The 72089-nt window shown below is 36.2% G+C and overlaps 1 long non-coding RNA gene across 1 annotated transcript; it reads right to left on the bottom strand.

Moving 5' to 3' along the window:
• Positions 1-17353: 17353 nt before the first annotated feature.
• On the bottom strand, positions 17354-42610 carry LOC115421802 (uncharacterized). Its single transcript, XR_003935748.1, has 2 exons — positions 42556-42610; positions 17354-17502 (listed from the first exon to the last, which is right to left on the bottom strand). It is a non-coding gene; the product is annotated as an uncharacterized LOC115421802 (long non-coding RNA).
• Positions 42611-72089: the final 29479 nt, after the last annotated feature.

Raw genomic sequence — 72089 nt, 5'->3', positions numbered from 1 at the left:
ATATGACATTGTTGTTGTTGTTGTTGTGTCAATACTCTGTCATTGTTGTTGTTTTTGGTTTGTTTGTTTTTGTTTGTTTGTTTGAGTTTCCCTTTGTTTATGTGTGTTGTTGTTTTTCTGTCCACATTGTCTTGTTAACTATCACTAAAAAAAAAAAAAAAACAAGATTCTGTCTGTTACTCAATGTTTTGTGTGTTGTAGATCCACTGAGATCTGTAAATTATAATGTACATGTGGAAATGATAAACTGAGACAGGATATTGTTAAACTTACGCTTATTTTTTCAGTTTATTCATTTTATTCACATCTTTTGAAAGGATAGTTTGTAGATGTAAACCTTTTCATAATGTAAATTTACTTTTTTCACTCTAAACATAGAGAAAAGTTTAGAGTTGACATTATTTATATATTATTATGTTAATATTTTACTGGTTCGGCCCACTTCAGGTCAAATTTAGCTGAATCTGGTCCCTGAACTAAAATGAGTTTGACACCCCTGCCTTAACCCATAAAGACCCAAACAGCCACCAGTGACCAAAACTATTTAGTCATGTAAACTGTTTAATACCTGTTGATCCACTAATTCTATCAATACATGTAAATAATTGGTGTAAAATACAGTTTGTCATCTTTTCACGGTCATCAGATATGACCCATTTGGATGTTCAGAGGCTCCATAGTTACCGTGGAAACACCGTCATCTTCTACAACATTGATTCACCAGTAAAACCCATGGAGTTGGATCAGTGACAGAGGATGGAGACACTAGTTTTGTTCAGTTAATGATAGATTTTACAGAAAAAGTCGCATTTTCTTCAGTTTTGTCTGGTTCCGATATTATAATTGTTTAACTGTAGCTTTGATAGTTGTCAAAGATCCTGAATAGCTCAGTTGGTAGAACATCAGGCTTATATTAGGGTTCAGGGATCAAGTCTCTGATTGTGTGTTAGATTTTTTGTTTGTTTTTTTTTTCCTTCAGAACAAAATCTTCACTATGTAAATATAAATATCTTAAAATTCTGTGCTTAAATTTTGTACTTTAAGAACATTTATTTCTACCCACCGTTCTTTGCACTGGTGTGTTGCATATGCTGCTGTAAACTGTCAAATTTCCCCATGGTGAGATTAATAAAGTCTTATCTTATCTATCTTATGTTACATGATCAGTGAATTAAATATAGGAAAAAATCTGATTTTTACATTTAAAAAAACAAACACACCTCAAAATACAGAGGATAATATTACAGTAAATGGTGATAAGTTACTTAAAGGAGTGATATTTTGCTTTTTTAAATGGAATCATGTCATACCCGCAGCCAGACGTTAGTCTGGTCTCGTCTGTCTTTTATGTTTTGTTGTCGTTTCCTGTTTTATTTTGTTAAGTTTCCCCTCATGTGTCTTGTCTGTCGTCTTTACTTCCTGTTCTGTTCTCCCTGACCTCTTACCTGATTACCTGTCTCCGCCCTGATTTGCTCCACCTGTGTCTAGTTGTCTTCCCTCCCTTTTGTGTATTAAACCCTGTCCTTTCCCCTTGTCAGTCGCCAGTTTGTAACTCTCGTAGTTCTTACCAGCGTCTTGACCTCGTTTGTTCGTTTTGTCTGCCTGTTGTGACCTTTTTTGGATTCCTCTGGTTTTTTGCCTACTGCCTGCTCCCTGTCGGTTTTTGTCTGCCTCATCTGGTTTCCTGGTTTCGATCTTCTCGCCCTGACTTTCTGGTACGTGAGTATTTGTCTAGCCCTTATGTCCTGTTGCCTGAGTGATAGGCTGCCTGTGCATGACCTGTTTCCGTCCCTGACCTCCCTTTGCTTTTCCCCAGTCGGGGAAAATACCCCAACGCCGCTCGGGGAGACGGGCTGCCGCCCTCGAACCGAGGACGAATCAGAGGAGGATATCTCCAACCATTATCCTCAAGATTCTGTCATTATTATTATTCTTTCACCTGTGTGTGAATAATAAATCTTTTGAACCTTATTTTTGTGTCCGAGTTACTGCATTTGGATTCAGTGTTTGTACTAGCCGCATTACAGTACAAACTGGCCATAAATGAATCCAGCAGAACTCACACAGGTCAAGGAGGCTATCCAGTCCCAGGGGCACAGGCTGGGTGGACATGAGCAGGTTCTCCACACCCTCCTCGATAAAATGAACCAGCACTACTCATCACCCAACTCACCAGTACCCAAGCTGCGGCTGCAGCTGCGTCAGGCGAGAATCGGGCCGCTACCCCGCCAGTTCGAGACTCGGTTGAGCCGAACATTCCGGCGCCATCCAAATATTCTGGTAATCCTGATACCTGTCGTGATTTTTTCACCCAGCTCCAGTTAATTTTTGCTTCCCAGCCCGTTCGATTTGCTAAAGACTCTGTTAAGATTGCCTATGTGGCCAGCCTGTTGGAAGGCCCTCCTTTAAGCTATTTCAAGCCCTTTTTGAGCAAAATTCCCCTGCTGTTCAGTCTTTTTCGACCCTTGTATCAGAACTTAAGAGGGTTTATGACCACCCGGTTCGGAGCCAATTTGCTGGTCATCAGCTCATGAGGCTTAGACAGGGAGATAACAATCAGGCAGTATGTGAGCGCCTTTCGTTCCCTAGCGGTTGAATCGGGGTGGAACAACCAGGCCCTGATTACCGCTTTTTGACCGGCCTAAGTCGTTCTGTTGGCCGGGAGATGGCGCTTCGCCAACAGCTGCACTCCTTAGACGACGTCATCACCGAGGCTATCCGGGTCGCAGATCAAGAGTCTGTGTGGCAGTCAGAAGAACCCGAGGTCCGCACTCCGACTAGCAAGGGACCTGGTCGTGAGGTGGTTCGTTCCCCAGTTGCTGAGTCCAGCGCAATAAAGAGCCGATGCAACTGGGCCGGGCTCACATCTCGGCTGCTGAACGCCGACGACGTTTGGTTGAAGGCCTCTGTTTATACTGCGGACAAGGAGGGCACAGAGTCAGCAGCTGTGCCTTAAGACCAGATGCTAAGACAGGTGAGGGGTCGCTACTGAGCCGAACTGTTTGTCTGTCCACTGTCACTCGTCCGTTTCCTGTGGTTCTTCTGTGCTCTGATTCTCTGTCTCTCCAGCACCCCGTCCTGATCGATTCCGGTTCCGACGCTAATCTTATGGATCAGAACTGGTACTTAAGTTGGGACTCAGCTCTACTCCTATCCAGCGTCCACTAGAAGCTCGAGCCCTGATGATCACGTGATCTGCAGGATAACCCACTGTACTGAGCCGGTCGCTGTGCAGTTTATGGACGGACACACTGAGACATCAGTTTTCATATTTACAACTCAGACACTCAGCCACTTATCCTGGGTTATCCTTGGTTGCAGAAACACGAACCTTTTATTGATTGGGGCACGGGGGAGGTTTATTCGTGGGGTAAAGAATGTGGAGCTCGTTGCAAGTTTGTTAAGTTACCTGTTTGTCCTCCCAAGATGCCTCAGATCTCCGTGGCCCCGGTTAGTGTTCCTCAGGAGGAGGATAAAGACTTTCCTGCACTAGAAAAAGTTCCTCCATGTTACCATGACCTTAAGGAGGTATTCAGTAAGTCTAAGGCTACGGCCCTACCTCCTCATCGCCCTTATGACTGTTCTATTGAATTACGACCTGGTACTTCTCCTCCTAAAGGGAGATTATATTCCCTGTCCGGCCCAGAGAACCTGGCTATGAAAAAGTATATAGACGAGTCCCTGGCAGCTGGGTTAATTCGGCCCTCGTCGTCGCCTGCAGGAGCAGGCTTCTTTTTTGTTGATAAGAAGGATAAGTCTCTAAGACCATGCATAGACTATAGGGGCTTAACGACATTACAATTCGTAACAGATATCCTTTGCCGCTGATGTCATCAGCATTCGAACTGTTACACGGGGCCAAAATTTTCTCCAAACTAGACCTTCGCAATGCTTACCATTTGGTTAGGATTAGAGAAGGAGATGAGTGGAAGACAGCCTTCAACACCCCCAGTGGCCACTACGAGTACCTGGTAATGCCTTTTGGCCTCACCAACGCCCCTGCTGTTTCCAGGCCCTTGTAACGACGTGCTCAGGGATATGCTAAATGTGTTTGTGTTTGTATATCTGGACGACATTCTGATTTTTTCCCCAGACGAGGAGACACACATTCAACATGTTCGCCAGGTGCTTCAAAGGCTACTCGCCAACCAATTATTCGTCAAGGCAGAAAAGTGCGAGTTCCACCAGCCCACGGTTTCTTTTCTGGGATTCATCATTTCTGAGGGAAGCGTCCAGATGGACCCTGAGAAGGTTAGTGCGGTGAGGGAGTGGCCTACTCCTGTTTCCCGGAAGGATGTTCAAAGGTTTCTTGGCTTCGCTAACTTTTATAGAAAGTTTATTCGGGGTTCAGCAGTGTGGCTGCCCCTCTGCATGCTCTCACCTCTTCCAATCTGTTCAGGTGGAGTCCGGAAGCTGATAAGGCGTTTAACCGCCTAAAGGGGGCGTTCTCCACCGCCCCTGTCCTGTCCGTCCCTGATCCAGCTCTGCAGTTTGTGGTGGAAGTCGATGCCTCTGATTTGGGAGTGGGGGCTGTCATATCTCAACGCTCCCCTGCTGACAATAGGCTCCACCCCTGCGCCTACCTGTCAAGAGACTGTCTCCAGCTGAGAGGAATTATGACATTGGTAATCGTGAGCTGTTGGCCATCAAGGTGGCGTTGGAGGAATGGCGGCATTGGCTGGAGGGGACGGATGTGCCGTTTCTCATTTGGACTGATCATAAGAACCTCGAATACCTCCGATCGGCTAAGCGCCTCAACTCCCGTCAGGCCAGGTGGGCTCTATTTTTCACTCGCTTCAACTTCACCCTTTCCTACCGTCCTGGCTCCAAGAATGGGAAGCCGGACGCTCTCTCCAGAGTCTTCTCTCCTGACACATCTGTTTCTGAACCTGAAACTATTCTACCCAGTTCCTGTATGGTGGGGCTTTTCAATGGGGTTGAAAATTGGTTATGGAGGCCCTGAATGACTGTGAGATCCCGGATGGCGTACCGCCAGACCGCCTGTTTGTCCCTCCTCACCTCCGCCCCCAGGTGATCCAGTGGGGCCACGCTTCCAAGATGGCGTGCCACCCCGGGGTGAAGAGGACCCTGTTTGTGCTAAAGCAACGTTTTTGGTGGACAGCCATGGAGAAGGACGTCGCAGAATACGTGGCCGCCTGTCCTGTATGTGCTGTCAATAAGACCTCCAATAAGTCTCCCATGGGGGAGCTGCGGCCGTTACCTATCCCCAAACGACCCTGGTCGGACATTGCTCTGGACTTCGTGACTGGTTTGCCCTTGTCCAATGGTAACACAGTTGTTCTTTCTGTAGTGGATAGGTTCTCTAAGATGGTGCACTTTATTCCCCTACCTAAGCTCCCTTCAGCTAAGGAAACGCAGAGGCGCTGTTGACTCATGTTTTTCGCCTCATGGTTTCCCTAGAGACGTGGTCTCCGATAGGGGGCCCAGTTCATTGCTAGTTTTTGGAAAGCCTTTTGTTCTCTCTTGTGTGCTTCTGTCAGTTTGTCTTCTGGTTTTCACCCGCAGACCAACGGCCAAACGGAAAGGCTTAATCAGGTCCTGGAGGTGGGTCTCCGTGTGTTGGCTTCTCAGAACCCCGCCTCCTGGAGTCGTCATCTGGTGTGGGTGGAGTTTGCTCACAACTCGCTTCCCAGTGCTTCTTCTGGTCTTTCACCTTTTCACGTGGTGTATGGTTATCAGCCGCCCTTGTTTCCTTCACTGGAGAAGGAAGTGGGCGTGCCTTCGGCCTTGGCTCTAATCCACAGATGCAAGAGGACCTGGACTCGAGCTAGACAAGCCCTGTTGAAGGCTTCAGGCCGTTACAAGACCTCGGCGGATTCACGTAGAAGCCCCGCTCCCGTTTTACCATCCGGACCAGCGGGTTTGGCTGTCGGCCAAACATCTTCCTCTTCGTATTGAGAGTTGCAAGTTGGCACCAGGTTTGTAGGTCCATTTCCTATCTCGAAAATAATTATTCCTGTTCTGTACGCCTTAAAACTGCCAAGGTCTATGAGGATCCATCCCACGTTTCATGTGAGCCAATCAAACCGTTAAAGACAGCCACCTGGTCCTGCCCACCAACCTCCACCTCCTCCTCGGATGATTGATGGGGATCCAGCCTACACGGTCCGACGTCTTATGGCTGCTCAGTCGGCGAGGGAGAGGGTTCCGTACCTCGTGGATTGGGAGGGTTATGGACCTGAGGAACGCTCCTGGGTGCCGGCTTCCCGGATTCTGGACCCGGACCTGATACGACAGTTCCATCGGAGTCATCCTGATGTCCCTGGTCCGTCTGGTGCCGTCCCTAGGAGGGGGGGTACTGTCATACCCGCAGCCAGACGTTAGTCTGGTCTCGTCTGTCTTTTATGTTTTGTTTGTCGTTCCTGTTTTATTTTGTTAAGTTTCCCCTCATGTGTCTTGTCTGTCGTCTTTACTTCCTGTTCTCTGTTCTCCCTGACCTCTTACCTGATTACCTGTCTCCGCCCTGATTTGCTCCACCTGTGTCTAGTGTCTTCCCTCCCTTTTTGTGTATTTAAACCCTGTCCTTTCCCCTTGTCAGTCGCCAGTTTGTAACTCTCGTAGTTCTTACCAGCGTCTTGACCTCGTTTGTTCGTTTTGTCTGCCTGTTGTGACCCTTTTTGGATTCCTCGGTTTTTGCCTACTGCCTGCTCCCTGTCGGTTTTGTCTGCCTCTCTGGTTTCCTGGTGTTCGATCTTCTCGCCCTGACTTTCTGGTACGTGAGTATTTGTCTAGCCCTTATGTCCTGTTGCCTGAGTGATAGCCTGCCTGTGCATGACCTGTTTCCGTCCCTGACCTCCCTTTGCTTTTCCCCAGTCGGGTAAATACCCCAAACGCCGCTCGGGGAGACGGGCTTGCCGCCCTCGAACCGGAAGGACGAATCAGAGGAGGATATCTCCCACCTTTATCCTCAAGATTCTGTCATTATTATTATTCTTCCACCTGTGTGTGAATAATAAATCCATTGAACCTTATTTTTGTGTCCGAGTTACTGCATTTGGATTCAGTGTTTGTACTAGCCGCATTACAAATCATGCATTTTAAAACATTTCCCTGTGTATTCCCTGTAGATCCACTGTGATCTGTACGTTGTTATCCACATGTGTAAATGATAAACTGAGGCCGAATATTGATAAAATTGCACTTATTTTTCTTTGGCTAAAATGAATATAAAGATAGCTTTGCAGCACCTGGAGGGTACAAATTCAAAATTGATGAACTGTTAGGGTCCAATACACAAATAAATAAACCAAAGACTAATAAAGTGAGTTTAGCTAAATATGAGCCCTTTAATGTTTGAGAAAACCTGTTTTTACTTGTGGTTTTATCTATTTCTTAGTTGTCCGTATGCAGTCATGGTGTGCTGCTGTGTGCACACTTGACCTTGTATTGGTGTCCTCCATTTTATCTGCAGACAGAACATCTACAGCCCAGGGTTCATCGGACTCTTTTTTGCCAAATATAATCTGTTTGTGTCTCCTTTAACAATGTGTGCACATGCGTCGGTTGCTCAGACCATGTAAACTTTCAATACCTCAAAGTGCATTCAGAACTAGATTGTTCAATCCCCTGTAAGTTCTCCGAGCTCATATGATCAATACGTAAACACTGTGTAATACATCTGGAGAGTCCACTGGAGTTTTACTCAACATCCTCAAGGCGATTCTCCTTCAGTTTGATTGAACATTCCAAATCAATTAATACTGAAGCTTTCAGAGCAAACCTGTTCATATTAAATATTGAGTTTGGGTTCATTCAGTATTTTTTTTTTTCCTGTAGCTATGACTCTTCACATCCACCAGGTCATCAATAGCCTGTTTTAGGTATAGGATTACATTTGACCTGTGTTTAAACTAATGTACTTTGGCTTGTGTTTCAGCACAAGCTAAACACAGAAACTAGAATATGTATGTTCCATCTCAAATGAAGTCGAGAGTGTGGAACAGCCTCACACCTGTTCATATAGAAGTCAAAAAAGGAGTAGACACACAGAATGTTGAAGTAGCAGTAGGGATGGGAATTGTTCAGAATTTAACGATTCCGATTCCATTGTCGATATTGCTTATCGATACGATTCCTAATCGATTCTCTTATCGATTCTCTTTGGGTGAGGGAATAAAAGAGTACAAACGGTGTGTCTGCATGAACTGTCTTTTATATTTCCATCTCTGCACAGAAAATATAACATATGTAGTATGTACAGGGTGGGGAAGCAAAATTTACAACGAACATTTAGTTGTCTTTTCCTCAGCAGGCACTACGTCAATTGTTTTGAAACCAAACATATATTGATGTCATAACCATACCTAACACTATTATCCATACCTTTTCACAAACTCTTTGCCCATATGAGTAATCAGGAAAGCAAACGTCAAAGAGTGTGTGATTTGCTGAATGCACTCGTCACACCAAAGGAGATTTCAAAAATAGTTGGAGTGTCCATAAAGACTGTTTATAATGGAAAGAAGAGAATGACTATGAGCAAAACTATTACGAGAAAGTCTGGAAGATACTATTAAAGAAGAATGGGAGAAGTTGTCACCCGAATATTTGAGGAACACTTGCGCAAGTTTCAGGAAGTGTGTGAAGGCAGTTACTGAGAAAGAAGGAGGACACATAGAATAAAAACATTTTCTATTATGTCAATTTTCTTGTGGCAAATAAATTCTCATGACTTTCAATAAACTAATTGGTCATACACTGTCTTTCAATCCCTGCCTCAAAATATTGTAAATTTTGCTTCCCCACCCTGTGCAAATGAAATGATGTTGCTGCAGTACTTTCTCACTCCACTACTTGCTTGGCCAGGTCCATTTAAGATAAGATAAAATATACTTTATTGATCCCCCAAGGGGGAAATTCAAGTGTGTGCAGCAGCACAAGATAGTATGTGTCAATACAATAGAAAAAGAGAAAAAACATAAACAATACAAACAAGTTAGTTCAAGTGACTAAAGTGTCAAAAATAGCAATAATAATGAGGATAAAGTAGTAAGCATGTAGTAGGTGACTTTTTACAGGTGTGCAGCGACACTGACAAATGCAACGACCGCTTAGAGCAGGATAGAGTTCAAGCCAAGCTGCTGTTGTACAGTCTGATGGAACGAATGGTTGGAATGAAGGAGCGTCTGAAAAGTTCATTTACTTACAGTATACAACTAAAAATTCCACAACAATGCCAACATAATTGTAAATGTCCAGTAAAGTTTCCAGAGTTTTAGCACCAAAGTTGTTGATGTATGTAGGAGATAAATGTTTTGAAAAGTGATCTTCAATGCAATTCTATGTGCTGCAGTTGTTGTAGATGTTCATTATTATGCACTGTCCCTAATAAATAAATAAATAAATAAATAAGAAATACAGTGAATCAGTAGTCACTTTTCCATTGACCCTCAAATAGCACAAATATAACTTGCACATAAAAATGTGCCTAATGGAAAAACGACAAATTCGCCAAAACTCTCATTTTTCGACTTAAATTTTTTGCACTGGCAAGAGGTGGCTTTTCAGGCGTAACACAATTGGTATATCTCTCAAAACGGCAATGGAAAGACCTTGTAGTGCAACTGGAGTCACATGAATAAAAAAACAGATGTTGACGGACGTTACAACAAGTGAAGAAGAGTTTTACAAGAACATGGCACGGTATGTGTGGACATATGAGGAAACTGAATCATTTTTTAATTTAGTACGGGATAGAGGGTAATATATAAGAATAATGAATATATCTGTAAATCAAGGTGATATTCATGTTCGTTGCCATGTTCATGGAATGACTTCTCATGTCATAAACAAATAATTGCATTCTCGATTTAATGGAAAAAACAACATTACGCACTTTTGGGTTTTTTTAGTAAATGTTGGTAAAGTTTCGCACAGATGTCCAATGGAAAAGCAACTAGTGTCTAGGTTTTGTTTTGTTTTTCACAATATTTTCATTGGTATTTAAGTTTTACATAACAAACATGAATCAAAACAACATAATCACTCATACACACACCCATTCACACCACATAGACTTGCACCAAATTATATATATATATATATATATATATATATATATATAATAGAGAGAGAGAGAGAGAGAGAGAGAGAGAGAGAGAGAGAGAGAGGAGAGAGACAAAGAGAGAGAGAGAGAGAGAGAGAGAGAGGAAAACATACATATATTCTTATGAAACTGTGTACATATATGTAGAAAATAATAATAATAATAATAATACAAATATTTAAATACAGCAGTCATGATACATTTATAATAAATAAGAGAGAGAGAGAGATAAAACATACATATATTCTTATGAAACGTGTGTACTATATGTAGAAAATAATAATAGTAATAATAATAATAATGATAAACATATTAAAATACAGCAGTCATGATAAATTTATAATACATAAAAAGAGAGAGAGAGATAAAACATACATATATTCTTATGAAACTGTGAACATATATGTAGAAAATAATGATAATAATAATAACAATAATAATAACAATAATAATAATAATAATAATAATAATAATAATAATAATAATAATAATAATAAAATACAGCAGTCATGATAAATTTATAATAAATAAATCAATTTTTAAAAAAAAATAATAATCAATGATAATTTGTATGACATGTCCCTATTTTCCAGATACCATAACGTTCATATAAGGTTCCCATAACTGTACAAATTCCTCCAGGTTTGACTAGTGTCAGAGTTAATATAGAAAACTGTATTTTTCTGAAATGCAACAAGAAGAACCCTTATTGCAGGGGCAGTGGTTTGCATCCACCTCCAGTCCTACACTGCACTGTGGTGAGGACTCCTCTGGTCAAGAACAGTCAAATACATTTCCTTTTGTTTCCACTTCATCCCAGTGTCCTGTTGAAAAGAAGCAATGGCCCCAATCTACGGTGAACCACAATGAAATCTGTTCATTCTCACAATGGCGTTTAACTATGAGGACTTTTCTGCAAAATTATTCCTGATCAGGCCGACGGTTTGTGAAACAGACAGTTTCAAGTGAGCTCCACTTCATTTCAACAGTGTTAACCACACAATTATCTGTGGAAAGAGGACAAATGTAAATTGCAATCACATCCCAGACTGACCACCACGTTTCATTGACTGTAACTGCACAGCGGAAAGATGGAAACTGGTGACCAAGTTGAACGACACCGCTGCAACTACGCTAAAGTCATTTTGAAAAGAAACGCTGGTCAATTTCTGCTGAGCAACAAAACAACATGTGTCCAACAGCTTTCCAATTGGAAACTAATGGAGCTGCTGGGCTTAGATGTTGGAGATAACTAAACCGAAATGACACCGAAACAGCTGGTGAGGTGTGATAATGATTAACTGCACCACGGGGCGTCGAAAACAAGCACAACATGACACAAACATGGAGCTGTACATTTGTACGTATGTCCAACCCTCTGACTTCTGCAGTGATTACCCTCACAACCATTTGGGAGCTTCTGATTATTCCGTGTTTGATCTTAATTTCCTTCTCTGCGTGTACATCCTCTATCCTAGGTAATACAGTGGCCAGGTGCAGCCTTTTCAGAGCGGCTAACACAACAGTCCTCCAGTCACTGTGTTCTCACCAACGCCACGTTCATATGTGACAAATTATTCTGCCTTTTCACACTGCAGGACTCCACGCATCAAATTAGCCTTCTCATTTTTCGTCTTTAGTATTTTGTCACTGTAGAGCTTTCCTGTCAGATCATGTTTACCTAAGCTTTTGAAATGCCTCCTCTGTCAGCTGAGGGAAGAGTTCAAACAAATCCAATGTACAAACCAAGGTTATTATCGTTAACGAAAACTAACGAACTGACGAAAACTAGAATTGAAAAAAGCATTTTCGTTAACTGAAATAAATTAAAACTATAATTAAAAGAAAAAAAAAACAACTGAAAGTGTGTTGTGTGCTTACAAAACTAACTAAAACGGATAAAAATTATGGCTAAAATTCCTTTAGTTTTTGTCTTTGTCAATGTCCGATTCATATGAAATTGATTTATTTCCCTCGAGCAATTTTAGCTGCACCAAATGATATTTAACGGTCCGTTACTTCTCGTCACTTGTGGTTTAGAGTCGTCTTCTCGTCCCCATTCTACCTGGAAACATGGAGACCAAAGTTGGGAGAAAGCAGCAGTCCTGTCTGGGATTTATTTTAATTCGACAGAGAATAAGGTAAAAGATATTAAAAAAAATAATAATAATAAAACTAAGCATTTAGGAAAAAAAACAAAAATTAATAAAAACTAGCAAACCTGCTCTAAAAACAAATTAAAACTAACTGAATTAGAGGAGAAAAAAAAGTCAAAACTAAATAAAAATAAACAATAATGAAAAATCCAGAACTATTATAACCTTGGTACAAACACAATGCAGTTCTGGCAGACGGGAAGTAATAGACAAAAAATATTTGGCTTATTTTTGTGTTTATCTGTAATTTGTTTGTAGCTTGTTCCATTGACTGTAGATATTGATCTTTGGGGTTGTTTTTGTTCATTGTTGGAGATAAGAGAAAATTTTACTCTCACTAACGTAACAAAAAGTGCCCGTGTGAGAACATATGTTTGTTTGTTTGTTTTTTTTTAACTTATTCTCAACTCAGTCAGTCAGTTCCACCAATCCAATAATTTGTTCATTTGTTTCTCCAGGTCCATCTGCTTCCATTTTCATGTCCAGCCACTCACTTTAAATGTTTTAGTTTGTAATATTTAGTAACATCTAGTGGTAAATTAGTAACCAATTTAAAGATCTCCTCAACCTCCTCAGTGGAGGTTTTGAAATGTAACACACCTTTTATGGAGACAGTGTTAGATTTGTGCATCCTGGTTACTGGCAAGAACTATTCTGGTCTACATTCCAGGAGGAGGAGGAGGAGGAGAAGGAGAAGAAAAGAAGAAGAAGAAGGAAGAAGAAGAAAGAGAAGAAGAGAAGAAGAAAAGAAGAAAAAGAAGAAATTTCCTAAGAAAAATAAATGTAATATTAACACATTCTGCCTCAGTTTATCATTTCCACATGTACATTATAACGTACAGATCACAGTGGATCTACAAATATACAAAACATGTTATAATCTTGAGAAATTTGAGAAACAAGCTCAAAATTAACAGGAAAAAAATGAATAAAAAACAACAAATATGAACAAAATAAAAATAACAAGCGCAAAACTCGTACAAAAATAAACATAAATTTGAGAAACATTAACCAAATGAACAGAAATGAAGAAAAAAATTTAAAAAATGAACAAAATACAAAATAAGAAGGACAAAACTTGTATAAAAATGAACACACATTTGAGAAACATTAACAAAATGAATAGAAATGAAGAAAATAAATAAATATGATCAAATTAAGCAAAAACAAATCAAAAGTTGTACAAAATTGAACACAAATTTGAGAAACATTAACAAAATGAACAGAAATGAAGAAAAAAAAATATGTTAAAATTAAACAAAAATTAAATATGTACAAATTGAACACAAATTTGAAAAAAACATTTTAAAAATGAACAGAAATGAAGAAACAAAATTAAATATGATCAAATTAAGCAAAAACAAACCAATGTGTACAAAAATGAACACAAATTTGAAAAAACATTGACAAAATGAACAGAAATTAAGAAAAGTAGAAAATATGTCAAATTAAACAAACTAAATATACAAATTGAACACAAATTTGAGAAACATTAACAAAATAACAGAAATGAAGAAAAAATATTTAAAGAAAAGGCTCAAATTAAGCAAAACAAACCAAATATGTGCAAAAATTAACACAAATTTGAAAAAACACTGACGAAATGAACAGAAATGAAGAAAAAGTAGAAAACATGTTCAAATTAAACAAGAACTAAATATGTACAAATTGAACACAAATTTGAAAAAACATTTAAAAATGAACAGAAATGAAGAAAAAAATTAAATATGATCAAATTAAGCAAAAACAAATCAAAAGTTGTACAAAAATGAACACAAATTTGAAAAAACATTGACGAACTGAACAGAAATTAAGAAAAAGTAGAAAATATGTTCAAATTAAACAAAACTAAATATGTACAAATTGAACACAAATTTGAGAACCATTAACAAATGAACAGAAATGAAGAAAAAAACATTTAAAAAATGATTAAATTAAGCAAAAACAAACCAAAACATGTGCAAAAATTAACACAAATTTGAAAAAACATTAACAAAATGAACAGAAATTAAGAAAAAGTAGAAATATATTCAAATTACACCAAAACTAAATATGTACACATTGAACACAAACTTGAGAAACATTAACAAAATGAACAGAAATGAAGAAAAAAATATTTTAAAAATGATCAAATTAAGCAAAACAAACCAAAACATGTACAAAAATGAACACAAATTTGAAAAAAACATTAACAAAATGAACAGAAATGAAGAAAAAAAAATATGATCACATTAAGCAAAAACAAAGCAAAACACGTACAAAAATGAAGAAAAACTTGAGAAATATTTACAAATTTTCACAAATTCCTCCTCAGGGCCAGATTGAACCCTTTGGTGGGCCAGTGTTGGCCCGCGGGCCGCATGTTTGACACCTGTGGTTTGGAGCAGAACATCCTGAGAGCTAATCTGAAGCTAAAACGTCTCAGTCCTCCCCTGGTGGCTGACTGTGGTATGGCTCATGAACCCCACCTCCTCCATGTTTCTTGAACTCTCAAAGCACACATCCAACTATTTTTATTTTTCTATATTTCAGAGGTGATTTCACACTCCTTCGTTGGGTTTCATCAGGTGGATTTCAGCTCAAATCATCATCCCTCTGATGGGTTTTGTTTGATAACAGGTGTTTGACAGCTGTAATACCGACCCCGGCTCTACGTTCTGGCTCCATATGGTGTCAATACGGCAGCTCCCATGACAACAGATTAAAGGCTTTGTCTTTATGGCTAACAGTACAATGTGTCCACCTTTATGTGCAATCTATGGTTTCTATAGTAGCTCTAAGGGTCTGCCTCTTCTGCTTTCATAGAGGGGAACATCAGGTGTTCAGATGCCGCAGTTAAAACCCAGACTGTATGTTTTCAGCTGGTTCCATCTGTAACTTCACTGCAGGATGTCATTAAAACCACATCTAAATATCATATATGTCTGATTACAGCTCTGTGGGGTTTTTTTTTAAATGTTTTTCTGTCCAAGGTCTTGGTTATGCACCAGATATTTATTGACAATACATGAGGCATAGGGCATATTTTTTCTCTTAGCAGAAAAATAAGAGGACATACAGCTGTGGAAAAAATGATTAGGCCACCCTGGTTTTCTTCAGTTTCTTGTTCATTTTAATGTTCAGTACAACTACACTGCAAAAATCTAAATCTAACCAAGTGTGTTTTTCTCATTTCTGATCAAAATATCTCATCACACTTAAAATAAGACATAATCACCTAAAGAGGAACTTTTCGGCGAGATATAAAGAACTGATTTTTAGACAATAGATCTGGAAAATCTGATTTCAAGAAATCCAAGATAATTTTCACTTGTTCCCATTGGCAGATTTTTTTTTGGCTTAATTCAAGATTTTTTTTTTGCTTAATTCAAGATTTTTTTCGCTTAACTCAAGATTTTTTTTGCTTAATTCAAGAATTTTTTTTTGCTTAATTCAAGATTTTTTTTTTTTTTTTTTTTTGCTTAATTCAGATTTTTTTTTTGTTTAATCTAAGATTTTTTGCTTAATTCAAGATTTTTTTTATTTTTTTTTGCTTAATTTAAGATTTTCTTTGCTTAATTCAAGATTTTTTGTGCATAATTTAAGATTTTTTTTTTTTTTTTTGCTAATTAAGATTTTTTGCTTAATTCAAGATTTGTTTTTGCTTAATTCAAGATTTTTTTGCTTAATTTAAGATTTTCTTTGCTTAATTTCAGACAGAAAATCTGTCAATTTAACAAGTGAAAATTATCTTGGCAAGATTTCTTGAAATAAGATTTTCAAGATCTAATGTTTAAAAATAAGCTCTTATATCTCACTGAAAAGTTCCTCTTTAGGTGATTATGTCTTATTTTAAGTGTGATGAGAGATTTGGACTAGAAATGAGACAAATACACTTGGTAAGATTTAGATTTTTGCAGTATAAGGTACATTTGTTTGGACAATTATGATGATAACAACAAAAATATCTCATAAGAGTTTAATTTCAGGGCTGATATCTATCCATTTCCCATAGTTTTCTTGATAATAACTAAAATTGCTTCAGTTCTTACATCTCTATCTATGGCATTGTACTGACAAAAACAGTGCTTTTAGACATTCCATGTTTTCTTTTCTGTCTGTTTTAGTCACATGATACACACAGGAGTTAGTACTTGATGGCATAACTATTGTTTTTGATGATTTTTGATGGTCTAATAATTTTTTTCTATGACTGTATGTCTGACTACAGCTCTGTATTTTGTTTCTTTTTTTTTTTTTTTTCTCCTTTTTTTTTTTGCATGTTTTTCTGTCCAAGTCTTGGTTTTGTACCAGATATTTACTCAGAAAACATGAGGCATATGGTGTATTTTTCTCTTAGCAGAAAAATAAGAGGACATATATAAGAAATGCAAATAAATGGTGCTGCATGAGGTCATCTGCTGCATGTAATAGATACCTTTTTTTATGCAGTTTAGATGCGTAACTGTTTTTTACAAAGTGTATTGTTCAGTATAGTGTTGTAAGGTCAAACCACTGATCCAACAACAATCCCTCGGGGCTGTTTCACCCCAGAGTCCGGGTTTGTTGAAAGTTGATAGGACTGAATAGGGTCAAATAGTAAGGTTAGTGGGATAAACACCAAATCAGAGCCGAGCCTCAGTCTGTTGTCTGTGTTCTGTTTGACCTGTGTCCACTCTCATACTACAGACTCTCTTAAAGCAGGACACACACATAAGGATTTTCCAAAACTGAGGACATTTTTTATCTGCTACAGACCCCACACATAAAGACAAAAAATCAGATATTGAACACTTTTGATGGTACTGTGTGTGGTGTGCTCCGATAATCTCAACACAAGCATAACACACACATAACAATTCTGTCCCACCTCCGATGTAGAATCTAGTCCTCCATTACAGAAATCTCGCATGCTCTAACAAAAACAAAGGAGAAGAAGAAACATAGCATGACTCGGGAGCAGAGTCCTGCATCGAGTCGGGTAACACTGGTCTACAATTTTTTAGAAATGATTTGCTTCAGAGATTAAATGTGCTAAATGTTATGTATTTTAACCCTTTCATGCATGAATTATGAGAACCTTAATCAATTTTTTTTTCCTGAGTGTTTTTATTCCTCTTTAGGCATGAAAAAAAAAAACAATGTGATTAAATTTTTTTTTTTAAATCAACCTGTTTTTCATGGAGTTACAAAAATGTCCACTCAGTTACACCATAAATTTTATTCTTGAAGCAAAGAAACATGTATTTAAAACCCAAATTCATAAGTGATATGAAACTGTGAAATGAAACAATGTTTAACCTTCATCCTACCAGATGGGGTCCAACTGGACCCAGGACATGATTTTTATACGTCTCTGCTGTATCATTCATTGATGATCATTTGTGCTAGGAGTTTGTCTGTCTGTATGTCCATGTTCAATTGCTTATATTAGTTCCAAAAACAATCTGACATAATGGGTAGTGTATTCAAATTGCGATCGGGTCCAAATGGACCCCAGTTGAATAGCGGTTTTTCTTAGTTCATAATTCATTCATTCATTTTTGAACCCGCTTTATCCTCACCAGGGTCACAGGGGTCACTTGGAGCTTATCCCAGCTACATAGGGGCGAAGGCGGGGTACACCCTGGACAAGTCGCCAGTTCATCGCAGGGCTGAAACATATAGAGACAAACAATCACTCTCACTTTCACACCTATGGGCAATTTAGATTAACCAGTTAACCTATCAGTGCATGGTTTGGATGGTGGGGAGGACGCCGGAGTACCCAGATAGAACCCACACAGACACGGGGAGAACATGCTAACTCCACACAGAAAAGTCCCACCCCCCATCAACTGTTTTGGAATCAAACCCAGGACCTTCTTGCTGTGAGGCATGAGTACTAACCACTGCACCACCGTGTCGCCCCTAGTCCATAATGAGCATCTAAAATATAATTTTATAATTTGTTTCAGTAAGTGATGGCAATAGAAATAGAAGAGCTAGGTACACTGCTGCACAAGCCCTTGGTGAGCTGATGGCCGGGTCGAGCCAGGGGTCGAGCAAGAGGTTATTGTAACGGTGTTTACGATACAAACTGTTTTCATACTGTTATAAAAACATTCCAAAATTAAATGATGTTTCCTATCTGTTACTAAGATGTGATATCACCAATATATCACAGTGGGGTCCACATGGACCCCGGTTGGTAGGATTAGGATACGAATATGTTGGTAAGGATGAAGGTAATGCAGCTAATCTGATGTTTCTCACATTTTAACATATTCTAATACTGGTTATTACTCACTTCATGAGATAATATGCAAAAAAATAAATATTACCAATTGATTTCCTCTCACGAAACCAATCTAGAACAGCAAGTTACATAATGGTATGAATTGCAGTTTATGAGATGATGCATAAGTGTCCACTGTGTTGGCTGATATGGAACTAAAACAACAAAACCCATGAATATACAAGAGTAAGCTGTAGAGTAACTGTCCACTGTAGTGACCCACTATGCATGAAAGGGTTAATAAGATTATTGGAAAATAAATGACAAAAGTGCCGGTTTGCTGATGTTTTCAAGGTATATGATTAAGTGTTATTACTATATATATTGGTTTATGTACATTTATATAATAGTTTTATAAATCTCCACTAAATAGAACCTGTAAAGTGAATGTATTCTAATGTGCAGACAGTGTTTTGAAGTAGATCTTGTAGCTCTGAGACAATATTCCTTTTGAGTCAAACCCATTCTCATCGTTAATTCTTGAATTTCACATTTTGACCCAAGGCTGTATCTTGGAAAGTTCAGCCAAACAGCATTTTTGACTTGATTTTTCTTTATCAGTGACTCTCATGTGGTAAATTCCATTACTTTCATTCTGGAAGCATTTCCTTGTAGACCAGTGTGACCCATAAAAACATGCGTGGACTGGTAAAAAACAAAAAGAAAAGAAGAATTTTCATGGGTATGGGCCTGGGTAAAAATTAAACAATATGGTAGCGGGTAAGGAAGTGAAAACATAAAAATTCGTGGATTGAAAATAATTTGCAGGACATTTAATGATGACGATCCTCTAATTTCACCGTGGTTGATCCACAGCTAGTTTGTTTTATTTATTCGACCATGGCATATTCAGCCTTGGTATGTTGTTGAAGATAGATTCTGTCCTTTAAATGTTGTTTTGTTTTGTCTTAATTTGCTTGTTTGTTTTATTTTGTTCTTTGCATGTTCGAAATAAATAAATAAATCAAATCAAATCGAAGTGAGCAACTCTGGAACTCCTTGCCACCAGAGCTCAGAAATACCACCTCACTCCTTCTTCCAAATCCAAACTCAAAATCCATCTGTTTAGGACCACAATTACATTGTCCAGTTTTTAACCTGCCTTTTACTCTGTTTTATTGCTTGTTTTGTACTCTCCTGTTTACTGTACGGTGTCCTTGAGTACCAAGAAGGGTGCCTATAATAAAATGCATTATCATAATCAGGGTGTGATTTTTTTTTTTTGGAGCAGTTATAATACATGGGGGTGCGTCCATAACTAACGTAACTAATGCTGGCGTGAAAGGAAAGTGCAACTTTTTTCTTTTAACAGTGTGGTGGAAAAATTTACTTTTTATATTATTATACTCTTTATATTTTATACTGTTAGTACATCTTCTTTTAATGCTGAGTCATTATTCATTATGTGTGATGTTTATCACTCTGTAACACCCCCAACCCAGGAACGGAGTTCTTGCCTTGAGTTAAAACCCAAACACCTAAATGTCTGAATGTGTAGATAGAGAATGGCGCCTGCACTCCAGATTGGATCCAAGCAAGGTTAGAGTGGAGAGGTCATCATGACCTCTTCACGGAGCAGAGAAGGAGTAGTATGGGGTGGTATGATGTACGTAAGGAATGACATCATAGTTTGAGGGGGTTGGATTTGGTTGCTATATAATCTTTAGTTTTCTCTTGTTTAATCAGACTTCACTTACAGAGTTTCTCTGTGATTGAACTTCTCAATAAATGCATTTATTTATTTTAAACTCTAACTTTCTCTCCTCCTCTTTGTGTGTGGGTTATCAGTTGAACATTTCCATAACAACAGTTTTTATTAAAGTTTTCAATGCACACATACAGTCACAAACACTGTTTCTGTAAAAATAAGATACATACATTGTTTAAGTGAGGACAACTTTAAGGACAGCATGCCCTTTTCCCACCCACCCAACCACCCCTTCTTACCCTCCCTATTATCCCTTTAGTACTACCAAGTTCGAATCTACAAGGAGGACTTAATTCTCTTAATTATGGAAAGATTACAAAAGAGGTGCCCAAAATATGACATAATAATCACAGATAAGAAAATAGAAGGGCAACCATAATAAGAAAGGATAAAAAAGAAAAAAAAGGGAAGACATAAAGGTTTCAAAAATACAAAATTAAACAAACAAAAACAAACAAACAAAAAAAAAACAAAGGGGGGGGGGGGGGGGTGTGCCTTCCCATGAAAGTGAAACTTTACATATTTTCAACATCCCTCCCGGGTTCTATTCCTCTATTATACACCGAATCTTATATAAAATTTTCACAACTGCTGTTATTTCAAGTTGGTTGGTTGCCCCCCCCCCCACCCCCGAGGATGAAATTCATTGAGCAGAAGTAGGATGTAAAAACCAATCCCCCCCATCTCCCCCAAAAAACTGCACCCTAATTATAAGTATTATTATCTCTATTTACATCGCCCACAGATATTCCTTAAGCAGCACATATTAGACCTATTAGATTTATTGGTGGTGTGCATTTTAGGCAAAAATAAGCCCTTAAAGTGAGTTACTAATGTGTTTAATCATGGGTCGGGTTGTGTATGGGTCTAATGGTATACGGGTACGGCTTTGGAAAAGTGGGACCTGTGCAGGACTCTCGGGAGTTGTCGTCTTTCCCCACACACGAAGATTTTTCGTCGTAAATATTGAACAAGTTTATATTTACAATTATCGGGTCCCGACTCGTTTCATGAAGCCAGTTATCGGACAAATTCACTCTTAACTCACCTCAGACCACAGGATAATCTATAGGATAACTTATAAAACATAAAATAATCTGGCGTTTGCTGTCCTTGGTCGAGAAGGGGAGGAAATCGGGTAAACAAAACCAGCCCAATTATCTTTAAGTGTGTACCCTGCTGTAGTTGCATCCTTCAGTTACAAATGGATATCACAAATCCACATAAGTGAAATCCAGTCGCTGTAGCTAATCAATGCGATCCCAAACATCTGCTGAATTACATACCATTAAATCATTAGCTCATGTTGAATAATGAGGTCAGTGGGGATGTTATCAACCCAGCAGGAACCTTTTCCCACTACCGTCCATGTTGGCCCGCCAGTATACCACCTATTAAATCAACCCCCCCGTCCTACCCCCGCCCCCACCACCCCCTTCTGCCACCACCATCATCTCTCTCATCCAGTCTTCTGCTCCATGGAGTCCAAGCTACTCGCACCCCTCTGTTCTCTACTCAAGCAGAATCATCAGCAGTGACAAAACATCATTATAATGTTCCACAATGAGCGCTCTACCTATAGCTGCATGGCCGTAGCCTGCGGGGGGCTTTTCTCCTGAGTGGGATCTATTTGCTGCCCCTGTATGCTGCTCACAGTTTGAATGTCCACATCCCATGAATCAGACGTCCAAGTCACTTCCTGTCCTCTCTGTTTCCAGAATGGAGGGCATTAGCTGGAAAAGAAGACTGACATCATGCTTTTCATTAGCTTGAATGCTCTGCGACATTGGCTCTAGCTTAGAAAAGGTAGCATAAAGAAACATAGGCAATAAAAAACAGAACTGACTGAAGGTTTTCTACATATACAGCTCTGGAAAATACTAAGAGACCACTGCAATTTCCTCTGAAGTCAGCATGTGCATGTAGACAGCCATTCCAATCCTGTGTCTGCTGAATTCCAACACAAGCACACCTTATTTTACTGACTAAACACCTTAGCCACGTCTTATTTAAGGAAGGGAAAAGTATAAAAAACCATTCTGTGGTCATCGCTATCTTCTTACAATGGGCAAAAAACAGTGCATATTATGCCCCGTTTCCACTACGCTCGACTCGACTCGACTCAGCGCGGCCTTTTTTTGCGTTTCCATTACGAAAAAGGACCTGGAATCTGGTACCCGGTACTTCTTTTTCGGTATCACCTCCGCCAGGTTCCAGGACTGGGGACCAGATACTAAAACGTGACGTGTACACACTGCAGACCACTGATCGTCAGACAGTTGTCTCTGTGACCTGCTGTTTACAAAAAACAGATGCAGAAGTTGACAGTAAATATAGCGGTACATTAATCTACATGATAACAGCCCCAAAACTACACCATGGTCGGTCGAGGAGATTCAGTCTTTGGTGGCCGACGTAAAATTCAGACGAGACAACACGCAACGAGCGAGTTTATCAGCAACTGTCTAAACAGGACAACACGGAAGTAACGCGCTGCACATCACTACCGACGACCAGGTACTGTAAAGTTGGTAGTATCTTGTAATGGAAACGCTCTCCAGGAATACTGAGTCGAGTCGAGCCGAGCCGAGCCGAGCCAAGTTGAGCTGGTTCCACGTAGTGGAAACGCAGCATTAGAAGCAAAAAAGTACCATATTTTCCGGACTATAGAGCACACCTGAATATAAGCCGCACCTGATTATAAGCCGCAGGTGTCCACGTTGTAACATGAGATATTTACACAGAAAGATGGTAAACAGAAAGATTATTTAAATATTTATTTACATACCTTAACCCAGTGTTTTTCAACCTTGGGTTGGGACTCATGTAGGGTCGCCTGGAATTCAAATGGGGTCACCTGAAATTTCTAGTGATTGATAAAAATAAGAATAAAAAATCTACAAATAAAATATATGTGGAATTGAGAGACAATCACAATCCATAAAGACATGACAAACTGAAGCTGAAACTGAAGCACTGTGGTTCTGTTTATCTTTCAAATGTCCATTGTGGTCAGTTTCAGATGCTGCCGCTCTTTCATAATTCATAGTTTGAGTTCTTGTTTGTTCAATATTAATTGTCAGCCTTGTAATCCAAGCTGGACTGACTGTACATATCCTGACCAAGGAAAATAAAATTCTCCCTTTGTGCAGTAATCTACACCTGACTTTTCTGCCTCCGTCCAAATAATATACATTATATAGACTAAATGTGTCTAAAATTAACATTTATTTGCAACACAGTATAGCAAACTATTACATGATCAAAACCAAATTAATTCAGAAAAAAGTCACTGTTTGAAATGTCTGGGGTCACCAGAAATGTGTGATGTTAAAATGGGGTCAGAAGCCAAGAAAGGTTGGTACCACTGCCTTAACCGCTTTTTTCCAAACAGTGCCTGTAACACAGCAGTAAAACGGCAGGAACAGGGCTGGTTAAAAACCCAGAAAAGTCATTGATCGCTTCTCTTCATCTTCCTCCTGTGCATTGAAACCACTGCAGTCGTCTTCTTCAGTGTCAGAGTTGAACAGCCTCACAAAAGCTCCGTCACACACCTTCTACATCTCTCTTTCGTTGTCACTCTCAATAGCACGTACGTGCAGCAGCTCTATTTCCTTCTTAGACAGACACATCGATTCCTTTTAACTTAAAGCTGCATCATGTGCATTTCTTTGTGTGTTTTCCATGATGAGGGTTTGTGCATGACACGCAAAATGATTGTTAAAGTTAAGCTTAAAACTTCTCCTCTTCATCACCTCTTCCACCTCTGTCTCACTTTGGCGCTTTCTTGCTAGAGCGCCCCCTGGAGGCCGTTAGCCCGTAAAAATCTATACTTGAGCCACATCGTTGTATAAGCCGCAGGGTTCAAAGCGAGAGAAAAAAGTAGCGGCTTATAGTCCAGAAAATACGGTAACTGAATCCAAAAATAACTCTTGAAAACTACTGGACTTCTGCTCTGACAACAGGCCCTTTTCCACCGCAGGAACTTTGAGCATTACCCTGAACTTTGAAAAACCCCAGTGCGTTTGCATCTAAATTACCCAGGTAAAAAAAAATTTCCCTCAGCCCCAAACTTTCCCTGAAGAAGTTCCTGGTAGGGAGGTAGTACTTTTCAGATTAGCAGGAATTCTTAGGGGTGGGGCTGTGTACTGCAGAGCGCTGATTGCTGGACTATACTCGTAGTGTTTCTGCAGTATTTCATTTATTCTTTATTTCATTTCCACAAGCTTTGTATTTGTTAATTTGGAAAATGGACCAAAAGAGATGAGACGCTTCTTGAATTTCTGTGCCAGGAGCTGCATAAAGTCATCCAACAGCAACGGAGGAGAGGCAACACGTGAAAATCCGACTTATTCTACCAAATATTTATGTCTGAACTTTTCCCAAGTTACAACACTAGTATTGTGTTGTTTAGAAATGAATATGAACTGGTTTTCTTTGCATTATTTGGGTCTGAAACCTGCATATTTTAGTTACATTTACCATTTGTCATGTTCTGCAAATACATGCTCTAAATAACAATATTTTTATTTGGAATTTGGGAGAAATGTTGTCAATTGTTTAGAGAAGAAAATAAAATTGTTCATTTTACTCAAACACATACCTATACAGGGTGGGGAAGCAAAATTTACAATGAACATTTAGTTGTTTTTTCTCAGCAGGCACTACGTCAATTGTTTTGAAACCAAACATATATTGATGTCATAATCATACCTAACACTATTATCCATACCTTTTCAGAAACTTTTGCCCATATGAGTAATCAGGAAAGCAAACGTCAAAGAGTGTGTGATTTGCTGAATGCACTCATCACACCAAAGGAGATTTCAAAAATAGTTGGAGTGTCCATAAAGACTGTTTATAATGTAAAGAAGAGAATGACTATGAGCAAAACTATTACGAGAAAGTCTGGAAGTGGAGGAAGCAACAAAAAACGTACCAAAGCTTTTATTAAAGCTCTCAAATCCAAAATCCTAAAGGATCCAACCAAATCCATGAGAAAAATGGCAATTGAACTTGAGGTAGACAACAAGACTGTTAGAAATGCAGTAAAATATGATTTGAAGTTAAAATCTTACACAAGAACACCAAAACACTTGTTGACAACAGCAACAAATCCAACTTTAGCAATTTTTGGGAATCATGTTTATGGCCGCCTTCTAGCCCAGATCTAAACCCTCTGGATTCTGCTATTTGGGGCGTTTTAGAACATGCTACCAATAGACATCACACAGCAATGTCGACTTTCTTAAAGATACTATTAAAGAAGAATGGGAGAAGTTGTCACCCGAATATTTGAGGAACACTTGCGCAAGTTTCAGGAAGCGTGTGAAGGCAGTTATTGAGAAGAAGGAGGACACATAGAATAAAAACATTTTCTATTATGTCAGTTTTCTTGTGGCAAATAAATTCTCATGACTTTCAATAAACTAATTGGTCATACACTGTCTTTCAATCCCTGCCTCAAAATATTGTAAATTTTGCTTCCCCACCCTGTAAATATAAGTGATGATTTTGCAGTGGTCTCTTATTTTTTTCCAGAGCTGTATATATTTTTAACCCAAACCACTGCAGTATCTTCACCAATTCACTCTCCTTTCAGATAAATCATCATAAGTGGAGAATCGTTTTGTCTAAATTGAAACCACTCATGCACAAATGTAGCTTGAAATAATGAGATACAGTGTTTGGTCCTATTTGGAAAAGTGACACCGAGGCCACGTCCACACTTGTGTTCTGGCAATGTTTCAGGAATATTCTCGGAACATTGACAGCGGAGACGATAACATAGCTGGACATGAGAATCATCCTCCGACAACAGCTCGCCTGCTATAAATACAGGCAGGATTGTCATGATAAAAAGCAGAGTTTAACAACACCACAGCTGCTGGAATTTAGTATTCAAGATGAATTCACAGCTGTTCGTCAAAGACAGCATGTGTTTGTGTCTGGAAAGGGTCACAAGAAAAGAACGATCTAGCAGCAAATGTGTGTCTGCATCATCATTTCTAAATGTCCCAGTTTTGTCTGCCTACATATAATATACAGGACTGCAAAAAAGTCCTGATCCAACATTAGGTTTGTTGGTTTAGTAAAGTTCTAATGACCATACATGTGCATAAACAATCTGATATATGTGAAGTATGTACAGCAAGAAAAAACAAAATTTCAGGGTAAAAACAGCTTCTACAGTTGCGGAAAAAATTACTGGACCATCAAAAGTCATCAAAAACATATACAATACATAACAAATAATTAAGATATTCATGAGATGGAAAGACTCACCACTGTTTTTGCTGTAATGCTGTGTTTAAGGACTTGATTTGACCTGGATTTGCTGAGACTCAGATACACAGATTTGGGATGATATATGGAGGAAATACGCTGACAACTGTTTGTTAATTGTAACTAATGTTATAGTTGTTAAAATATTCTTAATAATATTTACAAAAGCAAGGAAATGCAGGAAGCAAGGAAAACAATATTACAACCATCAAAAGTCATCAAAAACAATGGTTATGCAATCCAGTACTAACTCCTGTGTGTATCATGTGACTAAAACAGACAGAAAAGAAAACATGGAATGCCTAAAAGCACTGTTTTTGTCAGTACAATGCCATAGATATGGATGTAAGAACTGAAGTGATTTTGGTTATTATCAAGAAAGCATGGAAAATGGATAGATATCAGCTCTGAAATGAAACTACTATGAGCTATTTTTGTTGTTATCATTATATTTGTCCAAACAAATGTACCTTTAGTTGTACCAGGTATTAAAAGGAACAAGAAATTGAAGAAAAAAGGGTGGTTTAATAATTTTTTTCCGCCTCTGTATAAATCAGAGTGGTCATATTTAGTGTGACCTCCCTTTGCATTTAGCATGTCTTTAATCCTTTTATTCAGACAAAATTAAATTTCTGGCATTAATTTTCTGATGTTTTATATCAGGTTTCATTCAACACTTGTCAGATGTTTTTATTTGTTTGTGCTGCTTCTTGTCAAGGGGTCAGAGGTCAAACTAAATAGTGACTTTAACCTTTACAGCTCATTTAGTTCAGTGTTTTATGACTCTTTTAAAGGGCTCATATTTCGCTAAACCCACTTTTATTAGTCCTTGGTTCATTTATTTGTGTATTTGGACCCTGATAGTGCATAAAGTTTGAATTTGAACCCTCCAGGTGCTACAAAGCTATCTTTATATTCAGTCCGGCAAAAGTCGAGTGGATTTCCACAACCTGTTTTAATTCCTTCTTAACCCATAAAGACCCAAAAATCCACTGTCGACCAAAAGCATCTACTGATCTAAACTGTTCCTATCGATACATGTAAATAAATGATGTAAAATGTAGTTTGTCACCTTTTCATGATCATCAGATATGACCCATCTGGAGGTTCAGAGGCTCCGCAGTTTCCGTGGAAACACCGTCATCTTCTACAACATTGACTCGCCAGTAAAATCCATGGAGTTAGATCAATGACAGTGGATCAACACACTTGGTTTATGTTCAGTTAATGCTATATTTTGCTGAAAAAGTCACCTTTTCTTCATTTTTTTATGTTTTGATACAATAACTTTGGACTTTACTCAAAATTTAAAGAACATCTGCATAATCAGTCAATTAAATGTGGGATAACAGATGATTTTCTCTGGGAAAAAAAGGCAAATTGAGAGGATTATATTATAATAAATGGTGATAAATCACTTAGGAAAAGTTAAATAGAGAGAAAAAGTAATTTGGGAACTGACACAAAAGTCACACTGGGTCCTTATGGGTTAATTTGTTATGTTTTACAAATAGTTTTACCGACATTTGCACATTCGACATTTTTATAAGGTCAAGACTTTCGATGAACATTTCTCCAAGTACGACATAATTGTTTATCAGCAGCAGCGGTTAGAGTAAAAACTGAAAATATGTCCAAACTTCAAGCTGATTACCTAAAATGTACAGTTGTTGGTTGTATTAACAAACACAAGTGACTGAACAGGACAGAGCAGCACTACCAACAACCTGGAGTGGGTGGGGTCATGTGTATTTAAAGGGCCAGCACTCAAAATGACCTTTCTGGTGTCATTACTCAGAAATAGGGTTGAAGATGGACCTGTAGAGTTGAATTAATGAAGAATTCAGACCCAAGCAGAGCATTTACAGTTTATGTAGACCACAGGGAAATGTTTGAAAATGCATAATTCCATTTAAAAAAGCCAAATATCACTCCTTTAAGGCTGTGTACATATTTCCTGTATTTTCTTGTCATATCTAAAGTAAAGAGAATGAGAAATAAATCTGTATGTTCATTCCAACCCTGTTAAAACAACATATCTAAAAGTGGAATCAGACTTTTGTTACTGCTCTGGAACATGTATAAACCCCTTTCCAAAAGGTTCTGACTGCTCATCCTTGAAGTACAATATCTAACATTCATGTCCATGTGCTTCAGTCCAGTTGTAATCTGTTGTTTTTAGTGACAAAATATAACTTTCAACTATTTTTTATGCAAAGACAATAAATAAAAACAGGTCAGAGGATTAATACTGTTCAGACGGTATCAACAAAATTGATGTTTTTTTCCCTCAGAGCAGACTTCTGCTTAATGTAAATTACATTTCCTTCATAAAAAAACCGAATGTGCATGAAATATTAATCTGTGGACTGTTAGAGACACACTCTTCTCAGAGTCTGTTTGGGGCTTAAGTGTTCATTACGATAAATCTGTGCTTGGAGAAAGTCTCCTGCAGAGTGATTTGACACTGTGGGTTTGCTATAAATTTCTTATAAAACTGAGCTTCCGAAGTGTTAAGATGACTCTATAAGATGGATATGTTTTAAATTATTACCTCATTAATCCTTGTGTGGGGTTCATATTTTTGTTATTCAACCAGTGTTTGTGGTTATGGTGGACCTGCTGCATTTGTGGGTTTTTAATTCAACATAATCAAACAATTTTATGTAAGAAATACTCAACAGATGTTTACTTCATCCCAATTATGAGCAACATAAAAGCATGTACACTTAAAATTTGCCTTTTGCCTTTGCTAGATCACATTTATGAATTAAAGTAGTACTCGTTTTTAGTTTAGTTTTTTTTTTTTTTTTTAAATGTAATAGGTTAAGATATTCATTCATTCATTATCTGAACCCGCTTTATCCTCACTAGGGTCACTGGGGTCACTGGAGCCTATCCCAGCTACATAGGGGCGAAGGCAGGGTACACCCTGGACAAGTCGCCAGTTCATCACAGGGCAGGTTAAGATATGAGAGGAACAAATTCATTAAAACATAATTACCTCCGGGGGGAGGTATTGTGATCACTTTGCTTGTGTGTTTGTTTGTTTGTTTGTTTGTTTGTTTGTTTGTTTGTTAGCAACTTTACGGGAAAACTATTACAACCATCTTTACCAAATTGTACCCACAGATAGGCCTAGGCCCTGGGACCAACCCATTAAATTATGGGCCAAGTAGGCCAAAGTTCAAGGTCACAGCAAGGTCACAAAATGTCAAATTTTCCTATCTCTCATCATTGAGCAATTTTCAAAAATTCATAAAAAATTCAAAACGACCCCAATTCACCTCCAATTTGATACATCCATAGCTTATAACAATATCTTGTATCTGGCACAAAATTGTCCACATCCACTGTAGAGTGTGGAATCCCATTTATGACACATTTTTCATTATAACTCAACAAATACTGATTGGAATTTAATATAATTTCACATACACATGACTGGTACCAAGCTTCAACTTTGTACGAAATATCATACCGCTCCATTTCTCTTCCGTTATGCTCTGTTGACTTTTGTTATTTTTTTTTATGTACCATTTTCAAAAAATCATTAAAAAATGCATTTTGTGAAATATCATTATGAAATTTGTTTTGCACATCCATAGACATATGTTTTAAAAAGAAATATTCGCATGCACACCGTTTGGGGTGCTTGGCGGAGGCTTGCGTTCTCTGAACACTTGTTAATCATCATTTTTCTTTTAATAAAAAATGTAAACAGGTCCCACAGACCCAAACACCATACAAAAGTTAGTAGTTTTTTACTGCTCATGAAGGTGTTTTAAAGTGTAAATCAGGAGTAAACACCTCTGATTTTGTTGGTTCTGGTCCTGAAACAACACTTAATATTGTTCTTTGTTTATGCATCTAATGCAGGTTTTTGGAGGAACATTAGTGGCTCAGGTTAGGAAGCATGTGGCGAGTTCAACCTTACCTAACCTTGGCAGGATGAAGTCATGACCAACTGTGACGCCGGCTGTCTGTCTCTCACTGGGTCTTTTTCTTTAAATGACAGGTTGGAAAATGCTGCCAACGAACACCCCCCCCCCCCCCCCCCCCCATTTTTTTTTTTTATTAATTTTATTTTTTTTAGAAAAAGTATATACACATTGTTATTATTATTGTTATTTATTCAGGAAAAATTCAATTGAGATTAAAAACCTCTTTTACATTGGAGTCCTGCCCAAGATAAGACATACAGTTACAAGATTACACATTTAAAACACATATAACAGATACATTTGACAATAAATAGTAAAAATAACATTTTCAAGCAGATTAAGAAAAATACGTGCAAGTTATGGAGTCAGTCTCAAGAAATTTCAGTTTGGATTTAAAAACACCCCAAAAAATTCAGATAGCAGGTCTTAATGCGCAATTTTTTTTTTTTTTTTTTGGTGAAATCTGATTTTTTGTGTGTGCTCATTCATATTCCACATTAACCCATAAAGACCCAAACATCCACCATCTACCAAAATCATCTACTGATATAAACTGTTTAATACTGATAATCCACTAATACATTTAAATAATTGGTCTAAAATGAAGTTTGTCATCTTTTCATGGTCATTAGATATGACCCATTTGGACGTTCAGAGGCTCCGTAGTTACCATGGAAACACCGTCATCTTCTACAACATTGATTCACCAGTAAAACCCCATGGAGTTGGATCAATGCCAGTGGATGGAAATGCTTGGTTTATGTTCAGTTAATGATAGATTTTGTTGAAAAAGTCACGTTTTCTTCAGTTTTCTCTATTTCTGATATTATGTCAACTTTAATCTGAGCTTTTATGAACAGGATCAGTAAATTAAATATGGGAAAATACCTGATATTCATTGGAAAAAATGCAAAATTCAGTCGATAATATTATGATAAATGGTGGTAAATCACTTAAGAAAGGTTAAATAGAGAGAAAAAAATGATTTGGTAACTGCCACAAAGATAGCACTGGGTCTTTATGGGTTAATACCTGTTTATTCACTAATCCTATCAATACATGTAAATAACTGGTGTAAAATACAGTCTGTCATCTTTTCATAGTCATCAGATATGACCCATTTGGACGTTCAGAGGCTCCATAGTTACCATGGAAACACGGTCATCTTCTACAGCATTGATTCACCAGTAAAAGCCATGGAGTTGGATCAATGCCAGTGGATGGAGACACTGGGTTTATGTTCAGTTAATGATAGATTTTGTTGAAAAAGTCACGTTTTCTTCAGTTTTCTCTGATATTATGTCAACTTTAATCTGAGCTTTTATGAACAGGATCAGTAAATTAAATATGAGAAAATACCTGATATTCATTGGAAAAAATGCAAAATTCAGATAATAATATTATGATAAAAGGTGGTAAATCACTTAAGAAAGGTTAAATAGAGAGAAAAAGTGATTTGGTAACTGCCACAAAGACAGCACTGGGTCTTATTGGGTTAATACCTGTTTACTAATCCTATCAATCCGCTCCGTAGTTACCGTGAAAACGCATCATCTTCTAAAACACTGGTTCAACATTAAAACCCATGGAGTTGGATCAATGCCAGTGGATGGAAATGCTTGGTTTGTGTTCAGTTAATGATAGATTTTGTTGAAAAAGTCACATTTTCTTCATTTTTCTCTTTTTCTGAATCAACTTTAATCGGAGCTTTTATGAACATGTACATGATCAGTGAATTAAATATAGGAAACTACCTGCTATTCATTGAAAAAACACAAAAAACCCGACGATAATATTAAAATAAATGGTGATAAATCACTTAAGGATGGTTAATTATAGAGAAAAAACATCATTTGGGAATGACCATAAAAGTAACACTGGCTCCTTATGGGATAATTCTACATAATTCCCCTTCATGTTGTTGTATAGTTCCTTTGGTCCCTTATGGAGCAGATGTACCTGTTTTCAGAGTTGAAAAGCTCCTGCAGAGCCTTGAAATCTCGGTGTCCTGGGATCGTATGTCCGCTCTGTTATCACATCCAAAAGGTGTGGGACACATTTGTGGCAGGTGGGTTGCCAGGCATCCCAGCCTGTGGCCTGATTTTCACCGGGCTTACTCAGAAATGTCCTACATTTTCCAAAGAGAGATCACAACGCATCCGGCCCAAATAATAAACGAGTAACCGACGCAGATCCATGTCACATGCTTAATCACTTGATTAAATGACTGGGCGAAACGGAAAGCCCGCCTGGCTATCGCAGCTCCTCTGAAGCAGACTAATTAAGACGTTCTATCTCGTTCTGTTTATTACTTTGTTTTCCCCTTATTCCCGTCTTTATGTTAGGCGCAGATAACATGCTGCTGGGTGTAGCTTTATATTCAGTGCCAGAGCGGCATCAATCTTCTCATTAAACTCTCAGCAAGAAAGAGAACTGGCCCTTTCCTCAAATGTCAAACTATTCATTTACGCATTTGTTTTTGTTGTTTTCAGAACTCTCAGCTGTGTCTTGTGTTTTTTTCCTCATTTACCTTATTGAATTTCCTCCAAAATAAGTAAATAAGCTGAATGATGTGAAATATGATGATTTTCTTCCCGTTGGCAGATCAGTAAACAAAACTTATAAAGAATAGAATAGAATAGAATAGAATAGAATAGAATAGAATAGAATAGAATAGAATAGAATAGAATAGAATAGAATAGGTCCTCATTGTCATTGTCACAGGAACAATGAAAATTTGTTTAGCAGCTAAAACAATTACTGCAAAAAAAGGAATGTGTAAAATATCACACAAAATACTGACAGATATAAGCAATGTATGACAGTTACAAGATAAAATTTTGAATATGAATATACTACTAAAGTACTACAAAAACTGCTGAATTATACAAACAGCTAACTCTATACTACAGATGAGAAATATGTACAACAAATAAGGATGTATACAGGCAATATAGGATATGTGTTGTGATTATTGCATTGAAGTAGGGTAAGTATTGCACATTTATATAGAGAGCAGATTTAATTCCAGGTGGAAGTATACGCCACACAAAGTATGTGGAACAAGCAACAGCAACAACAATGTATGATAAAAACATCAAGATAATGGAAGTAAACAATTAAATTAACATTAAAAAACTAAATTGAGACCATGTAGCCACTGATTATTAAATAAAATGGTTGCACTTTACAGCCCAGTTTTTATGGTCTATGGTTATTACGCAGAAAATAGCATGTGCACAGACCACTGAACACTTTAAATGTCTTTTAAAGACGCACCTATTTGCACTGGCTTTTATTACAGGTTTTATTTGCCTTATCTTTTTGTTGTCTTCTTGTTTTTAGATCTTATTTATCTTATTATTGTGTATGTGTTATCAGTTTTCGTATGTCTTATCTTCTATATGTATAGATCTGTATTAGTTTTATTATATTCTATAGTTTTACTAATATTCCTGTACAGCACTTTGGACACTTTGTGTTGTTGTAAATGTGTCATAGAAATAAACTTGACCTTGACCACAGGGCATTAAATATATTATTTACACAAAATAGAAAGAAAGTAGAAAACAATAGAAACAAAAAGGGCTGGTTGGAAGTGAAGCGAAGTAACATACAGTCATGGATGGTGCTTAAAAAAACAAACAAAAAAAAAAAAGTGGTGCCAGACACAACAAACCCCACCCCTCACACATATTTTGCCCATTATAAGTAAATGGGAAGATTTTAAAAATTCATAAAAAATTTGAACTTTGACCTACTTTTCCCAAAATGTAATGAGATCTATTCTGGGTCACTGGCAATCTATAAACCCAATTTGGTATAAAATCAACCAATAGTTTTGCTGCTACACATGTTTAGAATTTCGCCCATTATAAGTAAACGTGGGGAAAAAAAAGGTTTTAAAAATCTATTTAAAATTTTTTTAACTTTGTCCTACTTTTCCCAAAATGTAATCAGATCTATTCCGGGTCACTGGCAATCTATAAAGTCAATTTGGTATGAATTCAACCAATTGTTTTGCTGCTAGAGTGTTAACAAACAAACAAACCGAACCAAAAACAATAACCCTTGCCTTCCTGGGGCTAAAAAGACTGGAAAGTGCAAGAGAAATCAACACATTTCCGTGCAGTTTCGGTGCAGTGTTTAAGTCAATCACCAATCAGTGACTCAAAGGGAGTCGGACATCACCATGTAGATGAATAGACAAGTGGTGTTTTGCTTCATTCTTTATTAAACTGAAGTCTCTGTGTAAAATCAAAAGACTGAATAGGATAAAAAGTGTTACTTGTGACATCTAAGGCAGGTTAATTGCTTTTCATTCATCCCCATATTCTGAAAGTGTCTGTATCTCATTCAAGGTGACTCGACAATGCAGTAAAAATCATGTCAGGACAAGAAAATTAACCCATAAAGACCCAGTGTTACTTTTGTGTCAGTTCCTAAATGATTTTTTGTCTCTATTTAACCTTTCTTAAGTGATTTACCATCATTTATTTTAATATTATCCTTTGTATTTTGTATTTTTTTCCAATGAAAATCAGGTATTTTCCCATACTTAATTCACTGATCATGTAGATGTTCATAAAAGCTCAGGTTAAAGGTGATTGTCATAATATCAGAAACAGAGAAAAAAGAAGGAAACGTGGCTTTTTCAATTAAATTTATCATTAAAGGTGGGGTGCAAGATGCTTTCCAGGAGCATTTTTTACTATATTGCTTAAAATCCCCTTCACACACCTTAGTCGGCCTTAGCCTTCGTCATATGAATTGCCTCTATATATGTGCCAAGTTTGAAGTAAATTGAAGCAAAATTGATGTTTTATAGACATTCGCCCATTATAAGTAAATGGGGAAAAAAAGATGTAAAAAAATTCATGCAAAATTTAAACTTTGACCCTGTTTTTTCCAAAATATAATGGCATCTATTCTGCATCACTGGCAATCTATAAACAAAATTTGGTATGAATTCACCCAATAGTTTTGCTGTTACAGACATTTGAAATTTTGCCCATTATAAGTAAATGGGAAAAAAAAGATGTAAAAAATTCATTAAAAATTTTTAACTTTGACCTACTTTTCCCAAAATGTAATGACATCTATTCTGCATCACTGGCAATCTATAAACTGAACTTGGAATGAATTCACCCAATAGTTTTGCTGTTACAGACATTTGAAATTTCGCCCTTTGTAAGTAAATGGGGGGAAAAAAGATGTAAAAAAAAAAAAAAAATCATAAAGAATTGGAATTTTGACCTACTTTTCCCAAAATTTAATGGCATCTTTTCTGCATCACTGGCAATCTATAAACCAAATTTGGTATGAATTCACTCAACAGTTTTGCTGTTACAGACATTTGAAATTCCACCCATTATAAGTAAATGGGAAAAAAAAAAAAGATGTAAAAAATTCATTAAAAATTGGAACTTTGACCTACTGTTCCCAAAATGTAAGGAGATCTATTCTGTGTCACTGCCAATCTATAAACCCAATTTGCTATGAATTCACCCGATAGTTTTGCTGCTACAGACATTTGAAATTCCACCCTTTGTAAGTAAATGGGAAAAAAGATGTTAAAAAAAATAAAAAATCATAAAAAATTGGAACTTTGACCTACTGTTCCCAAAATATAATGACATCTATTTTGCATCACTGGCAATCTATAAACCAAATTTGGTATGAATTCACCCAATAGTTTTGCTGTTACAGACATTTGAAATTCCGCCCGTTATAAGCAACTGGGGAAAAAAAAGATGTAAAAAATTCATTAAAAATTGGAACTTTGACCTACTGTTCCCAAAATGTAAGGAGATCTATTTTGTGTCACTGCCAATCTATAAACCCAATTTGGTATGAAATCACCCTATAGTTTTGCTGCTACAAATATTTGAAATTCCACCCTTTGTAAGTAAATGGGAAAAATGATGTAAAAAAAAAAAAAAAAAAAAAATCATAAAAAATTGGAACTTTGACCTACTTTTTCCTAAATGTAATGACATCTATTCTGCATCACTGGCAATCTATAAACCCAATTTGGGGCTATAGAAAAAGGAAGGCATAACCATAAAGGAATGTTTTCAGTTCCATAGTAACTCCTAATGGGATTTCTAATGGGTATAGTTGTGTAGTTCCTGAAAAGAAATTGCATTTGAAAATAATGTGTACAATGTGAAAACAGGCTCCTCTTTGAGATAGTGGCAGGCTAAGTAGTATGCAAAATAGAAAGTTGAGATGAGTCCTGAAATGTAATGTGTGTGTGTTTCTGTGTGAGTGTGTGTAAGTGTGTGAGTGTGTACATAGGTGGCAATACACCTGTAAGCCTTGCACTCACTGGAGCAAAGCCTATTAGAACAAGCATAAGACATATCCCTCAGACTGTGAACTATGAACACACACACACACACACACACACAAACCCATTTCAGACAGACGACACATCGTACAGTGCAGGCATGAATTACCATCTTGATCACACCCGCAGCATCCACGGTGTCACGCAAACGTATTGTTCTGTCTAATCTTAAGGTCACCTTGAACACAACAACAAGTCTTTCTGTGGCTTTTCACTGCCTCCGACTGTGATGCTTTGTTCTAGGCACAAAATGTATTTCTTATCCGCCGCAAATGCTTATTCATCAATTGACAGCGAAAAATCAGGCGACTGTCAGGGATAAACTTATTGTCCCGACTCCTGCAGAGGAGGTTGTGTGAGCGTAGACGGGGTTTGTTTTGAAGTGTGTTTCACCGCAAAATTACACAATACACGCCCTTAAATTTAATTTGAAACACAATCCTTGAGATGACTTAGAGTGAGTAATTTCTAACAGTTGGGATTGATTTAACACTGTTTTACTGGTGCATTCGAGGCCGTTGTCCGCTCCAGCTCCATCCAGCTGATGTAGGACAACGGGAATGACAGATGTACATGTAGTTTAAGAACTGATGGGTTTATTATGATTGGTTTAATACCACGGTCTGGGATTCCATATGGTGTCCTGACAGAGTTAAGATTATTTTAGATTTTCATGGTAGGTTCAGATTAGGATGCATTCAATTCAGTTTAATTCAGTTCAGTTCAGTTCAAATCAGTTCAGTTCAATTTGATTCAATTCAATTCCGTTCATTTCAGTTCAATTCAGTTCAGTTGAGTTCAGTTCAGTTAAATTCAATTAAATTCATTTCAATTAAATTAAATTCAATTCAGTTCAGTTTAATTCAATTCAGTTCAATTCAGTTCAGTTCAGTTCAATTCAGTTCAGTTCAATTCAATTCAATTTACTTCAATTCTGTTCAGTTCAGTTTAATTCAGTTTAGTTCAATTCAGCTCAGTCCAGTTCAATTCAATTCAATTCAGTTCAGGTCGGTTCAAATCAGTTCAGTTCAATTCAGTTCAATTCAATTCAATTCAGTTCAGTTCAGTTCAGTTCAACTGGATTCAATTCAGTTCTGTTCAGTTCAGTTCAACTGGATTCAATTCAGTTCTGTTCAGTTCAGTTCAGCTCAGTTCAATTCAGTTCAGTTCAGTTCAGTTCAATTCAGCTCAGCTCAGTTCAGTTCAGTTCAGTTCAAATCAGTTCAATTCAGTTCAATTTAAGAACTTAATTTAAGTTGAACATGATTATGCAACACATTTATACAATTTATACAACAGCTAAGAAAATGAAGTAAAACAAACCAAACCAATATTCTTTATGATAATGAGGATAACTATGTACAATAAATGACATGTGAATGTATGGATAAGGTGGTAAAGTTGATATAGTGCAGACAGGATATGTAAACATGAGTTGTGCATTACAGGAAATTTTATGTTTGTTATTGCAAAGGTAGTAATGAATAAATGAATACAAATAACAACAGAGGAAGTTCACAGCTGTAAACATGGAGAAGTGATCCTTATTCCTCCAAATCCTGCAAAACCATGACACCCCACCCCCACCCCACCCCACCCCACCCCAACTTTGTTTATTAATTTTTAAAGTATTAAACATACAAGGAAGAAACAGAGACAAAAGCATGAACACATCCAGTAGATGATAAATTATAGTATGTAAATGACACATGCATTTGATCACCTACTGGAGCAGCATCCTGTATGAAGGTGTTACACAGTGTGAAGATGGAGCAGGTATGTTTCAAACCTGTAAGACCTAAACAACAACCAGTGACCAAAAGCATCTACTGATCAAATATGTTCAATAACTTCTGATCCATTAACCCTTCGATGCATAAATTATGAGGACCTTAGTCAAGATTTTTTCCAGAGTGTTTTTATTCTTCTTTAGGCATGAAAAGAACAATGCGATTGAATTTTTTTATGAACCTGTTTTTTTATGGAGTTACAACAATTGTACACTCAGCTGGAAAGCCTGTGTTTAATTTTTGAAGAAAAAAACATACAGGGTCAAAACACAGTAATGTCCCGTCAGAGAGTGAACTTTAATTGATTGCCATTCTAATATTTATTTCAATATTAAAGTAGCTCCTTGTTTTGGATAATCCCTTATTGTCCAATTAAAGCAAAAATGAATTTAAACGTAAGGGTAATACTTTACTTGAAGGTCTAGTTTATAATGCATTAAGCACACATTCATAAGACATTATAATGCATTTATAATGCATTATAAAAGTCATTACAACAGTTTATGATCATGCACAACAACTTATACCAAGGTTAATAAAGTATTATAAGTCTAGGCATAATGTATTATAAATTCAGCTTTCATAATGTTTTATACATCCATACCAAAGCAGTGTGAAGGAATTTATTTTTTCAGGTGGGGAACTTTTGTTAGGTTTTGTCACTGGTCCCTATACCCATCTATTTTAGGGATTTCATATTTATTAGAAGAAAAAAAAGTATGTGTTTGAATTAACAAAGATTTAGAGCTGCCACATTATTTTTTATTTATGTATAAAGCAACATGTAACACTTCTATTTACTGTCTCTGTTCTTTTAATGTTTTGTTTTTGCAAAATAAAGAGTTATTCAGAACACTTGGATGTATAATTTTTGATTTACTCTTTACTTAGAGCCAGCAGATACTGCTCATACGTCATCATACTTGTGTTACATCATACAATTGATAATGTGTTCTGTAACCCAGGACCTGAGATTCTTCCTACAAACACTGTTGTCACTTTGATATGGATGTATAAAACATTATGAAAGCTGAATTTATAATACATTATGCCTACACTTATAATACTTTATTAACCTTGGTATAAGTTGTTTTACATGATCATAAACTGTTCTAATGACTTTTATAATGCGTTATAAATGCATTATAATGTCTTCTACTGAAAAATGCAAAATACAGAGGACAATTTTGGAATAAATGGTGATAAATCATTTAAGAAAGGTTAAATAGAGAGAAAAATTCATTTGGAAACTGGCTCAAAAGTAACACTGGGTCTTTGTGATAAACCCAATTTGGTATGAATTCAACCAATAGTTTTGCTATTTTTTCAGTGTTAATGAAGAATGAACGAAAGAAAGAAACCAAAAAAAGAAAAAAACAAACAAACCAAACCAAAAACAATACCCTTTGGCTCTCCTTCGGGGGGCAGGGCAATAAATCTCATATTGTCTGAACAAATGGGTTAAAGACTTTAAGTCACAGGTGTCAAACATGCGGCCCGGGGGCCAAATCCGGCCCGCCAAAGGGTCCAATCTGGCCCATGGGATGAATTTGTGAAATGCAAAAATTACACTGAAGATATTAATCAGTTTTGTCAAAATCATTTTAATTCAGGTTCCACATACAGACACATAGAGTCCAATTAGAGTGGATCAAACCAGTAAAATAATATCATAATAACCTATAAATAATGACAACCCCAAATTCTCTCTTTGTTTTTTTGGTGTAAAAAAGTAAAATTACATGAAAATGTTTACATTACCAAACTATACTTTTACAAAAAATGTGAATAACCTGAACAAATGGAAATGTCTTAAGAAAAGTAAATGCAATTTTACCAATATTCTGCCTGTTACTAAATGTTTTGTGCGACTGTGATGCACATGTGTAAATGATAAACTGATAAATTGAGGCAGAATATTGTAAAAATTGCATTTGTTTTTCTGAAGACAATTCAAGTTGTTCATGTTATTCAGATTTTTAAGGAAACTTTGTAAATGTAAACCTGATCATAATATAATTTTACTTTTGTTCACTGTTATTATTTTACTGGTCCGGCCCACTTGAGATCAAATTGGGGTGAATGTGGCCCCTGAACTAAAATGAGTTTGACACCCCTGCTTTAAGTGCAAAGGCCGTTCACATTAAATACGACCACTTTGGTTTATAGAAACTGTTTTACCCTGAAACTTTAGTTTTTCCTGCTGTTCATACTTCACATATATCAGATTGGATCTAAATACAGAGATAAATGCATATGTGTGGATGTTAGAACTTTACTAAACCAACAAACCTGATACTGGACTAGGACTTTAGCTCACTCCTGTATATTATTACCTCCTAATACTGACTGTATATAGTGTAAGATGACCTTACAAATTTCATTAAATGCAATAGTGATGCCTTTTGGAGGCACAAAGTTTATTTCTAATCTTCTTTCTAAAAGCTTAGTCATCTGTTGACGGCAGACCACAGTAACTGTCTCGCATTTAGTATCCTGGGCTTTTTGCGCATTGTCCAATATTTGGTGCAGATTAAATATTGATTTCTATACATTTTGGAACACAATGAAAAATGCTCCTTTGACTTGGATTATATGGGGCGTTACTAGAGGCCACTCATCATTTTTCTGATTGGTACAATTTGACTCAGAGGTGAGATTATACCGTATATTTGGCTCTTATGGCTTATCAATACATGAGTTATTTTAGTATTCAACAAGCCCTTCTCAACACGACTTGTCCCTAGCAGGAAAGAAACTCCACTAAACTTACTTTTCCAGTGTGCTAAGTCTTTAAAGTAATCAAGGATGAGGAGAAAATAGACAATCTCCAAGAGAGTATCTCATACTGATTTGCTTGCGACGCTTATCCAAATAGTCTGGCTCCTTATCAAATTGGATTGGTTTATTTAAATGGGGGAGAAGTCCCTTTTGGTCAGCACAAGATTATTATTGATTTAATCTGAAATTGTTAAATATGAGACAGATGGCGACAGTAGAAAGACCTTGAATTCTGAAATTGTGGCCTATAGTACACTGGGATAATCTTTTCTGCATATAGACAAGACATCCTGAGACCATTAAAGTATGCATATTAGAGCACTAAGACATGTTTAAGTAGAGCAGAGCTGTTCATCTCCAGAGTCTGCAGCGTGGACACGTCATTTCTCATGCAGCAGACTATATTTCTAAACCAGTTTTGTCTTCTATATCCCCACAGTGCAGCTCAAATACCCCTTTACTTACCTGCTGTGCTGTGTTCAAATACACCATGAACTACATTTTTCTCAATACTTGTTATTATGTAAAAGTGTCTCATATATACAGGGTGGGGAAGCAAAATTTACAATATTTTGAGGCAGGGATTGAAAGACAGTGTATGACCAATTAGTTTATTGAAAGTCATAAGAATTTATTTGCCACAAGAAAATTGACGTAATAGAAAATGTTTTTATTCTATGTGTCCTCCTACTTTCTCAATAACTGCCTTCACACGCTTCCTGAAACTTGCGCAAGTGTTCCTCAAATATTCGGGTGACAACTTCTCCCATTCTTCTTTAATAGTATCTTCCAGACTTTCTCGTAATAGTTTTGCTCATAGTCATTCTCTTCTTTCCATTATAAACAGTCTTTATGGACACTCCAACTATTTTTGAAATCTCCTTTGGTGTGACGAGTGCATTCAGCAAATCACACACTCTTTGACGTTTGCTTTCCTGATTACTCATATGGGCAAAAGTTTCTGAAAAGGTATGGATAATAGTGTTAGGTATGATTATGACATCAGTATATGTTTGGTTTCAAAACTATTGACGTAGTGCCTGCTGAGAAAAAACAACTAAATGTTCAGTGTAAATTTTGCTTCCCCACCCTGTATATATATATAAATAGGCTGTAATATGGACACAGAATGACCCAGACACAAAAGTTAAAGCACATGTAAAATAGTTAAAAGTCTATTTCTATAATTTCATAACATATCATTATACACATTTAACCCTTTCATGCATCGTGGTCACTACAGTGGACAGTTATTCTACAGCTGTTCTCTTGTATATTCATGGATTTTGTTGTTTTAGTTCCATATCAGCCAACACATTGGACACTTATGCAGAATCCCATACACTGCAATTGATAACATTACTGTAATTTAACCTGATCTAACATGTTTTAGTGTAAATCAAGTCCTTGTTATGGTTTTTAGACTGTAATTAACAATAAATAAGTGGGTTTTTTGTTTTTTTGGTTTTTTTGTATATTATCTCCGTGAAGTGAGTAATGACTGGTATTAGAGTATGTTAAAATATGAGAAAACATCAGATTAGCAGCATTAAAATGTTTTTATTTCGTAGTTTTCACACAGTATGTCTGTAAATACGTTTCTTTGCTTCAAATATTAAATGCATGGAGTTTTTTTTGTTTTGTTTTTTTCTTTTTTGCCAATCCATGAAAAATAGCTTAATAAAAAAAAATTCCATCCCATTGTTTTTTTTAAATGCCTAAAGAGGAATAAAATTCACTCAAGAAAAAAAAATCTTGATTAAGGTTCTCATAATTCATGCATAAAAGAGTTAAAATGGTTTTTCATAGTAAATATGATAAAAATTCAAGTCTGTTTGAAGCATTTATCACATAAAGTTGCAGAAAAAATAGTTAGACCACCTCTTGTTTTCTTCAATTTTTTGTTCATTTTAATGCCTGGTACAAATAAAGGTACATTTGTTTGGACAAATATGATAATAACAACAAAAGTAGCTCATAGTAGTTTAATTTCAGAGCTGATATCTATCCATTTTCCATGTTTTCTTGATAATAACTAAAATCCCTTCAGTTCTTACATCAGTATCTATGGCATTGTACTGACAAAAACAGTGCTTTTAGGCATTCGATGATTTCTTTTCTGTCTGTTTTAGTCACATGATACACACAGGAGTTAGCACCTGATTGCATAACTATTGTTTTTGATGACTTGTGATGGTCTGATAATAATAATAATAATAATAATAATAATAATAATAATAATAATAATAATAATAATAATAATAATAATAATAATAATAATAATAACTTTATTTGTATAGCACCTTTAAAAACAAAGTTTACAAAGTGCTTTAACACAGGGCACAACAGCAGGATACAAGAGGCAAGTAAAAACACTAAAACTGAAGCAACACAATAAGAGAGATGTGTATAACAAATGCAAAAAATATGGCACTTCGAATAAATTAAGTGAATCGGAGTAAAGAGGGCAGGGATAACGTAGCATGATGCTGTTAAATCAATGCAAAAATGAATAAATGAGATAAAACAACATCATGTATGAGAATATAAATTAGTAATCAAACAGGATAAAAATCAAATTTAAAAATTAAAATTAAAAATTAAACTATTTCTCAATACTTGTTATGATGTAAAAGTGCATTTCATTCAGATTAACTATTATAAATCTCGTACTATTTCAGACGTTTATTTGTACACTGAGCTAAGTTTTGTAATTAGGTAAAATGTGTAGTTTGATGAATGGCAGGGGCTGCAAATGCTTATTTTTATGATCATTTAATAATAGATGTTGCTGTAAAAGTCACTCTTTCTTCAGTTTTTTTCTGTTTTGATGGGAAAACAGAAAGAACAGGTAAAAAAAAAAAAAAAAGGCAGATGAAATGTGATAAATATGCCAAGTGTACTAATAATTTTGGCTACCACTGTACATCTGTCAGTTAGACTGATATACAGTTGCAGAAAAAATTATTAGACCATCAAAAGTCATTAAAAACAATAGTTATGCAATCCAGTACCAACTCCTGTGTGTATCATGTGACTAAAACAGACAGAAAAGAAAACATGGAATGCCTAATAGCACTGTTTTTGTCAGTACAATGTCATAGATATTGATGTAAGAACTGAAATGATTTTGGTTATTATCAAGAAAACATGGAAAATGGATAGATATCAGCTCTGAAATTAAACTACTATGAGCTGTTTTTGTTGGTATCATTATATCTGTCCATACAAATGTACCTTTAGTTGTACCAGGCATTAAAATGAACAAGAAATTGAAGAAAACAAGGGGCGGTCTAATGATTTTTAGGTGACTGTTGATTCTCCACAGCAGGGGTGTCAAACATATGGACCGTGGGCCAAAAACCAGCCCACCACTGGGTCCAATCTGGCCCGTGGGAGGAATCTGTGAAATACAGAAATTACACTGAAGATTTTAACAGTCAAGATATATGATCTCACATGAGTCGACCAGTAAAATACGATAATAATAAACCATACACAATGACAACTCCAAACTTTACCTTTTGTTTTAGTGTAAAAAAAAATTAAAATTACGTGAAAATGTTTACATTTACAAACTATCCTTTCACTAAAAATGTGAATAACATGAACAAGTATGAACAACATGACAAGTCTCAAGAAACATAAATGCCATTTTAATATTTTGTGCCTTTGTAGCTCCACTGTGATCTGTAAGTTTTAATGCACATGTGTAAATGATAATCTGAGGTATAATATTGTTAAAATTGCACTTTTTTAAAAAAAGAAATTTAATATTATTAAATGTTCATATTATTCACAATTTTAAAGGATATTTTGTAGATGTAAATATTTTCATAATGTAATTTTACCCCCCCCCCCCCCCCCCCCCCCCGTTATAATCTGTGGTCTTTTTTTTATCACTGTGTGTTGTGTTTTATTGTTTTATGTATTTTTATAGTATTTGATTAAACTGTTGCTGTCTTATAATTTAATCATGCCTTTAGATGTAAAACACTTTGGTCTTCTTTATGTTGTTGAAGTGCTATATAAATAAACTTTGATTGATTGATTGATTGATTGATTGATTGGCTGATTGACTGGCTGATTGATTGGTTATTATTTTACTGGTCTGGACATAGATCATATTAGATCACATTGGGCTGTATTTAGCTCCTAAACTAAAATGAGTTTGACACCATTGGTTTAAACCACTGGTGTCAAACATGCGGCCCGGGGGCCAAATCTGGCCCGCCAAAGGGTCCAATCCGGCCCGCAGGATGAATTTGTGAAATGCAAAAATTACACTAAAGACATTAACAATCAATGGTGTCAAAATCATTTTAATTCAGGTTCCACATACAGATGCATACAGTCCAATTAGGTTTCATGCAGGTCAGACTAGTAAAATATTATCATTATAACCTATAAATAATGACAACCCCAAATTCTTTCTTTGTTTTTTTGGTGTAAAAAAAGTAAAATTACATGAAAATATTTACATTACCAAAATATAATTTTACAAAAAACGTGAATAACCTGAACAAATATGAACAAACACAAATGTCTTAAGAAAAGTAAATGCAATTTTACCAATTTTCCGCCTATTACTCAGTGTTTTGTGTGATTGTAATGCACATGTGAATGGATGAATGAATGAATGAATGAATTAATGAATGAAATCTTTATTTACCTCCGCCAAGGAGCTTATGTTTTTGCCAGGGTTTGTTTGTTTGTTTGTTTGTTTGTTTGTTTGTTTGTCTGTCTGTTTGTCTGTCCGTTAGTGTGCAACATAACTCAAAAAGTTATGGACAGATTTTGATGAAATTTTCAGGGTTTGTTGGAAATGGGATAAGGAAGAAGTGATTAAATTTCGGTGGTGATCGGGGGTGGGGGGGCCCACGGGGGGGCCCATTTCCAACAAACCCTGAAAATTTCATCCAAATCTGTCCATAACTTTTTGAGTTATGTTGCACACTGACGGACAAACAAACAAACAAACAAACAAACAAACAAACAAACCCTGGCAAAAACATAACCTCCTTGGCGTAGGGGGGGCCCACTGGGGGGGCCACTGATCAGCCTTGGCGGAGGTCTGCGCTCTCCAAGTGCTTCTAGTTTGAACATGGAGACAGTGAAATCAAAACAAAAATCAACCAACAAAATATAAGTACTGGTACATAAATGATTGATAAGCAAACAAACAAACAAACAAACAAACAAACAAACAAACAAACAAACATAAAAATAATAAAAATAAATAACTAAATAAATACTACTACTACTACTACTACTACTACTGATAATAAATAAATAAATAAATAAATACTACTACCGATAATAAATAAATAAATAAATAAATAAATAAATAAATAAATAAATACAGAAATACATACATACATACATACATACATACATACATACATACCACTACTACTACTACTTCTACTTCTACTAATAATAAATAAATAAATAAATACTACCACCACTACTACTACTACTACTACTGATAATAAATAAATAAATAAATAAATAAATAAATAAATAAATACTACTACCACTACTACTACTACTACTACTACTACTACTACTAACGACTACTACTACTACAAATGATAATAAATAAATAAATAAATAAATAAATAAATAAATAAATACTACTACTACGACCACCACCACTACTACTACTACTAATGATAATAAATAAATAAATAAATACTACTACTACTACCACTACTACTACTACTACTACTACTACTACTACTACTACTAAATAAATAAATAAATAAATACTACTACTACTACTAATAATAATAAATAATGAAATAATGAAATAAATAAATAAATAAAACAAAAATGAAATTATACATGCTCGAAAAGGAGTAGGAAGAAGTAAAAACTTACATACTCCTACTCCCACATGTGTAAACGATAAACTGATAAACCGAGGCATAATATTGTTACAATTGCACTTGTTTTTCTTAAGACAATTCAAGTTGTTGATGTTATTCAGATTTTGAAGGAAACTTTGTAGATGTAAACCTGATCATAATATAATTATACTTTTTTCACTGTTGTTATTTTCCTGGTCTGGCCCACTTCAGATCACAATGGGCTGTATGTAGCTCCTGAACTAACATGAGTTTGACACCAGTGATTTAAACAGGCGTTGTGGTAGTTGTAGTACCACTCCAAACCGACAGGTGGCGGTAAAGCAGAAGTCGCTCCCGGTGCAAAGAGAAATTTCCATAAACATATAAGTACACAGACAGTTTATGGCTAATATCCTAGCATCACTAAGCTAACTAAAGTTGCTGGTTTACAAATACACCTCATGGTTAAAATAATTATTATCTGCTAAAACTGCTAATACTCCTTTACAGTAGTGTGTTACTGCGCATGTCTGCAGAAGTCACGCTAATGAAGCAGGTGTGTGTTTCAGTCTGATGATATAACGTTCAGGTTTAGAAAAGTTTACAAAACTTTACGGATATTTACAAAGAAAAAACTGGACTACATTCAAGGAGGCTATGAAAGGACCAGGTAAGTGGCAACTTTGATTTCTACACCGTTTTGTGTCGTCTATATACAGTGGTGCAAAAATTATTACAATACTTGACGTAAATTTATATATTTTTTAATTCGCATTTAAAACACATTAAATGTCTACATTCGTCATTAATAATGAACCCTATAAACTCTTTTATTCCTTTTTACTTTAAACAAAACCCACTCAACATTGTATTTAAACTTTTTTTTTTTTTTTTTTTTAATCATCCATGACTTTATTGTTATATGTGTCAGTGTATGTGTGGTTTGTTTTGCTGCATATTAACTCAAGACAAATTTCCCTTTTGGACAATAAAGTGAATCTGAATCATTATGCTCTTTAAAAATAGCCAAAACAAACAAACAAATAAAACGAAAAAACAAAAATAAAAAATAGCCATCATGAGGAGATTTCATACAAAAAACAAGCTCTTCCTATTTCACTCTGTGTCACTCAGTCATGTTCCTAACCAGAGGAATCCAAATTATTAAGTGATCATTGTCAGGTGTGATTGTTGTTAAACTGCTGGTGATGAGTCCTAGAACACAGCTGTGTAATTCTGATGAATATACAAGGTCTATCCTACTCATTAAGTGTTAAAAACCAGTAGGACTCATTTCATCTACATGTTCTATGAGTATTATAAAATTAAATCATAGTTTGGAGGAAAAAAAGGTCAGTATTTTCAGATCTGTAAGGTGGTAATTTATTTATTTTGGCTAAAATTTACTTAGGAGGTCAAATGAGTGGCCATTTTTGTCCCAAAAAAAAAAAAAGTTGTAAGAAATGCATAGAACTGTGTTGAAATAATGCTAATACATTTGTGCACAGACTACTGACATAATTTGACAGTGGAAGCTATGTTTTCAGAAATTTTGGATTTTGAATAGCACGTGTATGTGAAAACTTTAGCTGGTGGACGGACGTGACATTACCCATGATGATCTGGTCAGTACCAGTACTTTATGAGTAATAAACTTATATACTTACTATTGCTAATTCTCCTCTTATTCATAACTGTTAGTATTGTGGATCTAAAACAATAACAGCTGACACAAAAACACAAAATGTGGCAGTGGACGGATGTGACATGGTTGTTACAGATCCCATCATACTGATGCTCGGCAGCCATGTCACCGTTTCCACAAATGATCCCTGTGCAAAAACTAGTATCATAGTCATTTATTGTATAGTTTATCATCATACTAAAGAGTAAATAACAATATAGCATTGTTATTTCTTTATAAAAATGCTTATTATTAAAAAACTGTTGATTTAAAAAGTGACGTGTGACATTCTTCATGTATGTATTGGCGTAACATAAGCAGGATGGATCAGCACCATACTCCATATTGCAACCTGTAAAAATAAAACATGTGATATGTAGTATATAATCTTGTAAGAAAAACTGGGGAATCTAAAAGAATAGAACATTTGTTTTTCAGGTAAATTCAGTTCAAATATAATTTGGCTATTTGTGACATGAAAATATAGCATTAATTGTGATGAAATTGGACATTTTTGACCTGAAAACATAGTTTATATGACCATCAACATGTTGTAACAGAACTGAAATCCTGTAAATTTGCATAACTTGCATTTACCAACACAAAGTTCCTTTGGGGATTCAATTATATGGATTTCTTATGCACAAAGACATAAATAAGACCTCTAAGCAAATTTTAGCCGATTTATTTATTTGACAGGGACAGTCAAATCCAGTTAAAGGCTTGCAGTTGATGTGATGCATATAGAGTTTGTAGCTCTTGCCAATTTTCAACCCCTGCCCCTGGTTGGGCTTTTCTACAGAACTACACTACTATATAATAACACAATTAAATTCTCCATAATTATTGCAGTACATTTATATAGTATAAAACATTCATTCACTCACTCACCTACACATAATACATAGCTACTATTTACAAATAGGTACAGTTTTGTTTTGTTTTTTTTTAGCCAAAATTTAGTTCTGGTGGTGAACATTTTAAACTTGGAAATGGATTTTATTTCAAGTGGCAGTGAGTTCCAGAGTTTAGAGCTGTTTCAGGAGAAAGCCGACTGTCCGAATGTTGTTCTGCAGAATAGGATTTTGCAGTTTTGGTTTGTTATAATAATTTTGCCCACAACTAGGGATGTAACAATATGAAAATTTCATATCACGGTTATTGTGACCAAAATTATCATGGTTATCATCATTATCGTGGTATTGTTGAAATTGTGCTCAAATTGTTCAAAAAGTACTGATATACACTGAAATAATTTAGCCAAGTTGTATTTAAAAAAAAACAACAACAACAAAAAAAACAAATAAAATAATTGGCACAATGTACTTTCTGTTGGCAGAAACATTCCAGTATTAACCCTTAGGGGTCTGAGCCTATTTTGGCTGTTTTTCAGTACTTTTGATTTTGCCTTTATATACTATATAAAGAAATGTTTACTATACCCATGTTTGGGCTCTTTTTTTTCAGCACAACTTCATTCATAACATCTGCCAATTATTTTTTTCACTTTAACCTACTATATCAACATAAAAGGCCAGAAACACAAAAAATATATAAAATCCGATTTGAAAAATATATATAATTTATTGCATAAATAACACAAAGATGCTTAACAAACCTTTTCAAAGACTTTAAAAGTGAATATTGATTCCAAATATTAGGTATAGATAATTAAAATTGTAATAAATTAACACTATACTCAAATATTTGACATAAAAGCATATCTTTACATAGGCGTTTTCTCCAGAAAAGTGTGGTAATCAAACACGGTTATCATGATAATTAGAATTTAAACGGTAATACTAACCGTTGGCAATTTTACCGCGGTTTATCGTTATACCGATAATTGTTACATCCCTACCCACAACTATCCATATATAGCAGTTATGTATTTGTAGAGGAGAGGCTGGTTTTAATGAACTGTAGCTCCAGTCTGTGTCATATGGATGAAATAATACTCTGTTTGTGACTTTCCTGATTTGTGGCTGTATCTGATGAATCAAATGGAGATGGTAGGGGCTGTCTCGGCCATTTGAGTTACTTTCATTTCAGTTGTTGAGTCCTTTGTAGTGTGTAGTGGTCCAGTGGGTTTCTGTCTGTGTCCAGTCTTTCTGTTAGAGGTTTAATGTCCATCTTGAACATGAAACGGCGTCTTCATTGGTGGTTTTCTATGTAACTAAATATTATCTTGTATTTCTTTTTCATATTGTGACATCCAATGGCGTAACAAGACATTTTTATTCCTTATTTTGTGGATCTTGCCCATTAGGTGAAATTTATTTCTGCTAACAGTCTGTGCAGGCAGCTACAAGTTGCAAAAAAAAATGTTAGACTTTGCTAAATGAAAAGAAATAAAGGCATTTATATTTGGGATTTTTTGTTGCTGCTTCTATATTTTACTGTATTTTATTGTACCCATGAACCATAGCCTAAAAACGGTGGCATGTAATGAACTATGACTTTTGTTTACGGTGATGTACTCTTTAACCTTGATTTGCAAGTAAGTGCATGTATTGATTTTATGTTCTTTACTTGCTCACAGATGATTTAACAGAGCCACAGTTGCATCTCAAAGAAAAAGGGTTGAATTTTCTCACACACGTTAAATCGGCTATATGTAGTATAACATATATAAAAGCTAGAAACGTTGTTGTAAATAGACACAGCTGTAAATGAAAAGAATGGAGTGAGGCTTATGAAGGTATAAAGTTATTATATGATGTTATTATATTTGCTAATTTGGCTATTTTTTTTATCCACGGTTCCGACTAAACAAAATGAAAACAGGCAAAATAGTAACTAAACCAGCCAAAATAATTGACAAAATAAACAAAAATTTACAAATAAATTCACAAAATAACATGCAAAATGAACAGAAAGTGAACACAATGATTAAAAAGTAATAAGAAGCAACAGAATTTTTAAAAAATTAACAAAATAATTTTAAAAAGAACAAAAAATAAACCAAATTTAGAAAAACAAACAAAGTAATACACTGAAATGATCAAATAAGAAACTAACTAATAAATACAATGGACAGAAAAACTAACAAAATAAACTTAAATGTGAACTAAGTAATGAACAAAATAAACTATGGGATGTTATTATCTTTTCTAAGTTGCCGTTTGTTGATCCATGGTTCAGATTAAAATGTGACAGTTCTGACCTTGTTTGTTGGATTCCAAACAGATCTTTAGTTCAGCTACTGACAACACAAACTGTAGAGAAAACAGAGGTGGTTTGTGGTTTTACTGTGGCCGTTTTCAGTCTAAAACAGAGCTAAGCTAACAGAGCTATAATGTAAACTATCAGCTGACGTAACACATGAAAATTATGAGACAGTGTTATTTTGACCGACTCAAAATTAGCATCTATGAGTTTTAGTTTGAAGAAAACTTGATGACACCATAATACAGATGTGTGCAAACAATGATCTTTATACTTTATTCAGTGGGTGATACAGTCCGTGGATACATAAGCCCCTTTTCCACAGCACTTCTGTTACAGGAATATTTCACCTTTATTCTGGAACGATGCCTGTGTAAATGAAATGGTGGATCATTTGGTCCCACCTTCATCACAGCTCTGTTACACCTCTGGAGGTAGTAATGGAGCCGTGATAAAGGTGGAATCATGATTGTGGAATTCTATGGAAAAGGAACACCTCTCGTTCCGCAACCAAGGTGTGACGTTTTGATGATGTACTGCGTGTGCGACTGGGGGGATTTAAAAATGAGCGTGGGCCGTGTACAGTAAACAAACATACAGTCATGGAAAAAATTTGTAGACCACCCTTGTTTTCTTCAATTTCTTGTTCATTTTAATGCCTGGTACAACTAAAGGTACATTTGTTTGGACAAATATAATGATAACAACAAAAATAGCTCATAGTAGTTTAATTTCAGAGCTGATATCTGTCCATTTTCCATGGTTTTCTTGATAACACTGGTCAACAACAAATGTATTGTTGAAGTTTTTTGAGCTGATTTAGGATAATTTTGGTGTGCTGAATCCAAAAATCACATTAATTTTGCTCAATCCGGTCAACTTTCTGAACTATGCTACATATTGGCTTTTTAACATTTTTGCTTACATTTATGGGCATTTTCACACCATATGATACAAAATTCTTTCATATTTCTTGCAGTAAACGAGTTCTGAAGATTTTACTTTTGCCAATTTGTGATTAATGTTTTTTTTTAATATTACAGGTGAATGAAATGGCTTCAACAAGATCTTGCAAAAATAAGCCTGACGTATTCTGGTACATCTGCGGTGAATACACCATTGTACCTAACAGGAAGTGATCAAATGATTTTTTTTCTCTTAAAACCTATTTTGGGTGAGAACTATATAAAAAAATCAACTGATAAAGTCACAAAAATGTAATAAATTTTGTGAGAAGATCAAATTTTTCAAAATCAAATTAGCGAAAAAACCTGACCTGACTGGGAAAAACAGATGTCATTTTTGGATTTAGCGGTGCAAAATGGTCCTAATTCAGTTGAAAAAACCTAGACAACTTGCAAAAAACATTTTTTTGTAACCCAGTGTAATAACCAAAATCCCTTCAGTTCTTACATCAATATCTATGGCATTGTACTGACCAAAACAGTGCTTTTAGGCCTTCCATGTTTTCTTTTCTGTCTGTTTTACTCACATGATACACACAGGAGTTAGTACTGGATTGTATAATCATTGTTTTTGATGACTTGTGATGGTCTAATAATTTTTTCAGCGACTGCATCAACGCGCCCAGAAAGATCTGGAACTGGGGAGATGCCGAGATCTGCGAGGTGTTGTCACTTCGGGCGGAGGACTCTATCCATGCTAACATTTGTGGAATGGTGAAAGACAGGCCAACTCTGGAGAGGTTAGCAACACCGCTATGCTTGAGGTATTTCCGACACACGTTATACATCATACTAAATGCTGTGTCACCGCCTCTTTGATTCCGGAATGTAGATCCGCTGTGTAAAAGTCCAGTCTGTCTCACCCGTGTTACTCTATGTGAATCGGTCAATGGTTAATAAAAAGGTGGGATCGCAGCTATAGCAGTGGTTCCTTACCTTTTTTAGCTCGTGTCCCCATTTTAGCATCACAAATTTGCGCCGACCCCAGACATTCAAAACGGAGACATTTTTTTGTTAAAATTGATTTGCTTTTGATCATGTAATAGTTTGCGATACTATGTTGCAAATAAATGTTAATTTTAGACAACATTTTGTCTATATAATGGATATTATGCACCTTTTTGGTGTCAGTTTCTCTTGGAGATGTCTTAGTGGGGCCAGGCGAGCAAAGAAATCTTTCCATTCTCTGTTTGGTTTTCTGACTGCGACTGTGTTTGGGCAGGTTGAAGCGTAGTAACGCATGCGGTCACATGATCTGGTCAATCAAGATATGCCCTCTCAGATATTATGTCCTGCATTTTATTTGAACTTGAATTTTTTATTAGGAAAAGTGTGTGGTGTTTAAATTTTAATGAAATATATATTGAGTCATTAAAAACTATTTTTTATCAGTAATTTTTAAAAATGTTTTATTAATTGCTAGAAATTTCAGGCGACCTCACAGTTGAAAAACACTGGGCTATAGTGCTGATTTGTTAGTGGTTTTGGTCCTAAGTATGTTCTGGTACCAAACTTCTCCATGCTGTTGAAAGTTTGGAATATCAAACATTATTAAATTAAAGTACTTTGTCGTCTTATTAACTCAACAGACAGTTAAGACAGTCGTGATATTTTTTACTTTGTGCAACCACACAGAAGTAAGTGACTTCTTTGTGGAGGTTTTGTGAAGCATAAACTGGTAATTAGCCAAAGAAGGCATGCAACCACAGCTAAATAATGAGCAACTTACTCTATTTTTATTTGATTGTTTACTCATTTGCTTATTGTTTTATGTGTGGATCTATAGTGTTAATTCATTGCTGGTTTTGGTCGTCCTGAGTATGTGCCGGTACGTGACTCTCCTCTTGTTTTCTTTGCTGGTTTTGGCTGCAGCAGCTGTATTTGCTTTTATCCAGTAAGATATTCTGAGATTCCTTCTTTCTTTAGGATTATACATGTAATTTGTTCTTCTTGAGAAAAATGGTTGGCTCCTGACCCGTTTTGTGTGATTGTGATTGTGACTGCAATGATAAAATATACTTATTATGATTATCTTCCTTCATGCTACACACCCCGGTGCAACATCAGGTTTTAATTTCTGGCGACCACAGACATTCAAAACGGAGACCTTTTTTTGTTAAAATCAATTTGCTTTTGATCATGTAATAGTTTGCGATACTATGTTGCAAATAAATGTTAATTTTAGACAATATTTTGTCTATATAATGGATATTATCCACCTGTTTGGTGTCAGTTTCTCTTGGAGATGTCTTACTGGGGCCAAGCGGGCAAAGAAATCTTGCCATTCTCTGTTTGGTTTTCTGACTGCGACTGTGTTTGGGCAGGTTGAAGCGTAGTAACACACACAGTCACATGACTGGGTCAATCAAGATATGACCTCTTAGATATTATGTCCTGCATTTTATTTGAACTTGATTTTTTTGTTAGGAAAAGTGTGTGGTGTTTAAATTTTAATGAAATATATATTGAGTCATTAAAAACTGTTTTTTATCAGTAATTTTTAAAAATGTTATATCAATTACTAGAAATTTCAGGCGACCTCACGGTTGAAGAACACTGGGCTATAGTGCTGATTTGTTGGTGGTTTTGGTCCTAAGTATGTCCTGGTACCAGACTTCTCTGTGCTGTTGAGAGTTTGGAATATAACATATTAAATTAAAGTACTTTGTCGTCTTATTAACTCAACAGACAGTTAAGACAGTCGTGGTATTTTTTACTTTGTGCAACCACACAGAAGTAAGTGACTTCTTTGTGGAGGTTTGTGAAGCATAAACTGGTAATTAGCCAAAGAAGGCATGCAACCACAGCTAAATAATGAGCAATTTACTCTATTTTTACTTGATTGTTTACTCATTTGCTTATTGTTTTATGTGTGGATCTATAGTGTTAATTCATTGCTGGTTTTGGTCGTCCTGAGTATGTTCCGGTACGTGACTCCCCCCTTGTTTTCTTTACTGGTTTCGGCTGCAGCAGCTGTATTTGCTTTTATCCATCCATCATAAGATATTTTGACATTCCTTCTTTCTTTAGGATTATAGTTTGTTCTTCTTGAGAGAAATGGGTGATTCCTGACCCGTTTCGTGTGATTGTGATTGTGACTGCAATGATAAAATATACTTATTATGATTATCTTCCTTCATGCTACACACCCCGGCGCAGCATCAGGTTTTAATCCTATTTAGTTGTTGTTCCTTTTTAACGAACACACATGGTTTCATATTTTTTTATAGTTGATAATCCCTTTACAAGTAGGCACACCTCCCCGAGCAAATGCAGAAGTGATCCCCAGGATACTACTGTTTGACACAAAGTATAAGATTCATACTGCTACTGGAAAATATGTAAAATATGTCCTAATAAACGCTCTTTATCTAAAATGCAAACACTTATATGAGTAAATATGTAGTAAATGCACCTCTTATGTGAATATCTCACTAAATGCAGTCAGTGTGTTTGGCAAATTAATAAACAACTGCTGCTGTCGTCCTCACTAACATAGCAATGATTACAATAGATGTTCCATGTAATATTTTTTTCTTGGGCGAGCAATGTTACTGATTGTGAAAAATGAGAGTTAGTTTTCGACTGGAGGCTGTTTCGGCATCCCTTGTCCGAAGCTCATTAACAGCTCTCTCCTTTCGCCGTTGGATAATTACAAGGGATTTACCGCGAGCCTTCACCTCGAAGTGGCGTAAACCATGTAGGCGGCGGCCGCTCGTTTTTGAAGACGATCACAGAAAAAAGTTGACACAACAGCCACTGCAGACGGGCAGAGCTGTACTTCTAATTACAGATATCATAAGCAGCGTCGTGATGTGGCCTTTGCTTTCATCTGAGCACCAGGTAGTGAACTGGAGAGTATCCACAAGTGCACTACGAGCTCGGTGTTTGCCTTGTTGTTCTTTTATCCTCTGTACCCCACACACAGGAGGAGCCTTTGAGCCTCTGCAGATGCTGGTGAGAGCACGGAAATCAATGCACTCAAACAGGGATAAGAGGGACTGGGTTTTGGATAACTCAGGGTGTCTTAGTGTGCATTATTCATTAGACTTGAGAGACACAGCCACTGTTGCTGCCACTGCAGAGGTATATAAGAGACAAAGAATATGAAAGCTTAACCATATCACTCCCTATATCTCAGAGCAGACGCATTGCAATTCCCAGCGTTGAGCTTTTTTGTTGCTCCCTCTGTGTTAAGGCTGCTACGACATGGCATCTGGCAATCAGTCGTAAATCTATTTGAAGTGGAAGCTGTAGCTTTTCTGTGTGAGAGAAGTAGGATGAATGGGTGACACAATATATACTAGAGTGTAGGTCCTGGCTTTTGTACGACAGTGAATGTATGACATGTAATTGTAATCACTGCACATTATTGCAGCATTATTTTACAAGGAAAAAATTACAATTGGCACTTGTAGAAAGCATGAATCAGAAACAGAATATTTTAATAATACCTGGGGGGAATTTTTGAGGATTAGGCTGTGTTCAGACTGCAGGCAAATGTGGCCCGAATTCGATTTTTTTGCCCATATGCGACCTGTATTTGATCTGTTAAAGACAGTTTGAGCAACACAAATCTGATTTTTTTTTTTTTTTTTTTGCCCATATGTGACCTGTATCCTATCTGTTAAAGACAGTTTGAACAGTACAAATCTGATTTTTTTTGCCCATATGTGACCTGTATCCTATCTGTTAAAGACAGTTTGAGCAACACAAATCCGTTTTTTTTTTTGCCCATATGTGACCTGTATCCGATCTGTTAAAGACAGTTTGAGCAACACAAATCCGTTTTTTTTTTTGCCCATATGTGACCTGTATCCGATCTGTTAAAGACAGTTTGAACAACATAAATCCATTTTTTTTTTGCCCATATGTGACCTGTATCCGATCTGTTAAAGACAGTTTAAACAACACAAATCCGTTTTTTTTGCCCATATGTGACCTGTATCGGATCTGCTAAAGACAATTTGAACAGCACAAATCCCACCCAGGCCACTTTCACATGTGGTCCTAAATCCGATACGTATCTGATATTTTGCAATCCAACCTTGGTCTGAACGGCCGGGTCACATTTATCCGACCTTTACGTCATTGAAATGCGACAAATGTCACAATTCTGCGTCCCAGGAGGAGAAGCAGTGGGAAAACCATATTTACTTCCGTAAACACTGTGCGTGCCTGCGTGGTCACTTATTACATCAGGACCTCTTTTGTGCATGCGGGTCACTTCAGGGTCACATTCAGTTCATACTAAAAACTGATAGAAGTCGCATTTAATGCGTAATATGAACGAGCACGCAAAAAAATCGGATTTCACCCAAAAATCCGAATTGTGCATTAAGACCTGCTGTCTGAACGGACCCTTAGTCACTTCATTCAAGTATAATAAAAAGTACACAGTAAAAAACAGTGTCAATTTAACTATTAGAGAGTTGAATTTAACTCTGTTTACTCAAATTTTTTCAAAATTTCAGAGTTAATTCTACTCAATTCATTGTCGAAATTAACAATGAAATGTCTACAAATATTTAATACTGTGGTGTTTTCACATTAAGAGTAATCTGTTTACACTTTACTCCAAATTTTGTTTAAAAATGACTCTATAAAGTTTTAATATTTATTTTTCTGCAGCGCTGTTTTCTTCATCGGTTTGCACCCTCCCCTAATATTGATGTGATGTAGAATTGCAGGGGTCCCCAAGGTGGAGGTTGTGTAGGACGCAAGTTTGTTCAACGGGTTTCAATCACCCAAAGACATGCTTTTCTTTGAATGAGCAAAGCCTTCCCCTCTTGTAACACAATTATTACTTTACAGCGACAATCAGGTAAGGCATTGTTCTGCCCACAGGTTTGACTAATGGTGCCACATTAATGAAAATAAAAACAAACATAAAAAGGCCAATAAATGTTGTAAAACAGACATATTAACCTAAATAAACATTAATAAAAAACCCCCCTTGAACCCCTGCACAGAAAATAGAACACAATGAGTAAAATGTCCGGTACCCACAATGCAATGTGGCACAAAGAGACCAGTTCCTTCTGGTTTATTTCCTTCTGTTTGTTTGTTCCAGGCAGTGGGAGCAGAACATTTAAAAGCTTTCTTTATTAAAATTATATGGTAGAATTAAACAGGCAGTAGTCTGCTGATCGTACGGTTGAGTCAAAACATTTGTTTCCTCATAAATGAACTGACATTCCAGTAAGTTTACCAGTTTAATGATTATTATTATTATTATTATTATTATTAATATTAATGATGGGTGCAGAATCAGAGTAATCAAAGGCTGCTATTTTGCTAGGTCGTGCAATCAAAACACTGTTAAGTAAAAAATAAATGGGAGAGGGTATGCAAACCATTTCACATATGTCTGACTCCTACCTCACTGTATTGTTACGTGTTGCCTTTGTGTGCGTGTGTATGTGTGTGTGTTGACACCGCCAACGTGTTGCTGCTGCTGAGCTTTTATCGTTAGACATATGTTCCACATGGAGTTTCCCTTTGATAATGTCCATGAGGAGGATTCACTGTAAACATAGAGTTCAAGCTGTTATGTGATTTTCATTCAGAAGGAAAAAGAGAGTGTGAATGCTGTTTTTTTTCACACCTATATCATGTTCAAAGCCGTCTGTAGACACTGAATGTATATGACTCGCGTCAGTGAAGTAGAAGGCTATGATGTCAGGTTGATTATCAGATCTTCTGTCTGTTTTTGCTGCGAAGCCAGGGAAGAATATGTGACTGTCATGTGGTTTAGATGAAGTTTGAGCTCACCCAGCCTGTTTGGCCACTTCAATCTGTTAATTACAAGTGCTGAAACGATTAATCGATTAGGTGCTTGAAGCGAATGCAAAAAGTCACAATTCGATTAATCGACTTGAATTGATTGAAGGGAAATATTCTATTGCAGTTTTCCTGAATTGAAGCTTCTTTGTGCGCCACAATAAGCATCCAAGTGAAACACAACAGTGGAACCAATGTTTAGCAGCTGAGAAATGAAGGAAACAAAGCTTTGATTCAGGAGAATTGCAGTTGAATGATTTTTTTTTTGGATCACTTTGAGATGATTAATCATTTCAGCTCTAGTTAAAATCAAATTAAGAGGTAACACAACAATACGCACAGGTCAGGTAGGCAGTGTGTTCCAGGTGTTTACAGTCATAAACACACATCAACACAAGCACATTCCACCGGTTTAACCCATAAAGACCCGCTGACCAAAACCATCTACTGACCTAAAATGTTTAATACCTGTTGATCCGTTAATCCTATCAATACATGTAAATAATAGATGTAAAATACAGTTTGTCATCTTTTCATGGTCATCAGATACGACCCATTTAGATGTTCAGTGGCTCTGTAGTGAACGTGGAAACACCATCATCTTCTACAACATTGATTCACCAGTAAAACCCATGGAGTTGGATCAATGACAGTGGATAGAAACACTTGATTTATGCTCTGTTTTGTGGAAAAAGCCACATTTTCTTCATTTTCTCTGTTTTTGATATTTTGATAATCAACTTTAATCTGAGTTTTTATGAACATAGATAGATACTTTATTAATCCAGATCGAAATGTAAGTATTCAGCAGCTTTGCATACAGCACAAGAAGACAAAAAACAGACAGACCAAAACAAAACACAAAAACAGTGGGTTAGTAACCAGGTTGACATTAAGGTTAGTATATATACTCTAAAAGACACTTGCTAAAGAACTACCTCTAAAAGAGATTTTTGTACAAAACTGTAAATACAGACTTCTGATTGTATTTATACACTTCAGGGTTCTGATATAAAGTGAAAAAGTGATATAAAGTGAAACAGTGATTTAAGTGATCTACGGTGGTTTGAAATGTAGGTGTAGTCCAACTACATAAGGTGCTTGGATGTTTTACAGTCTCTGACATCTAACATCTAAATGATCAGGGAATTAAATATAAACAAATACCTGATTTTCATTGAAAAAAGGTAAAATACAGAGTATAATATTACAATAAATGGTGATAAATAAATTAAGAAAGGTTATTTAGAGAGAAAAATTCATTTGGGAACTGCCACAAAAGTAGCACTGGGTCTTTATAGGTTAACAAACTTACCCAGGAAACATTACAACATTAAAATGTCCACTTCAGACGCACTGCATTCATTCCCAGGATTAAACAGCATAGGGTAATTCCGTGCCAAATCACCAGATTTTAGAGAAAGTTCCCGACTCGCCATCTTAGATTTGCTCCATAATTTTTTATTTTAATGCCCTTGTAACTAATAACTGTGCAAAATTTGAGGCAAATATCTCCAATAGTTTTGGAGATATTAAGCCTAAGTGATATTAAGTGTTACAATCAAACATCCATAGTTAGAGGGCTAACAACTTTTGAACTATTCATACTAAATGGTTCAAATTTTCATACCTAATTCCTGGATATAATAACACTAGGTACACATATGGAGAGCTTTGTATGTGACATATTTGCAGAGATATTGACCTAAAATTTTGCACAGTACCTATTAGTTACCAGGGCATCAAAATAAAAAAATTATGAAGCAAATCTGAGATGGTGAGTCAGAAGCCTTCCGGTGATTTGGAATGGAATTACCCCATAGTAAAGTCAGCACCTCAAACGGCTGCAAAATGTAGGCAGTTATGGAGACTTAAAGTTGCAGGAGGTGCAATCTGGTGAATTTTTTTTTTTTTTTTTTTTTTTTACAAAATTTCCAGTAAATACACACATTCCCCCTGTAGCTCTCTCTATTTGGTCCAAATAAGACTGGATTTAACTCAGTAAATAGTTCCTTTTGGATCAATACTATAATGACGATGCAGTGAGTAGCTTCTCATTTATTAAACAACCATCAATTATCTAGGAAGCGTAAAGATTAGACAATGCCAGGATGCGTTAGGGAGCGTCAGACATCATTTTCACACATGGTTCGGACACCACAGAGTCCAGACCTGAACCCTGTTGAGTGTTTGCAATAAGATGGAGTCTTTACACAGTGGTCTGACTCTCCAGCTTTAATACAAGATCTGGGCAAGAATTAAAGCAGCTATAGGCGTATAAAGAGCTGTATTTATTGTGACACTACATAAGCGTAGCATAAATGCTGCCCCAGTGAATGTGTCCTGTAATCAAAACTCAAGGCAGTCTCACAAAATTATGTAGTAGACGTTTTGTTTTGGCCCTGCAGTGTATAAATATAGATGAGGGCTGATGTTTCATGCTGTTGTGGAAAAAGGGAAGACACTTATCCAAGTTTCTGTGTTGAGTATAGGTCGCATCTTACTGAAACTGATCAGAAGTCAGTGATGGCGGCTGTCAATCATGAATTCAACCCTATTACCTACAATAAAAACGCCTGAAAGGAGCTCAAATCCGGGCGTCACAGGGTAGATTTTCTAATCACAGGTAAAAATAGATGCAGACGTTTTGCACCATTTGAATGACAATATGCTAAAAGGTAATTAAGCAGCTTTAAAAGGCATTACAATAAACAAGGAAGGGAATAATTAATACCAAAATACCAACAACTAGAACAATTATAGTATAATGATGAAAGCCTTTAATGCTACAAGGCTTTTAATATTAAAGTGTTGTTTTTATTTACAGTGTAACTTTATTAAACGGTGGCTTTTCAGATTCAGTTTAGTTAAATCTTTTTTTCACTGCAGGAAAAATGACAGGTTTCCAGATACTTGCTGCTCGGCGATGTACAACCGACATGCAGACAAACACAGCAGGTGATTAAAACGCGCAAGAGATCAAAAATATATTAGTATTAGTATTGTGATAATGTCAAATAAATCAACAACCACGAAACATCAATAATCGTAATTTACACACTTCAATATGGAAATTTAAGAAATGCATTTTTAAAAAAAATTACAATTAAACAATACATGTGAAGTATCTCATCCAAACTAATCTATAAGTTTCATAAATATTTGTAATCCCGCATGTTCCGAACAGGAGAAGAGTCACTTGGCATTAATTTTAAATGTACTTAAGCTCATTAAATTTAGGCTAAATATAGTATATTAGGCAGAAATGGAGGAACAGGGTGTGTAATAATAATAAAAAAAAACAAAACACGGGGTGTAGTATTCTGGCGGATGTCGCCATGACATCATGAGCCTCCTCCTGCTCCTCCGTCCCCGAAAAATTTCACATTGTATTTGCGCAATACTCAAACAAGTAGTTTCCCTCTGAAATTGCATGAAAAGGCACTTTAGGTGCTATAATTTTCTAAATTTCCTTGGAGGAGGGGCCACAAGACCTTATTGCTCAGGGGCCTATGATTTCTTAATTTTATTTATTTATTTATTTATTTAGAACATGCAAAGAAATAAAATGAAACCAAAAAAAGCAAAATAAGACAAAAAAAAAGAAGATATTTAAATGAACAGAATCTATCTTCAAGTACATGCAAGTCTGAATTTTGCTTGGTTGAAAAGGAGTAGGAAGAAGTATAAACTTATTTAATCCTACCCTTCAAGTGCTTTTACACCTTTGTCACTAACTTAATACAAGAATTAAACAATACATTTTTCCTAATTTTAGCATCAACCACAACTAATACATAATGCAGTAATTGAATTATACACAATATTGGGATCATGGTAGTACAGTCATACAAACAGACACAACAATTCAACAATTTTCTTCAATAATTACAGCATATTTATCAATACAACATTATTCATAAACAAACAGCCCTCTTTGTCATTATTAAATACTGTCCCTCACAAGAATCAATTCTTTATATCTTTTTTTTTTTTTTAAACTGGATTATGTTTGATATTTGTTTTATCTCCACACACAATTTGTTCCACAATTTTACTCCACAGATGGTAAAACAGAAACTTTTTAACACAGTGCGTATTTTATGAATCTTTACATTTAACTTTCCCCTTAAATCATAGCTTCCCTCTCTTTCACATAATGTTGCTTTTGATTTGCTCCAATGCAGACCTGCAAATTTATAGATGTAGGTCCACCATTGACCCATTCCTCATGACCAAACCTGAAGAAAAAATTCCAGGCTTGAGATTTTTTTTTTGCAATCTCCCCTGTAATAGTCCAACTGCATGCATTTCAACATGGTAATACCCGTGACAACATAAGAGAATAATATATTGCTAATTAGCATGGCTTTGAGCAAGCTGTGCACCTTTTTTTTTGGCCTTGATTTTCGAAAATTAACCGTTCAAATCCCGGATACACGGCTCGCTGCCTAATACACTGGCAAAATATATTAACATATTAATCATGTTACTCCTACGCAAAATGTTCTTGCAACTGGTTGGCCTTTGTGCGCTCCAGCAGAATGGCATATATCCACATGAATTACTCAAAAAATCAAAACCTAGAAACCTGCCATGTACTTTTCATGTGCATAAATATCTCAAGGCCATGCATCGACTCCCTCCTACAACCTCCTATAGCAACTGCACACACACACATGAGGAACTTAAGCAGGTTTTTATGCACAATAAAGTTTGAAGTTGTCACTTTATCACTGTCACTATGTTCTTTGAAGAAAAACCTGTCGCTTCTTAACTACCATAGTGATGAAGAACTCAAGGGCGTACTTATCATACATCTTTGCTGGTGCATTGCTGATTCTCTTTAAGATGTGTGATGCGGTGCAGAAAATATTTAATTTGCACAGGTGTCCAGACACACAAACAAATTCACAGGGAACTTCCACGTACAAGTTGTTTTTTTTGCTTTGATTATGTCACATTCAGTGGGTGATTTGCAGCGTTTCTAAATCACTCCCAGGTTGTGTTCAGACAGCTGGTTAGACCTAGGATCACACCCGCAAACTTAAAAATAAACCCACCCAGACTGGCAGAAGAAACACTTCAGATCAGGACGAGTTTGACAAATTAATTCTGCTTGTGTATCGTCGCATCTGCTGCACAGTCCCTCAGGTAAACTTTAATTTTGTAACAGCTCATTTGTTATTTGAAACATGAAGTGTGTCAAATATGTCACAATTATCCATAGGACAGCGATTCTGCAGCGAAATGGAGAACAGAATGCAAAACAAAGTTCTGATAAGGATTCCAGCCAGCGCCTTCGTGACATGTGAGATGGCAATAATTGATTAATCTTGAAGTAGTCTGGGTTGTAACCTCCTTTAAGAGGGACAACTACCTCTATTTCATGGTTCAAGAACCCAGCTTTTCTAAGTGAGAAGACAGACCGGCTCAAGGTTAAATGCTTTGGCAAGGCGGTCATTAGTGTGCAGCAAGTGAAGGCTGGTGGTAGGAGCGAAAACCTCTACCTCTTGATTTTTCTCTGATATATCTCCCACACAGACAATTTGGCTCGTGGAGCCAGGAGTCACAAGTCAATATCAAAGCCCTTGTGATACGCCATTTTGAAAACGAAGATGATTAATTACCAAAGAAATCCTCAAATCTTCTCTTGTTGGTATTTCTGAGCGCTTGTCTGATTTCATTGTAGAGCTGCCTTATTAGATAACAAGTAGCACGTCAAAATTCGTACTTTCGCTAATTAAGCCCGTGTCAGTTAAGCTTCCTTCATCAGACAAACACTTTTAGGAAGTAAAGACGAATTAAACAACAACCTGGATGTAAAGAATGCCCGAGTCAATCATATTATACTGTGTTATCCTGTCATTTTCTTAGGTATGACAAAGTTCAAGGTCTGAGTTGCATTTTAGTGGCATTAAGGGCAAAAATTCAAGTTCTTGGTTATGGACTGAAAATATATCAGTTTAGGGTCAAATTTTCTCAGGAATCTGAAATCATTTATGCAAAATCTTTTGTGGTTTTCAAATCACTGAGCCTTTATTGACACAAGGTTGAAACATATACTATTCTATATATGAATTTATAGTTAAACTAATAAAACAACTCTTACACATGTTGTGGAGTAATGCCTAATTGATATATTCATTCATTCATTTTCTGAACCCGCTTTATCCTCACTAGGGTCACGGGGGTCGCTTGGAGCCTATCCCAGCTACATAGGGGCGAAGGCGGGGTACACCCTGGACAAGTCGCCAGTTCATCGCAGGGCTGAACATATAGAGACAAACAATCACTCTCACATTTACACCTATGGGCAATTTAGATTAACCAATTAACCTATTAGTGCATGTTTTTGGATTGTGGGAGGAAGCCGGAGTACCCGGAGAGAACCCACGCAGACACAGGGAGAACATGCAAACTCCACACAGAAAGGTCCCACCCCCCGTCGACTGGTGTTGGAATTGAACCCAGGACCTTCTTGCTGTGAGGCACGAGTGCTAACCACTGCACCACCGTGTCTAATTGATATATATTTTTAAAATTTCAGACTGACTGAATAGGGCTTAGATACCAAGATGAAAGCCATCTCTTCTTCTGCTTCTTCTTCTTCGTCTTCTTCTATTCATACAAAATAATAATTGCTATATAATGATCAGAAGGAATAGAAATTAGGGGTAGGAGTACATAAGTTTTTACTTCTTCCTACTCCTTTTCGAGCATGTATAATTTCATTTGTTTTTATTATTATTATTATTATTATTATTATTTACTATTATTTATTTATTTTGTTGTTTGTTTGCTTATCAATCATTTATGTACCAGTACTTATATTTTGTTGGTTGATTTTTGTTTCAATTTCACTGTCAACATGTTCGAAATAAAGATTTTATTCATTCATTCGTTCATTCATTCAAGAAAACATGAAATTTGGCCTATGCACTACTTGATTTAACCATTTAATTTCTGTCAAAAATCAAACCTAACATGCTTTCTTCTCTTCATCTGCGAGCTTTGAATACTCCCAGGAGGCCTTCCTTCCTCCACCCCTGGATGGCTTTCATCTTGGTATCTTAACCCTATTCAGTCAGTCTGAAATTAAAAAAAAAAAAAAAAAAAAAAAATCAATTAGGCATTACTCCATAACATGTGTAAGAGTTGTTTTATTAGTTTAACTATAAATTGATATATAGAAGCCTTCCTAAAGTGATTCTGGCTGCTTAAATTGGCTTCATCATTGACAGAGCAAGTCCAAATCTAAAAAATTGATGGGCAGTTTCAAAAACGAATATAAAAATTTGTAAAAAAAAAACTTGATCTCGCTTTAGGAAAGTAAATGGGCCTAAATAATATAAACTAATTGTAGCCCATGTAGGTGGGCATAACTGATTAAATTTTGGTGGCTAGATATTGAAAATTGAGTGAATGCAAGTTTTTTTTGTTTTTTTTTACTATGGTATGTATTTTTTTCACAAACTAAAAACTGATGGGGGTAGGGTTAGTAAAAGTAATGATTTTACTTATCTAATATTAGAATATACTTAATTGTTGGGTAATACTTTATTCACAACAGAAAAAGAAAGAGAACGGTGTATAATACAGACAGATTTGTGATAATATCAACTCTACATAAAGAATTATAAGTCCAATTCTTACCTAGAAGCCAAAAAATCCAAACAAAATTGTCACAGGACGTCTTCTGAGGAACTGGTTGATATGACGTCATTGACTTTGAACTGAAATCACTGAAACTGATACTCATTCAAAAGGCCAGACCACAAGCTCTTCTTCTAAGGTTAAAAGGAAGCAAGTTCAATGCAAATTTGCAAGCAGCAACAGGATGAATATGAGTTTTCAAATTATTTGTCACTGAAAAAGGGTAATTTTTGCCCACTTTTCATCAAACATCATGCAAAAAGCCACACAAGGACAAGTGATACACGTTTTTTGATGTTATGTTCCGAAAACTACACAATTTTTCCAATAAAGTCAACACAAGACACTGCATGAAAGGTATACATTTATTCCACAATATTTTTTTCACAATAATGATACTCAAAGTTTCAACCTTGTCGTATGAGTAGCTACGTGTATTCACTCTTAAAGCTCGTCTTAGAGATTAAACGCATATTTACATGTAACGTAAAACACACAGAGCAGTAATGGAATTAAAGTAATAGGCAGCAGAAATGTCTTTCCGCTTATATTACACATGCACAATGTTGACTGTAAACTAATTTAATTTGTTTTCCTACAGTGTCACCCCTGGCAGCTCAAGTATAATAAATGTTTTATGGTTCTATTTATTCAATGTGAAGCACTTTCATGGATAAGAATGAAAAGACTGTGTTTTTGCTTAAACATGTCACTGCTGACATGACGCATGCATCGCACTCAAAGATGACACTTTTCCAGGAGCTCATCTTTTATCTGCGATGATACGGTCTGCATGTCTGCGGCTATTATTTATGTTGTTTTTCATAGGCTTCAAAGGTTCACTGTTTCTATGTTTGTGTTTGTTTTTGCTGTACAGGTATAGGGTGTAATATTTATTGGTGAAGTTGCAGCCAACTGAATACCCCCTCACACTCGCCTATGGTGGCTGCAAAAATGTCTGTGATTTTTTTTTTTTTTTTGGAACTTGCAGTGTGTGATCTATTTTAGGTCTGACTGGTCAGAAACTCCATTATTAGGTTTGACATGAAGGATGAATTGTATCCTCCTCTCTAAACTCTGTTCTCGAGGTGTAAAACTTGCTCTGTGATGGGGTGGATTTGGTGCTGAAGGGTGATTTTAAAGAGGTAGAGGGTTAGATGTGGCTGACACATGCAGTTATGGTTAAGATTTCATCAGATTAAAGAACTGCTCTGAGGTTATGTCTGTTCATATTGAGGCTATGATTTGGACCAAGAGGAGAGAGCTGCAGAAGGTCATTGGGTGGTTTTGTGATATTGGTTTCTGCAGCTTTTAAGTTTACTCTGGTCCACACTGAAACATAATAGGTGAAAGTAGCTGAGTGTCCATAAAATTCAAGCTTGATTAAGGTGAACTGTTTAAACATTGCAAAAACAAAAATGTGAATTATATGTGTTTCCATGAATTCGTTTTGAGTGAAAAATCTAGGTTGTGTTGTCATCAGTAGCTTCCACTGAAATACAATGTTCTGTTGTTTTCCATCTAAAATAACTGTGATGCTTTTATCAGGGATGAGACAGAGGAATCATCATCAGATCACATGACCTGTTTGTATCAGACATGTTTTTACACTTTATCATAATAGTCGGGATATTGTGAATCATTAGCCGATCAGTTATTTGTGTTAAATATTCACTGCATTAGGATTTATGTGAAAAGGTGTTTGTTTACTTTAGTACTGACTCTATTAAACCACAATAAAAGCACATTAACCCATAAAGACCCAGTGCCACTTTTCTGGCAGTTCCTAAATAATGTTTTCTCTGTATTTAAACTTTATTAAGTGATTTATCACCACTTTATTACCCTTTGAATTTGTAATTTTTCACTGTAAATCATGTAATTTTCCTATATTTAATTTAGATGTTCATGAAAACTCACAGTAAATTCAAAGGTTATTATATCAAAAGAGAGAAAACTGGGGGAAAAGTGAATTTTTAAGTAAAACATATCATTAACTGAACATAAACTAAGTGTTTCCATCCACTGTCTTTGATCCAACTCCATGGGTTTTACCGGTGAATCAATGTTGTAGAAGATGACGGTGTTTCCACGGTAACTACACAGCCTCTGAACGTCCAAATGGGTCATATCTGATGACAAACTGCATTTTACACCAATTATTTACATGGATAGAGGTATTAAATATTTTATATCAGTATAAGCTTTTGGTCACCAATGGATGTTTGAGTCTTTATGGGTTAACAGAGAAAAAAAAAGGAAATTCACACTTTTTCAATCCAGCAATTTTCCAATGCTATATGTCATAATGATGACTGTGTTTATGGAAACACATGTTAATACTGAAAACCTTAATATTGAAAAAGAAGATGAAACCTGTTTGGAGTGACTACAAACATGGCCGTACAACATGTTGGACTCCATAAATAATCAGTGACAATCCACTAGGGGTGTAATGGTATGGAAAAATTTCGGTTCGGTACGTTTTCAGTACTGGGGTCTTTCGTTCAATACATTTTCAATACGTTTTCAGTACAGTGAAGGAGACCAGTGAAGGGGGGTATGGGGGGTGCACTCTGTAACTACCTGTGGGACACAGGACATTTCTACAAATATTGTTCAGTCATTTTTGCATTAACAGGCACCCCACGTTATGTATTTTTGAATATTCAATGTTCGTTTATGGCAAACACTATACAACTCCATGGGTTTTACCGGTGAATCAATGTTGTAGAAGATGACGGTGTTTCCATGGTAACTACAGAGCCTCTGAATGTCCAAATGGGTCATATCTGATGACGAACTGTATTTTAAACCAATTATTTACATGTATTGAGGTATTAAACATTTTATATCAGTAGATGCTTTTGGTCACCAATGGATGTTTGAGTTTTTCTGGGTTAACGGAGAAAAAAAATAGGAAATTCACACCTTTTCAATCCAGCAATTTTTCAGTGCTATATGTCATAATGATGACAGTGTGTTTATGGAAACACATCTTAATACTGAAAACCTTAATATTGAAAAAGAAGATGAAACAACATGTCGGACTCCATAAATAATCAGTGACAATCCACTAGGAGTGTAATGGTACGGAAAAATTTTGGTTCGGTGCGTTTTCAGTACTAGGGTCTTTCGTTCAATACATTCTCAATACGTTTTCAGTACAGTGAAGGAGACCAGTGAAGGGGGGGTATGGGGGGTGCACTCTGTAACTACCAGTGGGACACAGGACATTTCTACAAATATTGTTCAGTCATTTTTGCATTAACAGGCACCCCACGTTACGTATTTTTGAATATTCAATGTTCGTTTATGGCAAACACTATAATTTACTGAGTGTTTTTGAACACCTCACAGTATTCCCTGAGGTGTCGTGAACATGACCTCACAGGAACACCGCAGCAGAGGCAGGGTGAAGGAGAAGTGGAGCAGGATCACTGGATTTTGCCAACTTGAGTTAAAAAACCAAAACCCTTTTTGCTATAAAGGAACCGTGGACTCTTTTGCAAAACTGCAACAAACCAAAAACCTAAAATGAAACTTAACATGCTTTGAACATCCCACTTGGCTTCTGTGCCTCTGTTATACTCTCTGTTGTTATGTTCTAGGTTTTTTTGCCACTGCTGAATGTATATAGAGGAAACCCTGCACATGGGTTCTGCTTGTGTCCTCTCTGCTTCCTGAGTGTTTGCGTTCTTCACATAGACTACATGTATCCGTTCAGTACACCTCTGTATTGTATCAAAGGGCCCGAACAAAATGGTTCGGTACAAACAAGTACACCGTTACACCTATACAATCCACTTCGTAAACCTAAACCGTTAATTCTGAGGTGACGTAAACATAGTGAGTTGTATTTTCAGGTTTTTCTACTCTATGAATATTATATTACTGGAATTAGAACCTCAAAGCGTCACATCCTACACACTGGATGTTTAATTTCACATTACTTTACACACACAGACATCAGTAGTTGCTTCTGTGACCTACAGCTACTGGCACTAACACTAGTCTGAATAAAGCCTGCTATTTGATGATACACTTCTAGTTTACCTAAATTACCCAGCGCGCACAGAAGCCAATCAGTTTTTGTTCTTCACTTATGCCAGTATTACCCTGGAACCGCTCTAAAGCAATCTGTTGTAGACTTCTACCAAACCGAGTGGGTGGATATCGCACGTCCTGACAGATGTAAGGCTCTACCTGTCAAACCCCAGGCTGAAAACACAGGTGTACCAGAGGGATGCGTGCCTTTTCCAATCCCCTGTTCACCCACTGCTGTATGAACCGCAGCATACATGAACAAAAACACTTCAGCACCAGAAAATAAGATTTCATCCAAGAGTTTAATCATTTAAGTTAATTAGAAAAACAGTGACTGTGATGATGACCTTATTTCTAGCTTTATTTTTGTGATACTTAAGCATGAATTCATTTCACAGTCGGTGTCTTGTGTAGTGTGAAATAAAATAAATGAAAAGCAGATAAATCCTCACATTGAGAAGCAAGTGGTTTCTGCTTTATAAATGTGTACCTCAACTCATGCTTTTTTCTGTTCTTTTTACTCTTTCTACCCTTGATTCCAGACATTTTTGCAAAAAAAAAAAACAAAAAAAAAAAACACCCTAAATACACAAACA

The sequence above is a fragment of the Sphaeramia orbicularis genome, chromosome 7 (assembly GCF_902148855.1).
Source record: "Sphaeramia orbicularis chromosome 7, fSphaOr1.1, whole genome shotgun sequence".
Lineage (NCBI taxonomy): Eukaryota > Metazoa > Chordata > Actinopteri > Kurtiformes > Apogonidae > Sphaeramia > Sphaeramia orbicularis.
This window is presented reverse-complemented; position numbering and strand designations above follow the sequence as displayed.